Source organism: Acyrthosiphon pisum, chromosome A2 (assembly GCF_005508785.2).
Source record: "Acyrthosiphon pisum isolate AL4f chromosome A2, pea_aphid_22Mar2018_4r6ur, whole genome shotgun sequence".
NCBI classification, from domain to species: domain Eukaryota; kingdom Metazoa; phylum Arthropoda; class Insecta; order Hemiptera; family Aphididae; genus Acyrthosiphon; species Acyrthosiphon pisum.
The window spans coordinates 61,003,717-61,069,572 of record NC_042495.1 but is presented as its reverse complement, the minus strand read 5'-3'; the positions used below and the strand labels follow the sequence as shown (position 1 = coordinate 61,069,572).

Sequence of the window (65,856 nt, the reverse complement as noted above, 5' to 3'; positions counted from 1 at the left end):
ATAGTTATTTATTCATTATAATATTATTATCAATATAATTAATTTATTATATTGATTAACTATATTAGGTATTTTTAAATTTTGTAAATATTTATTAATTGGGTTACGAACGTCTAAAATTAAAAGAAAAAAACATGGTAACGTAGGTATACAAAATATTTCAATTTAGAAGGAGAATTAATATAAATTCAACTTAATGCTTTTGAAACTTTTATAGTATCGAATATTACATACGAATAACAATAAGACATATTATCTAAGCAACTTTTTATTTATTTTTATACTTACATTGAAGTACAATTTAACTTTTTGATTTCCAACGGAACAAAGGATTTTATGGTTCACCTTAAAAAGTATTTTCAAACTCGACATTTGAACTTACGTACTTATTTGTTTGTTTCATTTTTTAATTTTAATTTTAAAAAGTTTTCTTATGTATTATGAATTTTTTTTTACAAAATGTCGTATTGTTTGTTTCCCCAGACCTTAAACCTACATTATAGATTGTTATTTTGACTAAATTTTTTTTTTTTTATTGAATGTGGTTTCAACTAACCTCACAATTATTACACCTCCCACTAGTCCCACTTATTTTGGATTGAATCCATTTGTTAACAATATTATTAGTTAGGTAGTTCGCACTCAAAGTAAACAAATTATTAAACTTAATCACTTTTATTGTAGGTACCTACTATTGTACAGTTATACATATTATACCAAATTGTATTATTTCCTAAATTATGTTCAAGACTACATTTTACAATTATACTATAATGGTTAATTATATGTTTTATTATCACTATTAATTATTTTTATGCTTTGTGTAATAAATATATAGATTTAAAAAACAAATTCATTGTAAATAGGTGTTAGATTAACAATAACTAATACGTAATAATCCGTTGGTTAAATCACTATTTTCTGTAAGTGATATTTTTCATACTTTTCTGTTGAGCCAAAAACGATTTTTTCTTATTTTTTATTTTGAAAATATTATAACTTTTATAGCTTATTATAGATAGCCGATACATTATTTTTACACATGCGTATTATATTAATTTTTAAGTTAAATACAATTTCATAGAGTCGTATAATTTTCTTCCATTGTAAAACGATAGTTAATATGTCGTGAGTGACAAAATAAATTTATGTAAGTGAGACTTCGGTGTTTACGTCAATATTTAAAATGTTATGGCACTTAACACGAGAATAATATTATTGCATCGCTTATTACTCAAAAAATTAATAAAAATGGTGTCTACATGAAATGTTGTCGCTTACAGGTCATAATACTTTTCATACTTGTTATTTTTAGCACAATGTTTGATCATTGATAACATTTTATAAAATAATGGTAGCACTAAATGAGAACTATGTATGGACTCGTTAGAGTGTCGTCTACACCACTGTATATTATACATATTTAATAATATAATATATATATATATATAAGTAGTGTCGCTTAGGTACTATAAAAGTGGAACTCACAACAAACAGTCTTTTAACCGGCGAATTATGTATAGGTACCTGTAGTATTTGATAAAATCATTGAACTTTTAAGTAACACCACTGTAGATAGGAAATGGTTATTATTCGAATTTCCTAACTGAATTTGATCAGACAAGTTATTCGAATGTAAAGATAATATATTATAGTATTTATGTCAAATTAATAGCCATAATTCACAATAGACTTGCGATTTTGTGTAAAAATTCCCGTTTTTCCTTAATTTTTCTTTTGTTTTTTACGGCGCTTTTGAAAACTATTGGAAATTTCAAATTTTGACCTCCCGAATGCACCAACTAGATTCACTTTCCCATCAAACAAGATACTGTTTTAAAGAAAGTCGAAGCAGTTTTACTGCCCAAACCGTGATGACAGACACAAAAATAAAAATATAAAAAAACACACACCATTGTAAAATCAATACATTCATCGTTCCACTCAGAATCTAAAATAAAATAAAAGATTCTGATGAAGAAAATCTAAGCACTTTTACACACCTTACTAAAAGGTGGTGACGGACACAACAATTTTTTTAAAAATATTAAAAAATTAAAAACACACTTCATTGTAAAATCAATACATTCGTCGCTCCGCTCAGAATCTAAAAATCTATCTAAAAAATTTGTGGTGTTTTGACTATAGGTTTTAGTAAGTGAGATTTGTGTACACTCATTAATGAATTTCTAATTTACCTTAAGTATATTATAATATAATTCAATTAAGATAATTTTAGAAATTCACATAATTTTGTTGTTTTTTATCATCTTACTTTTAAAATTATTATCATTGATGTTGTATTATTGTATATTAAGTCGCATTTAAAAATAATTAGAACAACATTACCTAACCTACTAAAAACAATAACTTGATCATTACGGTTATTGAGTATATTAATAATATCTGTAGGGGACGGAGTGGCCGAGCGGACTAAGGCATCGATTGCGACGTCGGTTTAAAACCTCGGCTGCGGGCGGCATTTTTCTTCGGGCAAGTCATGGTGTCCGGAGAAAAGTGCCGCCATCCCCCCCCGGACATGGCAATTGGTAGATACCTACGGGTGCCCACTAAAAAAATCTGCCAAACTAACAAACACACGTGTTCAAATCTACAGTACCCTCCCCCACAGTTAAAAACTACCCAATGGCCTAAGATGCCGCGGGTTAATTAATAAAAAAAAAATAATAATAATATCTGTATTCAATCATAATAATAATATAATAGTTATCAATTATCAAACACAAAATAAATGTTGGTATATGCAATTCATTCATAATTATTGTCGATTTAACATAAATACTTATCATTTAAATTAAAATAAAATACAGTATAGGAATAATAACCTAATGGACCTATTGTGCATTTTCTCGTGTTTATGGTTTAAACATGGTACTCTTAAAATATTACTATTGTTGGGAATGACCAACTGTGCGTTGCGACTACACACGCTTTTAATAAATAGCGGAAGCACTAATACTATGTTTGGTTGTGATTGTGTGCGTGTGTGTGTATGTGTGTGCTTTTAAACGTTTAAGTTTTCTTATTTTTCTACGTATTTATTGACTCAGTGTTTCATAATCGTTCTTCATCATTTCAACATTTGCGTTTGCACTTATTAGTAGAAAAATGACAGATAGCCAACGATTTGTTTCCCAATGTTTTTCTTTTATTACCCAAAAAGGTTCTGAATTCAATTGTGAAAAAAACTATCGAGATTCTCGAATTTCTTTTGTCAAATATTAGAGGAAATTAGTTACAGACCTTTTAAATATGTTTTATTTACTCTCATGCCAAATGATATTTGTCTTAAATCCATCTTTTATTCACCTCTTTATACATTTTAAACACTTTTATCAAAATATTTTGAAATACAATTATGAACATTTTTAAAATTACAAATACCTACTATAAAATTTAATAGATATAGGTAAATAAGTTAAACAAAAACAATTAAAAATTTGACAAAATCTACTTTTACATTCATTCTTATGGTAAAAATTGCAACAGATGGTATCTTTTTTTCATTTAATTAACCAGCGGCAAATTAGGCCATCGAGTGGTTTTTTTTAACTATGGGGGAGGGTACTGTAGGTTTTTGTAAAGACGTGTGTTTAAGTTTAGAAAAATTTAAAATTGGGCAGCCGTAGGTTTCTACCATGCCCGGTCGGGGGATAAGGGCCTCTCTGTTCAGACTGTCCGCCCGGAGAGAAGTGCCACCCATGATCGAGATTCGAATCGGCAACGGTGCGCATCGTAACCGACGCCTTAGTCCGCTCGGCCCCTCCGACTCCCGATGGTATCTTTTTATTTATTCAAAAATAAATATGTGTATTTGATAAACAATGTATTTCACAAATTATTTATGTGAGTTTCATGACATTTGCCAAAAAAATATTCTAATACACACTATAGTTACCGAGTATATATATATTTCCAATAAAAAAATTATATAATAAAATTTTTTAAGATTAAATTTTATTTGATCGAAAAAATATTATTAATCAAGTACCAATTGATTTACATTTTAAGGAAGTTTTGACGTATTTAAGAGTAGTTTTCATCAAAAATTGATAAACATCGTTAGATATGGGAATTGAATTTACATCACGAGCGATAGTGTGATAAATGAGAACACGTCATAGTCACCATAACTTTATTATGTTTTTCTGTATACCATAATACATAGTCATATATAAGTAACAAGGATTGTTTGCTATGGTTTTCTGTATTTGTTTTAATTTAATGAACATTAGATTAGCCAATTTCTAATTTTGCATCCACCAAAGTAAGCATAGTACCTACCTAATTAAAATAACTGTGTATGTACCTGCCTATATTTTTAAACTAAAATTTGTTTTGAATAGTATTGAAGTATTGTATTGAAATCTTTACAATTATGTATATCTTAAGTAAAATAACTGGTATTTATAAAAAATAAAATACATAAATCAAATTAAAGTTGTAAATAAATTATTTATTATTAAGATATTTAAATTTAAACCTTAGGTACACTATAATACTCACTGTAACACAGAATATTTTGATTATACCTATTGTGTTATATTACTTACAGCAACTTTTGTAGCAAACACTTCTATTGAAATACCAAATAACATTGTACTAAATAATGACACTAATGGACCATTATATAATATTATAGGTGATATAAATTTCAAATTGACTTAAGTTTGCATCATTTAACTGAATGGAACAAAAGTTTAGAAAAAAGAAAATGTAGTATCATCTATTCAGTATTATGATGTTTTTAAATTGTGAACTTTGTAAGTGACAAAATCATTTTAAGGTTTTAAAACTACCAAACAAAAAATATTTCCTTACATAAAAATGTTAGAGACAGTTGGTATAACACCATATTATACTGATACCCCAGTTAAACTAGATATTTTTAACAGAAACTCTAATATTAAATTATTAGATGAAACTTAGAAGTTTTATCAAGAATGAGTCATATAAAACAAACCAAACAAATAGGAGAATTTTATTATATTTTAATAGTTTATTAAAATATGTCTGTATACTTGAAGATGCAAAACAATTTTCATGATGACGTGATGCAAGATCCATTCATAATATTATTCTCAATGTTGAAGACCACAGCGGTGCAGTTTATTATGATGAATATGCATGTTAACATATGCTATTATTTTTAATTAAAATTAAATGATGATAACACCCAAGTTATAAAATATTTTTTGTTTATGAAATAATTAAAAAACATTAGGTTACGTAACAACAAATTAACCTACATTTATCTCTCTCTCTCTCTCACTCTCTCTCTCTCTCACTCTCTGGCATCATAACTCTTCAAGAGTTTTTGTCGCCACTGACACCTTCTTCTGCTCTTCTCAATTTTGTACTTTTTATTCTCAATTTGGTGTCCCTAATTTCTTTAGGTAAGTCCTGATTTATTCCAAGATGATTCTTTGGACGTTTTCTTGATCTCATCCCTATGAGTTTCTACTCTAACACCGCTTTTAGGTACTTAGAGTCCGACCTTCTCATTACGCGCCCAAACCATTTGATTCTACGTGTTTTTATAAAGTTGGTTATTTTCAGAACTAAATGTTGATCCTGTCAATCTCTTTAGTTCTTCTACGCCATCATCACAGTTCGTTGTCATATTATACTGGATCGCAAATGATTCGTAGTATTTTGTTTTTGAACGATATCAGTTCTGCTCTATTCGGCTTGTTAAGTGCCACACCTCGCATTCATAATATGATGGGGTTGGTCTAATAAACTTTGTGTAGAAATCTGAAATACTAAACTTGTACGTGCCAATTTTGATGCCACAGTTATATATCTATAATCGGTACACTTCGTTCAACTTTCTGAAGCGTAATATTAAACAGAAGTGGAGAATGAGCTTGTTTTAAGCTTGTAATAACTTGGATTTCTTCGGATAATACATTTTCGACTCTTACTTGATATTTTGTGCAAACTTTTCTTGAGAAAATGAGCTTACTTGGAAGTTGGATTTCTAAATTCATACATTATATTATACATATTTTATATTATTAATAATAGTAATACAAACATTAAAAACATAAAATCGATTGTTTATTGCTGTACATATTTCTTTAAAATGGTCTACTTTTACAGACATTATAGGTACCTATGTTTTGATAAAAAGTCCATAATGTTCTGCAAAATGTCCTATTTCAAGCTATATTTTTCTCAAATGGTACTATTTCATGAAAATTTACCTTTTGAATGAAATTAAAAAAAATAATTATAATAATGTTCAACAATTGATATAATATACATTTTGACAGTTCCAAATAATTGAATTGCACTTTTTTTTATAGATACAGTATAATTAAATTATTATAATATACCTTCTATAGATCACACAATAAAAAAAAATTGGTTTCCTGAACAATTTTTTTCATGGTCGTGCGTTTTGGAAAATAAAATGTAATTATTTATTTTAGGCAGTCATTTTTACCCACAATATCAGTTTTTATTTCTAAGTTGATTTCTTTTTAATTATGAGATAGTTTGCTACATCAATGTCTATTAATACACTGGAAGAAAGCATGTTTTTTGCATTTTTATTTATTGGAGATTCCCCTAAGATGAATAAAAATTAATCTGTTGAACTTGAATAGATGATATTTTGATCTCAGTCCATTATTTTATATTGAGTATAATATCTTCGTCATCGACAGTATAAATTGGAATATGGTTCATTAAAACTATAGTTACGTTTTGAACATATAATCAATCGTTTTTTGATGATAATTTTAGCTCGAGTGACACCATGGGTTATTTGAGTCATCTTATAAAGTTATTAGTAACTCACTGACTCGTGACTAAATATAGGGTACATATAAATGGGCTGTGACAACATAGAGGGCATAAAGTTCAATACGATACATATTATTTGAGTGTTAGCGGCAGTTATTAGATAGAACGTATTACGAGTAATAAAAAACGCAACCGTAAGTAAATAAGTAAAGAATGTGTTTGAACGATATTAATGCACACCTAAAGAGGAAACACGATTTATCAATGTCAATAGATCAGAACTGGCTGATTCTTATGATGTAAAATAAAACAAAAAAAGCGCAAATACATTGCAGTAGCTTATAGCAAAAATATTACGGAACGTAATAATACGCACATTGCACACATTGCCGGTAGTAAGTACTACAGATTTATGATTTAATCTATGATCGAATGCCATGTTTTCAGATGATGTATTTTCAAATGAAAGTGTTAGAAATGTAATTTGTTCGAAAAATTTGTGTTCAAATAACCAATAATATGCAATTGTCTAAAATCAGTTTTAGATTCTAAGTAGAGCGAAGAAATTGTAGGTACTGCATGGTTTTAGAATTGAATGTGTTTTTTATATTTGTTTTGTGTCTGAAGACACTTCTTTAAGTAGAAAAAATGCTCCTATATTTACTATTGTGGAAGGTTTTTGGTAGTAAATTAGGCTTTGAGGATTTCATATGTCTCTCATAAGTAGTTATTACATTTAATATTAAATATTTTTTAACTTGGTTTCATTAAGTTCAGTTTATTTAAAAATGTTTAATAATTCAATTATTTCTATAGATAATGAAAGATTTAAAAGCCTCACCGTAATTTTTTTGCACGTAACCAATAATGTAATTTCTTTTGTGTATTTTATGTAACATAAATAAATATTAATTAATGTTTAACATGAATGTACCATGAACCCTATTTAATAATTTAATTACTTTTGGTTTGCATCACTGATTGTTCTAACTCATTGAAAAACAAAGGTTTCCAAAAAAAATTATTCAAAATCTAACCACATTTTTTAGTCATAAATAGGTACTATTAAAATAACATTTTAAGAAATAAGTTTTTGGGGGGCGGAAAAATATGTTGCCCCAGGGCGCAAAATATTTAAATACGGCCCTGAATTTTGAGCTTAAGCAGCCATAACAATAAAAACAGAACACCCCATATTTTTCTATTATACGATTTATACAAAATATTACATGAAGTTGGATAACATTATTTAAATTAAATATTAAAAAATATGATTATATTTATTAATTATTGTTTTAGATTCTGAGTGGAACGATGGATGTATTGATTTTACAATGATGTGTTGGTTTTTTTTTAATTTTTTAATTTTTTTTTTGTGTCTGTCATCACCTTTTAGGACAGTAAAAGTGCTTGGATTTTCTTCAACAGTACCTTTTCTGATAGGAAATTGAATCTAGTTGGTACTTTGGGAGGACTAAAAGTAAAATTTTTCCAGTAGTTTTCAAAAGCGCCGTGAAAAACAAAAGAAAAATTAAGGAAAACGGGAATTTTTACGCAAACTCTGTTTTCGAGAAAATTGATTTTTGTTTTTGGTGTAACTTTAAATTAAATAACCGTAGATACATGAAATTTTCACTGGCTGTTTATATTTCCATTTTCTATACATGATAAAATTTTCAAAATATTTTTATTTGTTTTGAACTGTTTAGGAACGTTTTCATTTTCCAATATTATTCGTTTTTTTCTATGAATGTCAATAAAACGTTATTTATTAAGTAAAAATACTTGAAAATTTAATACAAGGCTCCTAATATATAGTTACAATGATATTTGAAAAATATTAAAAATCCTTAGTCACAGTTTTTTTTTATTAGCATTTAAAGTTCAACAATTAACAAAATATGGAAAAATCACGGAAATTAGCAAATTATTTTTAGTTAAGAATTCGTAAAAATTTTTCTTTTTAAATCTAAGATTTGAAAATGTAATACAAGATTCCACATAATATTGTCTATCTGTATCAAAAAAAAAAAGTCTACAAAAAAGTCAAATTAAAATTTTACGAGCGTTTGAAATTCACATTTTTACAACATTTGATATTCACTCGATTTCTCATGTGACGATTTTCTTATTTAATTGTAATTAAAAAACGAATGACTGTAGATATTTGAAAAATAAATTCACTGAATGTTAATATTTTCATTTTTTATACATCATAAAATTTTGAAAATATTTTGACTTTTTTTGAACTGTTTACGGACATTGTCAGTTTTCAATTTATAAAGTTTTTTTTTCTTTAAATATCAATAAAATTTTGTTTGTTGGGTAAAAAAACGTGAAAATTGAATGCAAGGCTCCTGATATATTGTTACAATAGCAGTTGAAATATATTCAAAATACATATGCACAATTTTTTTTTATAAGCATTTAATGATCGAATTTTGACAAAATTTATCAAATTTAAAATTGAATAATTATTTTGTAGTTAAAAATTCATAAAATGTTCAACTTTTATACCTAAGAATTTAAAATTTAAAACAAGATTCCACGTAGGTAAGTAGTTAATTCTGAAACCAAAAAATCTAAAAAATACATAAGCACAGTTTATTTTTATACTCATTTTAAGTTCAAATTTGGACAAAATTACATAATATTAAAATACCTAGAATAACTATTTTAGTTATTTTGTTGCGATTGTATAATATTATTCGTGGGTACATGAAACTTCTAAAGTATACTATTATATATCTATGATAGTATCACGGTTTGTTGTTGATGTATAACGCGTTATAAGTACCTAATGGATATTGTGATATGATTAATTTGGAATTTACTATAGATAGGTACCTATTATTGGTATTTATTTCTTATACAGTGATATTATATCATTGAATTCAAATTTAATACTATCCATTATACAGTGACCCACTTTTAACCTACTGTACAGTAGAGCGACATCCACTTACCCACCTTTTTTTTTATTATTATATTTTTAGTGTGTTCCTGTATCGGGTTTGGGGTTTCGAAGAGGGAGTTACAAGTGCATGTGCCGTCGAGGTTATTACTTCCCTGCTCCCAAAAACTTAGGCCATCCTGGACCCAGTTATTTCAACGGAGTCATTATTGAAGAGGAATACGAAAAACTTATGCAGGTACGTGTAGCCAATTCGCTTTAATATTGCCCGTATACATAGGAACAGTATAATATATGAAATATAATATATTATTATATAATAATATGTATATGTCGTATCCATTTTAAACTCTGATATGTTTCATGAAATTAATGAACTTCAGTTTTTAGACATACTCCCGTAACAACATAATATGGATAACTTTTCACAAAACAGACACGGACATTTAGTAGAACAGAACTTGTTCTGTAACCTGTACATATACATAATATAATTAAGCAATGATACGTTTTGCATTTGAAAAGAAACATATCATTAAACTTAATTATAACTAGGTATAAAGGCCAAATTAATTTTAACTAAACGGCAAAAATTATTTATTAAAGGAAATTTATACATTCTAGTAAATTATTCAGTAAATAAATAGATATAATTCAATAAATAAATTATAGAAAAACAAATATAAACATAATTATGGCAAAACCATCATAAACTCAATTTATCAGTGAAATTTTTTTAAACAAAAACAATTTTCCATCAATAAAATTAGAAATGATTTAAATAGAAAACTGCATTATTTGTGTATTCTTTTGTATTCAAAAACTAGTGTGGTTCACTGGCGCAATAGACTTAATTATATTATTTTAATAAGCAAGAAATTTAATCTGTGCTTTCTGAAAAGCAATATTTAATATAGGTATGCAAAACAAAAGAATCAAGAAATTTACCGACCAAACACAGTTGTTTTAGACTACTGCGTGTTCAAATAAAAAATAAAGTTTGTTATTTTAGATTTGGAGTGGATCGATGAATGTAATAATTTTGCAATGTGCTTCTGTATATTCTATAGTGCACTATAAAAAGTAGGAAAATAATTCTATCCTTATCTACAAGGGTGGTTTCTGATAGTACATTAGATACTTTTGAGAGGTCAAAATTAAAAACACTTAAATATTTTAAAGCTATTGTAATAATATAAACCTTTGAAATTTTCATATAAATGTTAATAAAAATAGTTTCGCTCTGTCGAAAACCTCGAAAATGTAATACAAAGTTTCTCATAAGTTATTCGTACCTATATTGAAAAAAATATGGAAAATACCGACATAGTTGTAATATTTTTTTAAAAATGTTTAAAGTTAAAATGTTTATTAAAATTCGTCAAAATCGTGAAATAATACAATTATATGGTAACAAATTAAATTTTTTTTATTTTAAAAATTTCGTTATATAGTTCTGCAATATTTATAATGTTCGTATTTTCATATTTTTATCTATTGTTGGTTCACTTAATTGACTTAATGATATAGTTATATACTAGAATTTATAATTAATTAAAATTAAGTTACAGTTTAATATATTTTAAAATGTTTTAATTGAGTTGAAATAAAATGTTAAATGAGTTTCTGTTTTTATGAATAAGTTTGTACTATCAATTGGGTATGTGGGAGTACATGTTCCGTACTACTAAATTTCTGTGTTCGCTTCATGAATAGTCAACCATATTCTGTAATTAAACGATGTGTAAAAAAAGAAAGTTTCATTTCGTGAAATGTATGCAATTTCCATAGTTTTCCCGTAACGGATCAGAACGTCAAAGAGATGTGACATAAACAAGTTATTTAAAACATATTTTTTGATTCAGTTATATTGATATATATTTTAATATCTGGTAGCGGGACATTCATGCATTGAAACTTGACAAGAACGGATGTTAGTAGTAATGTGGTTGTCAAAATAACCTAACTAAAAAAAATTTAGTTTCCTATTTTTAAATCAGATACCTATATATTTACTTGAATAGGATATTATATAATTTAAATAACCAAAGTACATATTTTTCTCTCAAATAAAGATTATTAAAAATATTTTAAAAATTTGATAATATTCTAGAATTTTTATTTATTTTTTTTTGTTTTATTTAAAAGTTGTACCAAAACTTATTTGGTAGATACATAATAATTAGGTACCTAATTATTTTCACAGTACCGAGATTGTACATCATCTGTCGCTTTTTAAATTAATTTCTAATGCAAGTGGTGTAATAGATTTGTTTTTAAATTTAGTTTCAAATAGAATATATTCCATTAATTTATATAATACTTTATCGTATTTTTTTTATGCATTTTTATGGAAGCAGTATCTGAAAGTCAAAACAATTTAAAAAAAAAATATAATATAATTGATTACTAATAAAATGTTTATTTATTTTAAAATGTTCTGTTAATTGTTATGGAAATATACTAGGTAATATTACATAGGTAGTCAATTAAACATTATATTCAATTTCCTAAATACATTTATTACCCATCAAATAATACTTAAGGAATAATACTACATTGTAATTAATTTTAATTAAAATATCAGTGTTACATTGTATATCATGTTATAATTTTACATTCGAAAAACAGTAAAATTTTTCTCAATAAACAATATTGTATAGTATATTATATTAATTTGTATGAGCAATATTATGTCATCATTCAAAATTTAAATTATTGAACTGTAATATTAAAGATAGAACTCAATAATATTATTATGGACCAATATTGTTCAAAACATTAAGGATTATTTTTTTTTATTTCATATAATTCGTTACTTTAATAGTTACATAAATCACAAAATATGAAACAAACTCCTTCAAAAAAACGGTTTTAATCAATTTAAACTTTTGGTTAAAAATACACAAACAACAGTATAATATTTTTTTGTCTATAGCAAGTCACTTAATATGCTACTTATATTAGTTACATATCTTTTAATGAATAATTACTATTAATAATCTGTTTTTGATTTTTTAATGGTCAAAACTATATTTAAACGTGAGTTTTGTTCAAAATATATTTTTGGTTAAAGATTTGTCACTGATTTTAATTATGATATGATAATTAATAGTTCATTCCATTTCCTGTTTTACTGATCGTAACGAGAGTAAAAACTATGATGAAGTATGCTTATTCTGTCCGTATTATTTTTTTCATATTTATTAGACAAATATGAATAAAAATTAAAAATAAATCAGTTGATTGCAGTTCTTATACATTTGTCGTTAAAAAAAAAATTGCGTAAAAATAAAAAAAAATATTTTTGATTCCATACATAATAGGTAGTAATTGGTGAATCTTAATATTTTTAAATCTTTATGACTCTACTTAATATTTAAGTAATATAAGTATGTTTATACATTTTAAAATAAATAATTGTTATGGATATGGAATCTTGTACATAGGTCATAGATAGTATTTTCTTATGATCATTCTAATCAATATTATGTGGGTTTTCTTCATGTTTCTTTATAATATGAAATATTTAAATAAAATATAAAAGTAATAAATATATACATTTTTGAACTGAATATTACACATTTTTTAATATTTTTCATTCAATAATAATTCCATGTTTATTTCTGTAATAGGTATTTACCATATTATATAAAGGCGGTGATATTTTAAATAAAATCTATTCAAGTTAAAAAGTGTTATCTAAAAATAAATATAAGCCACTTATATTATTAATCATTAGTCAGAAAGTCGACGAGCTTAAAATTGAATAATTCTGAATTCTAAAATAATGTTGACATTAGTTTCTATTCTTGCAGATGTAATTCTAAATATAATCTTTTAATTTATAACTTTTGATGATCAAAACGTCGAATATGTTCTATAAATGCCATCGATTTCAAAGTAATTGTTTGAATTTTCCATTCATATTTTCATAAACCTAACAAAATTAACAAACTGTATTTATCTTAATGCTTTGTCATAGCTGACGTGGATCCGGGAAACGCTACTTTTTAAAACAATACATTTTGTATTTCGAAAAAGCAACAAAATTGTCTACTGGGTGTGATTTCCGTAACATTTAGAACATAATAATATATTTAAAATGAAAACGAATTCGAGCTGGCGGGAGATAATAAAGCTATATATAGTATATACATTAAAATGTTCAATGAAATTTATACTTACAATATTATACTGGAATACGCATAATACAAGTGATATATTTTTATGTCTTTGTTTTTGGTACCTATACAGTATTACTATTTGTCCGACTTATGGTATGGTCGTCGTATACGTTGACAGTTGCAGTCATATTATTCGCAAACGAAACCTACTCGGTCCTTAGATTAAAAGTGTACTTTTTTTGTTTTCTTTTTATCTATCAAAAGGGAAAACCAAACAACTACAGCCAACATAGCATGTTCGAGTGTTTGCGATGCGCTGAAGGATGCGACGAGTGCATCGACTCCAGTCCCTGTATAGCGTCATTAAACTGGGTACTCCGGACGATTATACTAGTGCTCTCTCTGGTCATTATCGGATGCCTCCCGCTGGTCGTGTTCTTCACGTGGAAATACGGACACCTAAAAGTAAATCTTGTGCATTGTAATAATTCGCATACTTACATTATATTATTATATCTATTGTGATAAAACATTATTATTATTTATTATTATTATTGGACTCATACGGTTTGACTGATATACACCTTAGCCATTACTGGTACCTACATAATATTATTAATATGGTGGTGGTGTATATCTTGATACCGCGGTATGAAAAATACATCGAAATATTAACATAATATTTGAATGTACTCAGATTGAATACACTTAAACCTTTAAAATTTAAATATATAATATAAATTGTATACACGTAGTTTGAAAAAATCCATTGACGATAGAACATTGGAATAATAATAAATAACAATAATAATAATACTGTTATTTCAAACACTTATCACTAGATATTTGCTTTTTAACATTTGTTATGTTTTATTAATATTAATGTTATACGATCATATTTATTTATTACATAAGGGAGATTCTAATGAATTATAATATTATTAATTTTAAGCCCCAGGGAATTGGTACAGACAGTCAGAATATGGTTTGTCAATATTTTCGTAGTATAATTAAAAATAAAGTAAAGATGATATTGCCATATTGGGTGGCTGAAATATATTATTATGGTGTGTGTGGTTTAAAATTAGATGTGATCAAAATAAATGCATATGTTATTAAATTATTTCATGGAATTTTTTTAAAAAGTCTTAAAACTAATGTCCTTTCAAATGAGGATTAAAAATTGACTTTCTAAAAGCTTAGATATTTTGTCAAAGAGTTCATACATCTATAAGAAATTAAAATCAGACATTCCAAAATATGTGTAATTTACCACCGTTTATAGGTCATAAAGTATGAAAAATACTTCCTTAACTAGGCATACCTAGTACATTTTTGGTAACGAAGCGAATAAAGTCAATAGTTCCCTGTACTTTTCTTAATCATTAGAAAAAATAAAAAATTTTACTGTGCACCATCCACATATTATAATGTTATTTTTTCGTAAATTAAAAAATAAAAACCATAGATAGAATTCACACCAGATACTTATTTTATCTACCTAGCATAATATATTTTACTATAGTATGTATTTAAAAATATTTTGAGTCGTTTTGAGCTAATTATAGACTTTCTAAATATTCCATTTTTAGATTCTGAGCGGATTGAGGAAGCTATTGGTTTTACAATAGTGTTAATTTATTTTTTATTTTTTTTAATATCCTGTATGCAAAATTTCTACCAGAACGAGAGCTTCGATTTCAACATATAGTACCTTATATTTTATCAAATTTGATAAATATGGTACTTTAAAGAGATAATTTTTCGATTTTCTCAATATTTATTAAATGCCACCGGAAAAACCACAGAAAAATTACGAAAAAACGCTAAAAATGGGATTTTAATTTCTAACGCTTTGTCTATCACCATTGAAACGAATAAAAAATTATAATATACCTAACATTAATTAAACTTGCTTGATAAAATAAATAATAACAATATAAAATATCCAGACTGACAAACGTCTCCGTTCAGAATCGTTTTTCTTATACATTTCTTATGATATTGTATCATTGAATTCAAGTCTAATACAATCCATTATACAATGGCTCACTTGTAATCTACTGTACAGCAGAGCGACATCCACTTACCTGCTTTTTTTAGTTTTATTCTATAAATATACCGATATTTATGATTCAATTAAAATGTATCTTATACATTACAGTTGACGTCTTACTCAATGACAATGTATCCTCGTTACCTATATGGGTTACTGTAAAACAGAGTGGTAACCGATCCGGCCACTTTCTTACTATGATAAATATCCCTAACTTTAAGGATATCTTTGTTGAACTGATTATCGATATTACTTATTTGGAATGCAATTCATTCAATTATAGGTTTTTTAAAAACATAAAAAGTCGACTTTGTGTTGACTGTTCAAATTAATTTTGAGTTGGAGTTGTGAGATGTATAATATAATAAATTAAGTGTAGGACGCCATAACAAAACGCTTCGTTTTAGCGCACTTTGCAAACTATAATATATTAAAATGGAAAGCCTCATTTATCATTGATATTCAAATGCTGACATATTGTAGTTTGTTTGGTAGAGAGATAAAATATTATGATTGAGATTATGGCGTATTTTGATGTAATGAATAAAACTCTTTAGTGTGGAACTCATGTTAAGTCCATATGGTTAGTAGTGTTGTGTAAATGTTGTGAAAACTATACTAGTTTGTGTTTGGTATAATCAACTTAATTTTTTCATCTTAAAAATGTTGAATATATTCGTAAGGGGTAAATATTTTTATTACTTTTTTCATAAATATGTGGTGTGCTGAATGTATGCAGGAAACTTAAATTTATTTGTCCATTTGAAAGTAATTTATTTCACATGTAAATGTATGTGATTTTAAAGTTTCTGAAAGTTCTATAGAATGGACAGACATTTAGGTATGTAAATATGAATCGGGAAGTGCAATATGTGTGAAATTCTAAATATCATCAATCATAAGTGAGTTCAACACCTATAGAAGTATGTTTTATTGATCACAGCATTGATACTTTACTGTTACGCAAATGTACCTACTAAATAATTTAATTCTACACTGAAATTGTCTGGTACAAGTAAAATAGTTAATTCTATCGGTTGGTTATTTCGGTTTGATAAAAATATACAATGAACATCACATGAACTTCAGATATCATTGTTGACGTTTAAATTTTAAAGTATTAGAGTAAAATATTCATTACTCTCTAAAAAAAACTATGGGTCGTGTGATTTTGGATTAGTACCTATAATAATACATGATATACCATATAAAAGTTATGTTTTTTGTAATTAAATAAAAAACGATTTAACAAAACGAAGAAATATTTAAATAAGAATATTAACAAATTGGTTATATATTTTCAAAAATATATCGTACGGTCTTCATACTCTACAGTAATACAATATTATTTATAAGATAAGATAATACGTTTTTAACTGAAATAGATTTTTAAAAAATTCAAATTTAAATTTATTTCATATAAAATGTGTAGGTATAATATGTTATTTTTGAGCACTGTCGCTAAAAGCATAAATTAATATGGATCGTAACTTTGCAAAGTTTCATATCAATAAGTTATGTATATTTTTACATACAATGAAGATTTCTAATGGATCACGCAATGTGTACCTACTGTAATGTACATAATCATATTACAGTATATTATCTGCTGTACATTTTTGGATATAACACATAATATCAAACAACAATATTTACGCAATAACTTACAAAAGCTTGAACTGAATTACATACATATGAATTTAAATTATTTAAGTATATAATAGGCTTATACCTTTATATTTTGTTATCATTTATTTTGCATTTAACATTAAAAGACTCATTATTATCTTACATGGGAAGTATAAAAATTCAAAATTATCTGAAGTAAGTATATTAAAATTTATTTTTATCTGCAGATCACATATGTGATTAACATTATAAGTAAACAGTAAATATAATTTATTTATTATTTTCTCTATATATATTATAATATATTCAATTATATCTCAATAGTTGAAATGATTCAAAATATAATTTATATTATTTATAGGTATATAAACAATATCCTATATATATTTGACTTACCTACAGTTTATATTTAAAAAAACAAATTTACATACAATCTACACGAATAACTTTTTAGATGAAAATGCGTACCTATACTATAATAAGTTATATCGTGGCTTGGAAATTATTCAACGAAATCACATTGTAAAATGAAAACTCTTAAAGCACTCTGTCCGTAGCTTTTATTTTTACAAAAATGATTTAACATCTTTATCATGATTTAATATTCATAATAAAATATTTTGACGGGTATAGCATTCTGTTTGACTTTTAATAAAATACCCAGATACTTTTGTAATTATAAAAACGTTAATCATTGTGTAAATAATACTAAGCATTATAATTCTTCTACTATATATTTTTAATGTAATTGTTACCATATGATTTAACATTAATAAGCTGAGATAGTAAATTATTCTCAATAATATATAACCTTTACTATTATAGGTCGTCCGAGCAGCTAGTCCTGCATTGCTCAGAGTTATTGCCCTTGGAGCGTTCTTTATCTATGCCACGGTAAGTCCTGTCAAATGTAGTTATATCGTTCACAATAATCTTTGTACCTTAAATGTTGTACGATAAATCAAATATCATAAAGCATTTAAGTTAAAATTATCCATTCACCATATCTAGCTCTATAACAATAATTAGTAAATAAATTTATAGATGATTGTGATGTATCCAAAACCAAATGTGTTTACTTGTATTGCTCGTGTATGGCTTAGAGAAATCGGATTCTCACTCACCTATGGAGCTTTAATGCTGAAGACCTGGAGGTAAGTGTTTTAAGAACAAATAATGATATTAATAGCTAGCGTTAGTACATAACGTCCTGATAACTATGATGGAATACAATTTAAACACATTAATAATTTGTGACAGATAGAAATCTATTGAAATAAATTTAATAAAGCATCGCTTTTTTCATGTTCCTCATTAATACCTTGATTATCTACCTATAAGTTAAAATTCAAACAATATATTACTAAGATAACTAAAATAAACTGAATTGACTTAATCCTATGCATAACCCTGTTAATATATATTAGATGATATAGTAAAAATAGTTAGGTGTTCATATAAAATACTATATTGACAAAACACTAGTGTCGATAAAATTGTTTAATAAATTACTCAAATAATGCATTTTTTTTAATATTAAAATATAAAATTGATTCGGGTTTATAGGTTTAATGACTCGTGATATTTTTTTTAATACTGCATTTGCAATGTTATAAAATAAGCATGAAAGTCCATATATTACATTAATACATTATAGAGAATAGAAATCTATAATATTTTGTATGACATTTTATTAAAGTTTAGTGTTACATTTAATTCCCGGTGTTCAAATAAGAAAGAATATGCATATGTAAAGTTAAAGTTCACAGGTGGATTGGTTTATATGTCTTTGAGAACTTTGTAAATGGTAAAGTTTGACCTAAAAGTTATTTATAATAACATTTCTAAGACATACAACGAAATACGGACATTTTTTTAAACTTCATATTAATAATTTTGCTGTTTAGCAATATACCTACACTTTTAAAATTATATATTTAATATTACCATACCCCATGAAATAAATAAATACAATTCTCAAAATACTATAATTTGTTGTAAGTACTTTTAAAATTAGCATATAAATACAACTACAAGTCTTTGTAAGATTTTGGAAGTGATTGCATAATATTATGTTTTTGTATTTATACCAATTAATTTCAAATTTTATTTCACGTACCAGGTATTACATTGCAAGTTAATTTACTGAAATAAAAGTATTTTTATTATAAATTTAGTACATTAATCATAGTAGAATTATAATATAGTCATAATAAAAACTAAGGAGGTCGATCCGCTGCATAGTTGATTTTCAGTGGATATCGTCATTGAATAGGTCACTGTATTAATCAATCATTGCATACAAAACGATTTTCAGCCAATGAGTGGAGACGTTGAATGTTGTGCCACCTTATATTTTTAAGGATGTTTCATAATTTTTTGCATATTACTTATGTGGTGTAGAATTGTTGTAGAATCGATATAATCAGTCTGGAAGTTGAATATAAATCCAAGATAATACGTAAATAAGACTTATGAGATTGAGAAAGAGTTTACTCGTGTTTAAGACAAAGGGTGTCTACTGCTCAGTCTATACGCAACACGCGTTGAGATATAATTATGATGAGACGAATAGACGATTGTTTATGAAGTTCTGTGAGTCATCGCTCCTTAGTATAAGAGTTACAGACCAATTTTGAGTTCACAGCGGAAAATACTAGATACGAATAATTTTTATGTATTATGATTTATAAGTGTCAAGCAATAATATCTTTGCACAGGTATCTTCGATACCATCTGTGACAAACATTCTTTTTTTTTCACGGGCATATACAGCATTAATCATTTCAATTCAAAAATTCAAACAGCATCTAATTTTGTCCAAATGTGATTAAATATGTTAAAAACTGTGTTTGTATATATATATACAAATATATATTTTTTTATTTTTGGTTAGTATAAACTATACTTATGAGTAACCTTGTCTTAAATTAAATATTTTATACATTTTGAACTAGAAAATAAATTTCATATGTTTGTAATTCTGATGAATTTTGTCAGTATTTGTACTTTTGAACTCATTTTCATTATTTTTTTTTGGAGAGTTTTTTTCCGACGCTTTTAAAAATTAATGTGAAATGTAATTTTTTACTTTTCACCCTCCGTTATATCAAATAAACTCCCTTTCCTACCAGAAAAGATGATGAATTATAAAATAAAATTAATATCATTGTAAAATTAATATATTATTCGTTGATCTGTTCAAAATCTATAATTGTACAAGTACTATACTTACATTTAACGCTATTGCGCAAGCGTTTTTAAATTATATATAGGTATCTATCGTATGTAAATTAACTGTAAATTCAGTAGCTGTAAAAATAATACAGCTACTGACTCTCTAATTAATTTACATAATGTGTATAAATACAATTTTAATATTGATTAGAATGAAACGTATTTAATTTGTAAAGTCATTATGTTACGTCATATTGTGCAGTCAAATATAACAACTAGATATATAATAGTTCATTTTTATCTCCTCCGATACCGAATTGTATATACAATTTCTATATAAAAAAAGTATATACCTAATGCTGACATAGACTATAATATAGTACTATTTTTGTAACTTATATTATATTATAAGTTTCCATAGGTGTTTTTTTTTTTTTTTTGTAAATTAATAACTATAACTGTGAACAATGAGCAATGGCATGTTTGCCAAATCTTCGATGTTAATTGAAATTGGCCATCTGAGTCGTTGCCAAATTGGATATTCGTTGTACTAAGAAAAAACGCCCTCTAAATATTTTTAACATGCTACCAAATTGACTTTCAATTTAACGAAATTATTACAATACGATTTCTAAAAAAAATCAACAATGTTTTGTAAAATTTGATAACATCGAATATCGATAATTTTGATAACACTGCTGTAATATGATTTAGGATCATTACGATACAATCTAATTTGTATTAGTACCTACTATATTGCCGTACAAACAACAAAAACCTTGAAAATGTTACACAAGTTCTCACATAAGTTGTTCGAATAACGAATTAAAAATATTATAAATACATATAAATACACTTAACACCTATGAATATTTTATTACTTAAAATGTATAGATTTTTTCAATGCATCACATACTTATATTATTGTGGTAAGTGGTAACAATGCAAAATAAAGTAAACTGTAATTGCGTTTTATAGGATATTCGTTAATTCATCCTTGTTATCAAACGTAATATCGAATTCGAAATAATGTATTCCTAAATTTCTATCCAAACTCCGTAAGATAAAATGATAAAGAGTATCACTTCTTTACTAAGCAATAATAATATTTTGCTTCCATAACTTTTAAATAACGGAAATTATTATTGCTTGTATTATATTGTTATTACGTGGCATACAATCTAATGAACTGTAGTTTATAACAGTAAGTTTTTTTATACGTGCGTAATGATTAATAGTAAGTACCACATAAACTACTTTGGAGATACTATAATAAACGATAATATTAATTCAAAGTTCCATTTGATCATTTGCACCACTATTATAAATCCTTAAAAATATGAATGAAAATCAATTTTTTGTACCAATGACATTTTACTATTAAAATAACACAGTCTACTATCCACAAATTTAATTTATTCGATCATTTTAAAATATGGTTTTAATATTACAATTTATCATATTATTATTAAACACAATATCTGTCACTTAATTTGTGTACACTAATTCAATCTGATTCCACTTTTAAATATTTATATTTTATCATAACTCATGACTTTTTAAAATTTTAAATATAAATACTTGAATACGTTATTTTCTAAAATATTTAGATTTTTAGTAATATCTATTTAAAATTATAATATATACGGTAAAACTTATTTTTTTTTCGTGATAACAGACTTTTATTACTGTAAATTGTTAAGGGCGTGATTTTTGTGGAAATCTATGTGCATGTAAAATTTAAATAGAAATTTGAATGAGTAGATCCTAAATTACACAAGTTATTAAACTTTATGTACAACGGATAATAATTTGGTTTACAGAATGGTTTTACATAGAAATATAGAATATAAAAAATATTATGTAATATTTTGTCTAATTAATATATATTTTTTTTTTTTTTATCAGATACATTTTAAAATTAATCATAGAACAATATGACTATAATATGAGGTTAAAATATTATAAATAGTTACTTTAATTTTTAAATTATAATATATCTAGCACCAAATTATTAAATCACCACATTATCTTTTAAACCTAATATCTACTACTCGTTTAAATTTTGATTCAGATACCATGACCATATTTTAATTAGACATAATTTGCATGATAGTTTACGGTAAATTAGTGGGTGTTTATATGAAAAAAAATGTTGAATTGACATAGAACACATAGTTCATTGGAAAATATACTATGATATATATTAAAATTATACTTAAAAAGTTTAAAAATCAGAATTTGAATCAATGCATCAAGAAGGAACTTGGAGGTGAGCATTCTGCTGCCCCGTGAATTACCCCATGTACTAAATAGGTATATTGTTAATAATTAATGCGTACGGACTCCACTCCACTCCTACATATAACTCTAATATAGGTACTATATAAATATATAATATGATACATAGTATATTACTTCACTCACAGTATCAGGATGATCTTAGCGTTGCAACGAGACCCTGGGAAAGCAATGACTATTATTTAATGTTCGCAACAATTAGCATATACCACATGAGACAGAAGGGCCAACGCACAGAATAATTATGAAATGGTAATAAAAAGTATACTGTGAGAAGTCAGTGGGTCTAATAAAATCTTAGCAATATAGCCATGGCAAACTACGCATTTAGCAAAACCCCGCATCGATCATAAAATTGGCCAGCCACAAACATATCTGCAGACCCATAATGGGCACATAACCACAAAGACACTATATGGATATAGCTAAGACTAGCTAATTCGGGGGATCGACGACACTGAAGGTGGGCACGGCGGTACGAGTCGAAGGGACAAGTAGAGTAGAGGGTTCGCACTATAATATAGTAGCAGGGACCCAAAACGGTCCATCTTCAGACGAGATTTCACGTAGTACGAACCAGCACGTCCACGCCAGACCTCTTGTCGAATTCACATTTTTGGACTTAAATTATTTCGATTAACGACGTTTTTCGAAACTTGGAAAATATCCGATCAATCGTATATTTTCTAACAGCCAGTGACATTCATTGGTTTAGTTAGACTAAATCATTTTTAAATCTTGTACATTTTTGCAATACCTTTGTGCAAATATTAAATAAACGGCAGATACAATCAATTTTCATCCAACTTGCGCTTGAGTAGTATTCAACCACCCATCATCCTATCATGTCATCGTAACCTGTAGGTGGGTGTACGCTACACAATCAATATTTAAGTATTACACTTTGAAAAACCATCTTTACAAATGGTTTGAATATGATATTTTAACCAGAATGGATGTGATTAAATCCAAAGTATTTTTTCCTTTATGAGTCCAACGGTTAGGGTAAACAGTTAAATCTCGTCAAAGTCTTTTGAATTGAATCTTATGATAATATTATCAAATTTCTTTTATCTTCCCTCTTTGCGATGTCAACTTTAGTAGCTACTGACACCTGACAGGTAGTATTGATAAGTATACAATTTATTTTATTGTTTTAAATTATGTTTAATTAAAGATGGTAATTGGTCAGCTAAATATTAAATTATTTTGTATATTAATCTCACTTGTAATATAAATATGATATGCATCTTGTATTCATAATTTTAAATTAATAAAAACATAAAATTAATTAACTTTTGTAAAATATTGTGACCTATGGAACGCATCTTATACATTTGCATAAATCAGTAAATAATTTTATTCTTTTGGAAAAATTTTCTACTTGCTAATCATGAATGATTAAATGTTATCATATATTTGTAATTTTTATGGAATATACAAATATTATTGAATCACTTCTATTTTCAAAATATAAAGTCTACAATCTATATATATAAAAGTGAATTGCTGTTCGTTAGTCTCACTAAAACTCGAGAACGACCGGACCAATTTGGTTCAATTTTTTTAAGATGTTCGTAATTGCCAGGAGAAGGTTTTTGTCAAAGAAAATTTTAGGAAAATCTACCGGAAAAGTAAGAAATCTGGATGTAAAAAACACAACAATGGCGCAACAGTGTATTATAATATATTGGTTGCTATAGGTTAATCGAGCATGTTTGTTGATTTGTATTATTATTTTTTGTCAATATATATATATTACTAGCTGAACCAGTGAACTTCGTTGCCCATTAAGTGTACCAACTATTTGTAACTCAAACTTTGTTCAATTCGTTATTTAATATTCGGTGTATGGATTCAAAATTAATCTTAACTTTTCCGTTGCCCGGAATAAAAATTCTGACTCACAGCAGTACATTATCAGGTATGCAATCTACCTGCGGTAGATCACGGACCCTGTGCTTTATGTACGTTAGTGTATGATTTAACTCTAAAGTATCAAAGTTATATCAAGTTTGTCGTATTCTACCTATGGTGGATTGATATAATCAATTAATACAAAATCCTAACCTAACCTAACCTAACCGTACTAAAATCAGATGAATAAACGCAAACGCATAAAAAAAATTCATTCAAATCGGTCTAATCATTTAGGAAGATTTCAGTCACAACACACGTACAGTAGAATTATTGTGCTTAGCAACACATTCTGCGATTCATTTTTATATTATATGAAATCAACAAACATTCTCGATTAACCAATAGCAACTAATATAATATAACGCCACTGTTGTATTTTTGACATACAGATTTGTGATTTCCTACCTTTCCGGTGGATTTTCCTAAAATTTTATTTCGTAAAAACCTACTCCTGGCACTTACGAACATCTTAAAAGAAAATTTGAGCCAAATCGGACCAGCCGTTCTCGATTGATGAATTGTTATACATTTTTATCTCCATTTCTATATAATATTATATTATTTTTATATAATTTTTATATACTAGCTGAATATGTGCACTTCATTGCCCGTTAAATGTACCAACTCTATATGACTCAAACTTTGTTCAATTTTGAATATTGAATATTCAGTGTATGGTGTTTAAAATTAATCTTAACTTTTCCGTTGCCTGGTATAAAAATTCTGATTTGCAGCTGTATATTATCAGGTAGGCAATCTACCTTCGGTAGATCGTGGACCCCTAGTTTGTACGTAAGTGTATGATTTAGCTCTAAAGTACTAAAGCTATATCAAGTTTGTCGTATTCTACATTTCTACCTATGGTGGATTAATAATATAATCAATAGCTGATCCCGTGCACTTCATTTCCCGGCAACCCATAATTATTATTATAATAACTTCAAAAGCCATGGCAACCATTTATAAACAAAAATTTCCGTCGGAAATCTCAAAATTACTGTTTGAGCACCTCCCGGGGTTGGTCCTCTCCCTTTTTAAATTATCATATCATCTTTATATACAAAACATTCCATCGGAAATTTCAAAATAATATATAATTGGTTGTCATTATAATATGGAGGCACGCACGGACGGAAATCTCAAAATAATATATGAATGGTTGTCATGGTAATATGGACACACACACACACACCCACATACATTAATTTTTATATATATAGACTGACAAAAATTAATAATACAAATCAACAAAGGCCATGTCGCCAGGTGTTCACTTAAAAGGCCATAACTCCGGAACCACTTATCGCACAGCGTACAAACTTCACAGAAACCATCTACATATCAATCTTAATATGCCGTGAAATTTTATCGAAATCGGATGTTGGATCTTAAATTATAAAATGTATTCAAAATGTAAAATCATTTATATATATATATATTAATGAATATTAAAAATAATTAATATGAATATATATACATGAATGCTTGTGTGTAGATTAGGCTAATTTAAAAATGGTTAAATTTGTTTTATTTTATTCATTTGATATTAGTATGGTTAGGTTAGGTTAGGAATTTGTATTAATTAATTATATTAATCCACCATAGGTGGAATAAGACAAACTTGGCATAACTTTGATACTTGAGAGTAGAATCATACACTTACGTACTAACAGCACGGCGTCCGCGATCTACCACAGGTAGATTGTCTACCTGATAATATACTGCTGCAAATCAGAATTTTTATTCCGGGCAATGGAAAAGTTAAGATAAATTTTGAACATCATACACTGAATATTAAAAACGAATTGAACAAAGTTTGAGTCATATAGAGTTGGTACATTTAACGGGTAACGAAGTGCACGGGATCAGCTAGTATATTATAAAGGTAATTGAGATACAATAATTTAATCTCGCTGCTGCAGTCGAATTGATTATTATATTTCGGCTGGTAGCATTTACCTATAATACTATAATAATATTATAGTATAATATTATAATATTATTATTTTTTAATAATAATATTTAATTGTTGTATTAGATTTTGAGAATCTAAATGTCAATCGGCAAAATGAATAAGAAATTATCAAATATATCAACACCGATCAAAACAAAAATTATACATTTTTAGCTCAGGAGAAAACATAAGATTAATAAAATATTGTGTATAAATGTATAAAATATGAATGAAGTATACATTAAAATGAGCTGTATTAATACATATTTAACGTACCTACGTCTTTGAAATTTAAATTATTCCATTCTTCAAATAAAATATTGAAACTCAATCAATAAATTTCATAGTTCTTAGACATAATATAAACTGTAATATTTAAGGTAGACAGGCTTGACTCCACAATGTTATAACTACATTTTATATTATGTCATTGATTGTAAATACTTTTAATGTCATTTTCGTAAATATAATATGTACGATGTACCTGCAACTCTCTACATCATCATGTGGTTTTGAATTTTGTGTAAAATATAGCTACAATGATTTTATTATGACATTTTTGAACTTAATACCGATAGTTATAACTTTGTGTACATAATTATATAGGTAAACAGGTCTTAAAAAATATGTTGTACTTACTCACATGTGTTGACTCCGTCATTTTAAAGCATAAGATAATCAATTTTAGTTTCAGAAGAATCCATTTTTAGTATTAGATTCAATTGACCAATGATCAAATTTAAAGGTAAAAATATGGTGTAGTCCTAAATAGGATCGGTAGATTTGATGAAGCAAGTTATGAGAAATGAAAATTGAAATATGTAACACCATACAAAAATGTTAAATAAAAAATTTAATGATATATAGATTGATTCACTAGATATAGGTCCTTACCCTAATTTTTCTTCAATAATGTATTACTTAAGGACAAATTTGAACAAAATCCTATTTCTATTGTAAATTATTAGTTATTAAATCTCTGAAAATATTGACAAACAAGAATTAAAATTCTCACGAGTCGGTTTTATAGTTATTTAACTTTGTGTACTAATGATAATAAATCCATAGTAACGGGGTTGTAGGATATGGGGGCTGTGGTGATTTGAAAATTTGGTGATTAATATTAATTTATCCAAAATAAAAATAATAATTTGTAAAAATAAACCAAGTATAATAAATACTAAATTCATCAATAGGTATTACATATATTTTATATTTTTGTAAAACAATTTTTATGGACTACTATCCTTAGTACAAACATGTTAATACCTAACTAGGCAACTACTCTTTGAAATTTCGATTTTTGAATTAGGTTCATCAACGTTTTCAAAATAATTATCCACTAAATACTTTACAGTAAAAAAGGGGAGTTTTCATTTGAAAAACAAAAGTTTATACTGCCACATTGCACTCATTAAGTAGTAAATTTCAAGAATTAAAAAAAAAAGATCTGAGTACATTTAAAAATTCTAAAAATCTGAACTTGAATATTCATAATTAAAGGAAGAATGGGGGTGAGCATGTATGGTAAATCACCCTGTATGACATATGAAGGGCCCCAATTGGTCCGTTTTTACTTCATTATCTCTAGTACTTACATAATTTGTTTTCGTCAACCTTGAGTACATTTGGGTTTTTTTTTAGTTTATTTTACTAATAATAACAATTTAAATACATATTTTAACCATAGTTTTCAACAAATAAATAATATATCGCTAATATTTTCTTACATTAGTTGGTACATAAGAAAAATAATTTTGTACTTAAATATTGTATGTATTGATTCTTGAAAGGTATTTTGTATATTTTGTTGTTTATTTTTAATTTTTTAAAAATATATTATTTTTATAAGTTTTTTATTTTTCTTAATCCTCATAAAAATATGTACTCACATAATAATTGTGACACATCCATAGAAAATACAGCTGTAATATTTTTCAAAATATAATTAAAATATAAACTATTATCCTCCATAAATAGTTGTCATCAATAAAAATAATTCCACCTAAAACATTTTCTGAATGTAATGATTTATTGTTGTTTTTAAATTAAAAAAACACTAATGCCCCGTTTAATTATATACATTTAAATACTAGAACATTTATCCGGCAGCTTTTCATCACTAAAAGCATTTAATAATAACATAATATTATATTAATTTGAATATTCTTTGACTTCACCAAAATTAGTTTTACATAAGTAATTCGCATAATATGATTTATTATGCGCACAATTTGTACATAATATGTTTTTTAAATCATGTTTACAGGATATCGGTTATATTCAGGGTGAGATCAGCAAAAGTCGTGAAAATCACCGATAAAGACTTACTGAAGAGACTTGGGCTAATGATGGCAGTAGTTGGCTTGATAATGCTGATAAGAACTCTAGTCAACCCACCGTATGTTATAGTAGGTAGAACGGCAGATAATTTAAAAACAGATCTGTGTCCAACTGGATGGTGGGACAGATTCTTCTCAATACGTAAGTTCCAAGATTTTATATTGTCTTACATTATATTTATTAAACATAATGTGTTGCTATGTATTTTGTGGATAAAAAAATTGTCTTTTGCTGAAATTAGTTGAGTTACAAACGCATAATGTAAAAATAGCCAGCCCATATAAATAAATAATCATATTATATAATGTTATCATGTATTTATATAAATTAGTTGTATTAATGATTTACTTTATCATGTAACTTTGAACAACACTTTAGCATTTTATATTATACACAGTCTGTTTTTGAAAATAGGTTAACATTTGAAACAAAAATACAATTTTAGATTCTGAGCGGAGCGAGGAAGCTATTGGTTTTACAATGGAGTTTATTTTTTTTTTTTTAATACCCTGTATACAAAATTTCTACCAAAAGGAGTGCTTCGATTTCAACATATTATAGTACCTTATCTTTTAGAAAATTGGATCAAGATGGTACTTTAAAGATGTAGTTTTTCCATTTTCTCAATAGTTGTTTAATGTCACGGGAAAAACTACCGACAAATTACGAAAAACCGCTAAAAACGGGATTTTAATTTCTAACGCTTTGTTTATCACCATAGAAACAAATAAAAATAATAATATTATAATATTAATTCAACTTACAAGCTATAATAATTAATAATAATTAAGAACAATATAAAATATCCAGACTGACAAACCGTCTCCACTCAGAATCGTTTTTCTTATACAATGATATTATATCTGTAAATTCACTTCTAATACAATCCATTATACAATGACCCACTTGTAATCTTCTGTATAGCAGAGCGACATCCACTTACCTGCTTTTTTTATTTGATCCTAAAAAATTAAACTAAAGTGGCTTATAATTTTTGTAATTACATTTTAATTACTATTTACAATTTGTTTTAACCATGTAAATATTTTGGTATATTTTTTTACAACGAATTTTAAATTCTCAGCGACGCGATGGATGTATTGATTTTACAATGTTGAGTGTTTTATTTTATTATTATTTTTTTTTTTTTGTGTATCTGTGTATACAATAAGTAGTCTGAATAATGCTTCAATTTTCAACTTCAGTATTTTGTTCGATGGGAACGTGAATCTAGTTGGTGTATTGAGGAGGTCAAAATCCCATATTCCTATTAGTATTCAAAATCACCAAGAAAAACAAAAAAAAAAATAAGTAAAACCTGGAATTTTCACGCTGAATTGGATTTTGGTTTTAGGTGTAACTCTAAAATAAATTACCGGAGATACATCACATTTTCACCGCTTGTTTATATTAAAATTTTCTATACATGATAAAATTTTCAAAATATTTTGATTCTATTTACGGATATTTTCGGTTTACAATTTTTTTTTAGTTTTTTCTTTCTATGAATGTCAATAACATTTTATTTGTTAGGTAAAAAAGCATGGAAATTTAGTACAAGGCTATATATTGTTACAATGTCATTTGAAAAATATTAAATACCAAAGTCACAATTTTTTTATAGGCATTAAAAGTTCAAATCTTGACAAAACACATAAAAATCACGAAAATGTGAAAGTTATTTTGAGTAAGGAATTCATAAAAATTTTTCTTTGGATGAAAAATACTTTACGACCTATTCTATTCTCATACCTATATCAAATATATAAAAAAAAAATTTCAATAAAATTAGTCGAGCCGTTTCGGAAGAGTGTGACCACGAACACCGTGACAGGAGATTTTTATTCTATTAGATTTATTTGAATAAACTTTTGTTTAAATAGTATTATTTTTTGTTTTGCTTTTATGTGAAGTTCCAAGATTTTAGGTACCAAGTTTGGCTAGTCTTATTCCGTTTAATTCTTTTTTTTTTGTATTTTTATCGTTGACATTTATTTGATATTTTATTTTTTATTCTTAAAGTTGTATTATATATGTAGAACATGTAGAACAAGCTTTTACTATCGTATAATGATGTAACAACAACAGTCATACCTTTTTAATGTGTGTGAAGTATATAGGTGTAACCTACCTATGATTTTTAATTTACCATTGAGGTTAAGTTTGGTTAACTTAATATCATTTCTTAGAACTTAGAAATGTGTAGTTCGTTTAAATTCAACACTTTTGATATTCAGTTTCACTTAAATTCTCGGTAGGTGAGTATATAGTGTAGGTAGGTACGTAATTATAATATGTCGTTTCATAGTTTTTTTTTTTTTGGTGGTTCACAACCACTGTGGAGATTATTTTTTGGCTATCAAGAAACTATGAGTTTTAATATAATAAATATCAATATTATTACGATTTATATAATATGTAAATATATTATATATAAATATAATATTTGATAGTCATATTTTCTATTTTTGTAAATTTAATTTTTATTGAAGGAAACCAATTGTTATATATATTAAAATATAAAAATAATTAAATTTAACATAATTATGAATAGCTAAGTTTATATTTTATAAACAGTAAAAAAACGGGTAAATTGCTACGCCATACGTTTCCAATATACCTACATTGTCATTGAGTATTAAAATTAAATTTAAAACGATTTGTCAGCCCCTATTTTTTAGGGCACGTAATAATGTAGATTTAATATAATATAATAATATTATATTAAAAGCTAAAAAATATCCGATTATTTAAAATGTCCATTATTAGTTTGGAATTAGTCATTAATCTAATATAAATATAAATTAATATAAATTAATATAAATTAATTATTCAAATACCTTTCTTAGAAATTTCACTGCGTACGAAAATAACAATTGAAGTTATAGTGGAATGTTTCAAAATTTAGATAGAAACAGCAAAATAAATAAAATCGTTTGAGGAAAATTGTCGTTGTTTTACGTTTGAATATCCAATTCCTTATAACTCAGAGATCAACACACAAATAAAAATATTTTTGACAATAAATGTGTTTTTGATATTTTCAACTGATGTAAGAAAAACTTATTAAGTACCTAACCAAAAAATCTACTTAAACCTATCATTCGATACCTATAGGCACTCCGTATCAAAATGTCAAACTTTTTGTCTCAGAAACAAACATTTTATCAAGTAAGTCGATATAAATTTATGAAGATTGGTTTCTACCAATCACGTTCATTTAACCCCCCATTACATATTCAGGAAATAATATTATATTATGTTGTATGACTCTTATAGGTACTTATTTAGTTTTTACAGATGAAAAACTTAAAAAAACGTTTACCTACGGGATTACTCGTGATTTTATGTTATCTGCTCATTACCTAATGTGCCGTTCGGCTTTCGTGAGTATATTATGTCCTTCTTATAACATCGAACGAGTTCTTACGATCGTCAATCGATTGAGTGACTACAAAGTTAATGCTTGCGTTTTTCTAATATTCTTGCATAAAAAATCATTATAATATTCAGTGTTGGTTGGTTGGGGAGGGGGGGGAGATTCAAACGTTTACCCCAACACTCACCAAAAAAAAAAAAGAATTTGGTTTATAATATAATAAAAATCTCTTAGTCCAACCATTGTGTTCTGTAATTTGTATAATGAAAGTAGGGTACATATTGTATAAATGCATGCATACATGAAAATAAATAATTACATAGGTACTAAAGTTTTAAATGTACTTTTTCGAGTAGATTCGTAGAATAATCTGCGTATAGACGTAAAATACTCAAAATTGCAATCTTCAAAAGGTTATAACTAAGTACCAACAAATTCTTATTCCACCATTGTACTTAACTCGTTAAAATATATAGTTTTCCGAAAATAAATTTCAAAAAATTGTTTGAGAGCATAATTACATTTTCTTTGTAGATTTGTGGAATAATATGCGTATGTATAATATACGCCAAATTCCAAACTTCAAAATGTTATAATCTCGGAAATAAATCCCACCTACAAATTCTGATTGTACCATTGTGCTTAACTTGTTGAAATATATATTATATCTATTACCAATAGGTTTCCCAAAAGTCGAGCTAAACTACATTATTGCAATATATTTGTGCAATATTCAATTTGCAATAGTGATGAGTGCTTATTACGAAGTAATATTATCTTAGTTACAGCTACCATAGGGGATTTGGGTTTTTATTTGTTGTTTCTATAAAATATACTATATTAGTACCAACAAATAAACAAATAATAAGTACATAAATATGGATCAGAAATTAAAAAAAAAGTCATTGCGGGGGGGGGGGGAGTAAAACACCTGAATTCTTCCCCATAATTACGCCACTGATCATATTCAGCATGACTCCATGCCAATTAGTCAGATAATTGGTATGAGCAGTCAATCATATCGCCAGAATCAACTAATATTTCTAATACAATTTATCGGGTTTTGTTAATTCACCTCTGATATCAACTTATGGTATTCTTCCCGTCAACTGAGAAAGTCCACTCCTTTTATCGTACCTTTCTCTGCCATCAACTACTTTTATATTTCTCTTCTACACCGTTTGACGCATCACGCAAATAAAGACCCTATAACTTTATTTTCTGTGCAATTTTGAAATAATTATGTCAACTAGTAATTATGTAATTATTGCTTAACTTGTTATCACTTATAAATTATGTAACTGTACTTTGTTACTTTTTGGGTAGGTATTAAAAACTGATTTTGATGTCAATAAATGAATACAAAATATATATTTGATGAAGAAAATGCTTTATCATATTATAATATAACTAGGTATGTTTGATTTTTAATTTGGTATTATGACAAAAATACAAAATTATTTAAAACCCGTTTTGCGTAAAATCTACAAATTCCCGTTTTCCACCACGTTACATTTTGCTAATCTTTTAACATATATTTATTATATTAGGAATTAAGTTCCCCAACAAACATCTAGATCCATTTCGCTACTAGAATAATACGCTTTGAGCTCAAAGTTGAAGATTTAATCTTTTTTACTATTCCAGATGCTATGGCATACATAAAAAAAAAATTAAGATGCTTAGGCAATTGAGCAATTCACTATATTATTAAATTGTTTTTTTTTTTTTAGTGGAAGTATTATTTCTAGTTTGGGGTATCCGTCTCTGTATTGTTGTGCGAAAAGCACCATCAGAATTCAACGAGAGTCGATTCATGTCAATGGCCATCTACAATGAATTTATTCTTTCAGTCTTCCTCAATGTATCAATGTAAGTAAAACAAATTATAATAAACATAAATTTAAATTGCATTCAAAATATGTTGAGAATCAAAAATATACTGTAAATGTATAACGACTTAGTTTTATTATAAACGCAATATATTTGTGTATAACCACAAAATAACGTTATAAAAAAAATATGTTAAGTTTAAAAATTTAATTTTAACTTAAAATAAAAATTTAAGTAAAAATATTGTCTGTGGTTAAAATCAAAAACATTAAAAAAAAAGAGATATTATTAACTAAAATGAAAAAAAATTATGAGAAAGCTTAGTATTGATAAAAAGTTCAATTTAAAAATAATATTATATATTTCTTTTATGTATAAATGAAAATCTTCCAAATAGTTAACATTTTCATCTAGTTACCAGTAAAATAAAGTCTCCTGAAATTTGTCACAAATTAATTTTGAATGGTATTCCTTTATTTTTTTTATACGGTGCAACGTAACAGTGTATACGTTAGTGTATTCTGTGATGTAGAAATAAGTTTATAAAATATAAGGCGACCGAAAAATCTAGAGCTTTGGCAATGGTTTATATACAAAATAGCTATAAGTAAATAAGAATATGGGGAGAAAAGTTATAATATGGTTACAGAAATATTGAATGATATTTTATAATAGGCTTAAAATACATACATAAGAAGTGAAGATAACGGCTCGTATAATAATGCCTTTTTTAACATTTGGTCGATATGGTACACGTATTTTATAAGATGAAATAAAATCTTTGATATTAGACAAACGGACTCTTCAAGCGGGAAGTCCCAGTAGCCACCAAAGAGTATTGTTCTATGTATTTTGAATAAAAATTTAACTTTTTGGATAAACAAAAACTAAGTTATACTTATTTACTATACCTGCCCCTGGCACCAGTTGTAGTTTGACATATATTATATTACACATATATGTTTAACACGCGATTTTTTTTTTTTATTATGCGATAAATATACAATCACTATATTGGGCAATATATGCGATCTTATACAAATAATTATTGACCTACTCATCTGGGACGGCCTCTGTGCAATTAATATGTGGGAACTACAATGTAATTTTATGGTGTTTGTGTATCAGTTAGTCGAGCAACTCAATCTTAAGCAATAATACAATTATATTATTAATAAAATTGTATAATTAAAATTGTAATGTTTTACGTCTAAATTAATAACTATATTATGAGAGATGCTTGCATATCGGTAAATTCCTCTTTCAAGAAACAAAATATGATATGGGTGTAATGTGTCGTGTATAGATACCATTGATGCCCCAGCCTTTTTTCTTTGGTGGGACACTAAACAAAATACTGCCTTCATGCGAGCCACCAATAATAATATAAATTTAATCTTTCATTAATTGCTATTGGCAAAACAAATTAAAACCGGAAGCGCTGTTTACGTCTGTCGTATTGATGGTAAGGACCCATATGGGGTCGGGATATATTATTATCAGCTTGTACCTATGGTATTTTCCCAGCATTTCGTATACGTTTTGGTTTAAGTGAAGTGTATTAGAATGAATTAGATAATATTAGTAGAAATTGTACTCACCAACGTATACAGTTAGCTAACCTAACCAGCGTATAAAGTTTTAATAACAAAATTAATTTATTACAAAAGGTAAAATAATCAATATAAAATTATATCTTTATATCCCGAATCGGAAGGTACAAAATATAATTGTTTCCACCAGACCACGTTTTGTTAATTTGTTTTGCCAATAATATTGTTCCTACTATTATAGTTATTGTCGTATGACCATATTATGATTTATGATGTAGGTACCTACCTTTAACCAGTACACCTTTTACACTTTTCAATGCAATATCTCATTTTTATTAAATTGTATAAATAATTATATTATGTATGGTTATCATAATATTAACATATCTACAAACTTAAAGTTTTTTTTTTACAAAGATACCAAATTACATTTTTGAAATAATGGCATTTATATTTTTAACACAAACACAAGGCGTGGGCCACGGGTTAGGCATCGCTGCGGTGTATACTATAATCATATTACCTATACCCAATGCAACTAACACAGCTATTGGTACACAACATGGAAATCACTAATCAGGATTTAAATATGTTACTTTATTCAGAAATAAACAATTTTTGAAGGGTTACACTAATACATCTAGAAATTATTACAAAATATCAGTTCTTTAATTCTTTTCCATTATTTTTTTTCCAACCATAAATATATTATATAACCCTAATTACATATCTTGAAATAAAATTTACCTACATCGGCTACATCTTCTATTTTATTCCTTCCTTTTTTCACTTTAAGTATTAAATATATCATTCCACAATCTAACTTATACACATGCTCGTCTGTAATTAAATTATTGTATTTTTTTTGATATGAACATAAATTAAAAATCCTACAAATCTGAAATTCCAACATATAAAAGGGGTTGATTTTTATAAGAAATATAGAAAATATTAACTGACATACTATAATAATTATTTTAATATATTTTTTGATTTAGAGAATAATTTTTCTCTTCATGCATTTACCAATATTGTTTTTGTTTGATACAGGTTTTTTCTTCAATCACCGGCTAATCCTGACTTGCAGTATATAATATTCTTTTGCCATACTCAACTCACAGTCACAACTTTGCTAGGGTTTATATTCGCTAGTAAGGTGAGTAATTTAAACTGAAATCAAAATATACTATTTAAGGTAAATATGGTAGACACCATGTAGACGATTTTTATTAATGAAAGAAATAATAGAAAATAAGACAGAAAGTACTACAGAATAAAACATAAAAAAAAAAAAAGGTGGGTAAGTGGATGTCGCTCTGCTATACGGTAGGTTACAAGTGGTCACTGTATAATGGATAGTATTAAATTTGAATTCAATGATATAAAATCATTGTATAAGAAAAACGATTCTGAGTGGAGACGGTATGTCAGTCTAGGTATAAGACATACATATTTAGGTATACTTATCTATAGTATTATTAATAATTTTCAAATGAATCATATCACAATATCCATTAGATAACGCGTTATACATCAACAACAAACCATGGTACTATCATAGATATATAATAGTATACTTTAGAAGTTTCAAGTACCCACAAATAATATTATACAATCACAACAAAATAACTAAAATAGTTATTCCCGGTTTTTTTAATATGTAATTTCGTCCAAATTTGAACTTAAAATTACTATAAAAATAAACCGTGCTTATGTATTTCTTAGAACTTTTGGTAACAAAATTTATCAAATTTAAAATTGAATAATTATTTCATAGTTAAAAATTTATAAAATGTTCAACTTTTATATCTAAGGATTGAAAATTAAAAAACAAAATTTCACGTAAATGTTTAATTCTGTTACCAAAAATTCTAAGAAATACATAAGCACAGTTTATTTTTATAGTCATTTTAAGTTCAAATTTGGACGAAAATACATATTAAAAAGCCTGGAATAACTATTTTAGTTATTTTGTTGTGATTGTATAATATTACTTGTGGGTACTTGAAACTTCTAAAGTATACTATTATATATCTATGATAGTACCACGGTTTGTTGTTGATGTATAACGCGTTACCTAATGGATATTGTGATATGATTAATTTGGAATTTATTATTGATACCTATTATAGGTCAATTTTTTTTTTTAATACTATAGATAAGTATATCTAGGGATCAAAATGCCGGAAAATTTCCGGAAAAATTCGGGAAAATTTCGGAAAAAAACTGTTTTTTTCCCAGAGCCTCGGAAAACGTGGAAAAATTGGAGAATATTAAAATAATACATTTCCGAAAAAAACCGAAGTTTTCGGAAAATTAAAAAAAACGAATTTTCGGAAAATTAAAAAAATTTATTAACGCTTAAAAATTAAAATAATCTATGTAAAAAAAAAAACATTATAAAAATAGATATGGAAACCAGTCATTGTTATTTCACATTTGCCAATACGGTTATCAATGTATTATTGTATTAAAATTTAAAAATATTAATACGGATATTTCAATATTTGTTCTAAAAATAACGTAGTTCCATATAAAATTGGTATTTATGTGGGAGAGTCTATTGTGTATTTCCCCGAAAATAAATCACCTGTATTTTTGAATGTAAAAAATTGTATACTTATTGTCTATTTATATTTGTAATAACTAATAACTAATAAGGTATTATAGTAACTGGCTGATAGGTTGATACATTATATTACAGTGACTGGTGAGTGGTGAGTGATGACTAGTAACTATTTGATAGTTTTTATATTATCAAACTTAGTGAGTTGGTAAATATATATTTAATTATAAAACAATATTAAGAAATAATAAGAAATAACTAATTAGTAAATACTTAATAGTTAGTACTTAAGTAGTTAATATTACAAATTATAATTATTTATAAATCAAGTATAGAATCCTCTAGATTTAGCCACTACAGACTTTAAGTTAGGTATGGTACATATATGATATAATATGTATGTAATATGATTATCAACTATCATTATTTATTAGATTGTTTCTACTATACATTACTTTTTCAGTTCTAAAGAAAAAAAACCATTTTTATCTCTCAACTTTTCAATTTTTTCAAGAAAAAAACCAACTTTTTTTCGTAAAAACCATTTTTCCGGAAATTTTAAATGAAACCAAATTTTCTTGATTTTTCCGAAAAAATCTGGAAAAAACTCTGGTTTTTTTCGGAAATTTTGATCCCTAAGTATACCTATAATAGGTATGTCTAATACCTAGACTGACAAACCGTCTCCGTTCAGAATCGTTTTTCTTATACAGTGATATTATATTATTGAATTCAAATTTAATACTATCCATTATACAGTGACCCACTTGTAACCTACTGTACAGCAGAGCGACATCCACTTACCCACCTTTTTTACAATTGAATTCGCCTATGAATATTTTGAAATATTGAACTTGAATGTGAGAAAACGTATGGTCAGAAAATTGATTAGTAAATACCTGGTTTTGTATCTAACGTGATGTTTCAAATTTATTGTTACGCCAGATAAACACGACGTATTCATAATTTGTTTTCTCCTAGTAAATAGCACAAAGTGGTAGTATAATTTGGAAATAATTTTAATATTTAATTGTACACAGTTAATATATTATATAATTTTAATACCTTATGAGTGTCTCAAAATGCATTACAATTGTTTTGTTTTAGTAAAACTATTTAAAATTATTATATAATGCAGGCATATTTGGTGATGAGAGGCGAAGAAGCAAACGATGAAGACGGCCAGATAAAGAGCATTAAAGTGACCGGTGGTAGTAGGATGTTGAGTAAACATACTAGAAATTCAAACAAAGCTAATAACTCCACATTTTGTGGATTGGAAGAGTCTAGTACCGACTTTGTGCTAACGGAAACAGACGCGCAAGTGAGTTTTCTATCTATATTTTCCACAAATATAAACAACAATAATCGTATTATAGTGTGAACATTTAATGGTTAAAATATTACTTTTAAAGAAAAAAATCTGAAATAAACAAAATAAACGGTTTATAATAACACCCAAGACAATACATTTTTTATGATTAATTTTTTTTTTTGAATATATTATATGATATACTCTACTATAACTAACCCGTATAATATAATAAATTATTCCATAAATAATTCATATATTATTCTACTAAGTACAACTAGTACAAATTGCAGCTTACATCATATAGCGTGTAACGAGTAATGACCTTTAAAGCTTATATTTTCAAATAAAACGCTATGCACATTTTAATTTAAGAAGATTTAAAAAAAAAAAATATTTTAAAAAATATTGCCTAAAATTATTATTTTTTTTAAATAATAAAACCCTGATTCCAACCACCAAATTATTTTGATGATCAATTTCTGAAAAAAATATATAATATTTGAACCTTGATGATAATGTAGATATGTTTAAATAAGTATATAATATAGATAATATTATGTTAACTCATGTGTTTGTTCAAAATCCCTCCAGTTTGTATACAACAATGATAAATATTATTATAATATGATGTGTAGTAAAACAAAAATCGTTGGTTAACAACCATTTTGGATTATAGTTGCATTATGAACACGAAAATTATTTTGGAAATTTTTCGTACAAACATAATTCTTAAAAAATTAGAGTCAAGTTCACAAACCTTCGTTGAACGATCTACCCGATTACGGTCGACATTTTTTAACAAAACCACTAACGCAAGATTATTTTTGAAAAAAAATCACGGTATAGGTACATCCTCATAGATGACAGGTGTCAACCTAAAGTATTAAAAAGTTGTAGCCGGGTTGATGTTTGGCATTTCGCTACAAAAATATTGTATTATAATAGTGGTCGCGTAGTTAGATTCTTTTTACAAGATGTTATAGAAGTAAACATCGCACAAGCAGTATACGATAATAGTGTATAATACAATAAATTATGTAACATTTTATCTTTCGTACCGTCTTCGAACGTCGTAAATTATTCTATCAAATATGATGAAAATTCAATAACCTAAATGTTATGGTACATAGGCTATTTTTTGTTCTTCATTCTGTTATAAATTATAATAATATATTTTTTTAATTGGTATTGTAAATAACTTATGCACGTAATCATTAGATACTCCTCGTTATTTAACGAACAAGTAACAACTGTCGTGAATGTTCACCTTTATAACGAACGAGTAGTCCAAACACTATAACGAGCAAAAACTCTATAGCATACATTGTACACAGTATGTCTATTGAAGATCATTAAATACCAATGAAACATGTCAGACATACATATTACATATTCCTATATATTGTTATATATCAGGGGGAGGCGCAGACAAACGTCGCCGTCGATCTCGACCTCAAACGATATCAAAGTCAATCTCCCTTTATTAGAACTTATCGTTATACATTTAATATATACATCAGGCATACAGATATTATAGATACATCTTTCGAATCAACTTGTTTGTATAAAATGGTATTGTCTCACATAAAAGTTCTGAATACTAAGCTAAATTTCAGATGATTATTTAGACCGGCGTCTTCGTTTAGTAGTTTGCAGTGACTTTTTCCCAGATTACAATAAACTGGCCAGCGATACGCCAACAATATAATGTTAATTTATTTTGAAATTGTCTAGAAACGTACACCATTTTTTATATGACTTTAAATTTAAATTTTACTTTTTATATACGTATATTTATTATTAATGCTGGATATTTATAAAGACTTATAAATAAAAAAATTATTATTTTTATGTGATTCAATAATCTTCAAAGGAAAATATTATATATTCTCTGTAGATTTTAATTAAAAACTTATGGCCACCCACGACGTATATTATTACTATTTATGTAGGTATATAATATATCACATATTTATATATTCTTAATACATATACATATTATAACAGAATATTATGTATACATGATCCTATACAGTATACATAGTGTTTAATATTATTTATTTTTTGTTGTAATGAAAGTACTAATGTTTTAACCATTTCATCGATTTATAACAATATAGTTATAACAACTATTATAACAACTATAAATATTATTTTAATTTATATTTCAACTTCATTAGTAATTTAGTTAAATTGTACTGAAATGTACCTACTAAGTACTTGGATTATTTTTTAAAATAAAAATGTTTAATTTAATATGCAATTAACGTTATATACAATGTATTAAGTCCGGTGAAACAACATTGAATTGTATTTATACCATACAAAAATTCTCCCATTTGTGAATTATTTTGCATGATATTCATATTTATAACAATTTGATACACCAGGACAAATATTTATCATTTAGTACAATGTAATTGAAAAGTTGGAAATCTTTATGTGTTTACAATTTCGATTTATTTTTAGGGTTGTCTCTAGATGCATTTTGTGTCCATAAATAATGGATTTTTCTATGTTATGCAAAGCCCCAAAAGTGTATAATATATTTGAAAAATGTAAATAATATTTTATAATATTATGTAAAACGAACATCTCTCTATCAATGTATTGCCTTTACAGTGATCAATGGTTTTTAACGCATGGTTTTTTATTTTTTTTTATTACTATTTCTCGATCATGAATTTAATTACTAAACGTAATTTTATAACTTTTAAATGTAAACAATGAACCTATACCTATTTAAAAATACTAAAAACAAAAAATGATCATTATTCCGAGTATCCGCAATAGATCCGTAAATATTTTATAACATTACATAATTTCTCGCAATCATTTTATAATGAAAATTATCATGATAAAATAAAATGTCTCATATTTATAATATAATATTATAGACATATAGTTGCCTAGCTACAGTACATTTTAATGATGTTACAATCCCAAGGGAAATCAATATTAATATACTTATTTTCTGAAATACAATTTATGGATAACTATACATATTATTTTTGTTCGAACTTAACTATTATATAAGATAATTTTCTTTTATAAAAAGAGTTATACAATATAAAATATGCTATTTAAATGTATTTATATATTATCATATTATTTTAAACATAATCTAGTTATTTTTAAATCTTTACAGTAAAAATAAATTGTGAACAACTACTGTCGATGAAAATGAAAAAAAAACAAATAATAAAGTTTATTTTTATTTTAATGTTTATATTTAAAAATAGTCAGGTACATGAATAAATTATGAGTTCAATTTAAATAAAGCTATAAATACAAATTATTATTTGAAGACAAGATGTTTTTTATGAACAATTCTAAATTAAAACTTTTTACGAAAAAATATTATTTTTACAATTTATAATATATTATAATATACCCTTTATGTACTTGTATAAATAAAACTCGACGGTTGATGAAGTAATATGCATAATATTATATTATAATATAGTAAATAATATACAAGTATACAACTCAATATTTTTGATTTAAATTATTCAAAAAAAGTTTTCATATTATTTACATTGATACTAATAAATATCTCTTTCATTTTCCAAAATAAATTAATTTCGTTCCAATAAAATTCGAAATAAATGATGTGTTATACCTTTCACGTAACATACCAAGTATGTGAGCTGTGATGTATCTAAATCTTAAAAAGTAATTACATTTAAATCATCCATTTAGTTGCTGTCACTTGTATATTGTAGCATTTATTTAAGAGCCTTAATATATATTATACTTGTATCGTTACTTGACAAAAAAACTTATCGAGTACATTATTGTATACGTTTACACGCATACGTGAGTTTGTCATCTATTGATAATTCCCAAATAAGAATGAATTAATTTCATTTTTGTAAAATGCCTAAATAAATTAATATAATTGAGTGAAACAATATGTAATTAGTGATTAACATTTTATATTTTTATATCATTTAAGTAAAAAATATTGTTAAACAAAGTGTTAGGGAAAAATAATAGGAATTAGGTAATTTTTTTAATAAAAACTAATCAATGTTTACTGTATGAAACAACCAGGTCTGTGGTGACCTTCTGCCTCGTGAAATAATAAGATGTAGATTTCCGGTATCTACAGGTCTGATCTATATTTTGTATATGTCATATAATAATATTATAGTTATTTGTACAATAATTGGGACAGTAATTGTCGAAGGTGCGTCGGCCAAACTTATGCAAGCAGGCCGATGCGGACGGTGGTGCTTGGAAGCGACAGTCACTATGGTGTGGTCCTATATACAATAATGGGTATAATATTTAACTACAGACAACAGTATAGGGAAACGGAGTCGACCACTGGCATCTCTTTGGTTCAGCAAGTAGCTACTGCCCGATGAGTCGAACTCAGAAACAGCTGTACTTATTCAAATGTCTAGGTAAGGAGTAGTGGGGGTAACGGTTATCCGTGCGACGACAACGACGATGGTAGTAGTGATCCGGCCTGGCGAGAGTCATCCAGCCGCGGCGTGTCAGTGTTCTGAGCCCATGGTATTCCGGCCAGCCATGCGGTGTTGCTTTGCTATTGGCCTGGGTTTCTGGTGCCAACACAATCGTCGACAGTGATTTATGGCTTGGCAGCACTCAGAGGAGCCCTATTGGTACGCCGATAGGACCCGCTGGCTGGCGGACTTTTGGTATGGCGCTCTATACAAGGTACGTCGACGCTCCGGCGGGTGGTAGAGTGGTAAGTCGCCGTATAGAGCGACGGTCGTCAGGTAGCAGACTTCACTTCGACAGGCTCGGTGGTACTTAATCAAGTAGCCCTTCGTTACTGCTCGAGTGGTTCGTAGTTGTGTCAAACCACGGTCTTTGGTCGGCTGCTTCGGACGACTTTTGTAAAAGCACTAGTTCTTATTACGTCGTTTCTCGGCTTCGGATTCGTCAGGATCTCTAGATATTGCAGATACCTACTAGTTGCTGGTGTTCGTTCTTTCAATTAGGTCTTTTTTTAGTTGTTGAATTGTAGAATGTTGAAGGAAAACTGTTGTTTTCCGCTTGTTTTAATTTGCTTTGTTTAGGGATATTCTGTTCCAAGCTAAAGATCCTACCAGAAAAAAATGAGTTAATAGCTATTAAGTTTTTATATTTTTTTAAATTTAATAGGTCTAGATACACATTTCTGGGAAGAGTATTGTTTCTGGCTAATGGATCTTATGTGTTTGGTGGATTGTTAAATGGTCCAGAAAATGACTGTTTTGTATGGTGACGGCTGCTCCGTTACATGTACTTAATGTTAATAATGATAAGTATCATAATGCACCTAATAATGTTTAAACTTGGATTTCAAATTTGATATAAACTGTTAGAATCATACATACATCTTAGTATATATCTTGTACATAATTGACTGGCAGTGGAACTGATCAAAGTCACCAGCCTGTAAGACTGCTATTATACGTACTCAGATTGAATTAATATATTAATATAAAATGTATAAATATAAAATAACTTATCCTTTAACACACGTCTGGTTTGTGTTGCAGGAAGAATTTGCTCAACTCTTCAAGCAGCTGGATGCGCTAAAGGACAAAAACTTGAGGCTTGGCAACCGGCATCTGGCCGAAAAGATATCGGCTATGCAAGAGGTCAGCAAACGCGTCGTCTGGTCTACCAATATCGAAAAAAAACCAGCGGTTTCAGCTGTCAGTGGATACGCGTTCACCAACCACCACCACGGTTGTAGTCACCCGATTAGCAGTAGCCAAAAATCGTTGGTCGTCAATCAAAATGGCAAGAAACCGTTTATGAAGGAAGTGACAGTGTGATGTACATTATAATGTACTAGAAATTATAATATTACGTCTATGGGGTGCTTCTGTCACGATAATTCCACCGTTCAGTCGTTCATGACTACAACCCACCATTTCAATAACCATAAATATTGGTAAAGGGATAGGAAATCTGTTAAATATAATGGTTCTCGCTGCGCATGAGCTGTCGTTGATTAGTTATAATCCTATTCTGAATATGTTTTATAACAATACTAATTTATTGTTATTATTATATAATGTTATATTGTATGTATTTTTTAATGTCGCTGTGCCTAACAAACTATAGTTATATAATCGTATATTAATCGGTATATTCATACCGGAAAATATAATTTTCAAATCAATTACTCTCCAAATACCTCAAGAGAATATTGTGGTGAAATGTATGGTTTTCAATCTATGGTCAGAATAAATTACTAATTTCACCATTTTGAATGTGTTTTTTTGTATACATAACACTTCTATTATTTTACCTTTATTTAATTTAGATTCAATTGTAATCTTAGATAAAGTTGTTCACCGTTATACATATAGTTTACTGTTGATATGCATATTGGAATCGAAGGACGATTTTAAAACTTCATAATAAAAAATGAGTCATTGTTTTTGTGACAACTGAATTAAAAATAAAAAATATTGACAAAAAGTGATTTAATGTAAAATAAAATATTATATGGCTCAATTTAACTCTAAAATGTTATTAGTTTGGGTTATGTAAGTAAAACAAATTTGAACAACGGGACATCCTTTTTTTAAATATATGTCTATTTAGTTTTGGTTAATTTAGGTCGGTTCGTTAAATTAATTATATCAAAATGCACTGAATTTAAAACAGAAATAAGATTTGTTAGACATATATGTCGAACTAAAATTTGATTATCAACGATTGCGTCCGTTATGCCAACTAAACTGATAACACTATAATATGACAGACAACAATGCTATTTGTAAGTCTCTACCTACTACCTGCATAATATTATTATTTCTAATTTTATTTTTGAGTTTACCGTTAATTCAATTTTTAAATATAAATTATACAAAAAAGGGTGTTCAATAAAGTATAATTTGTATACCATAAAAATAAATATATCTCAATTTTTAGGTTAAAATATTGTAGATTTTACTTTAAGTATTGATAAAATGTAAATATATTATAATGAAAATAATATTTAATAAGTTTGTGACTATTTTCATGTTTTGTAATAAATTATATTGCTCTAATAATTCACATTATAATTTTATAATACACCAACTGTTGTTTAGGATAAAATAAATTGTATTAATAACTGCATAAATAAAATTGGGGAATTAATTCAGCTTCCTTATCATCTGGGTACTTATTTGTACTATATATTGTTAGAACTCGATTGTTCAAACTTGCTTTAGTTATATGTGGAAAATTTGAAAGCGGATAGTGTAAACGTTGAGACGTATGTATATTAATTACGGATTGTACAACACTAAACACGTTTACGTAGTTTCCTTCAAGTGTCAAAAGTTGCTTTAAAGTTTATGTTATGCATTTTATGTGCGAAATAATAGGTTTTCTGGTTTATACATAAATTATATACGTATATTGGTGAATTATAAGTCTACCGGAAAAGTCGGAAGCCCAATTTAATTTCAAAAGTATTACACGTACACAATATTATATAAAATACATTAAGAATTAAGAACTTATATAAAACTATATTCGTAACGTAGAATATATTTTGGCCGAGAGGGCTAAAAGGCTTGAGCCCCTTTCAACAGCGTTTCCCAAAATGTATTCCGTGAAACCTAAGGGTTCCATTTTATATAATACTTGGAAAAAAAAGTACACCTAATTAATAATAGTTATTAGTTTAAAATTGCAATAAAATATTAGTTTTACAGATATTGGGGTTCCATGAAACACGAAACTTTTTCCTAAGGGTACCGTGGTCGTAAAAATTTGGGCCTTCAAGCATATTATTATGTTTATACCTCTGAAAATCAAGAACTCATATAATCTATATCTTGACAGTTAAATAATGATAAGGAGTAACCACGGTGGATAAATGGAAAAATAATTTTAATATCCTGATCAAGTGATAACTATTTTGTTATCACATGTTTTTAGTACTTACGGTACACATGATAATAACATTATTATGCAATACGTTTAAGGATTATTTTAATAATATTCACCATACAAAAAGTACTTGATAAGAGTATGGATTTTTGTTAATATTTCCCCCTATTATCTATTTTTTAATAAATCCAATTAAGTTGTAATTTGTTTTCTGGCTACATAATAAAATTATTTGAAGTGAATTTTATATTATGTAATATAGTTTACTATAAATCGTTATTTGATCCAATAAACGATTATTAGAAATAATAATATTTTATTAATAAAATAAGCTCGAATCAGGGTAATACGATGTTGCTTTTACAATAACGTTTTGTTTTAATGCGTTTTTAGACATTGTACGTTACACATTAGTTGTAATGAGATGGCGCATTGTGTAGGCAATTTCAATTGACGATTTCAATTTCAATTAGTATTGCAATTAACTTGTTACAAGCTTTAACAATGTTTTAGTCATAGGACAAAGTGTTTGCACATAATAGATGAATTAGTTTTTGTAACTTGACATCATACAATTTTACAATTTATAATATTATTTTTATAGATATTGTTCTCATCTATGATATTTTTTTTTTATTACTCATGATAATTATTAACACTATTTTATAACTCTCAATTATTCACACAAGTTTATAAGTTGGCCTACTTGAAGTCGGTTTTATTATGTACTTTGGTAAAACCAACAATATTACAATAAAATATTCAATTATTCGTTTTGTTTGTATTATTATTCTTTATCCATATTTTGATCTGTGATAAATTTTACCATCATATAGTATTGTTATGTAACAACATAATAGTATAGTGTACTATTGTATAAGTAACATTATTTATAAATTTGAAATTACATAGCATCTAAAAATACATCAATGTTTATATTGTTATTTAAGTATAAATTAGTAATTACTCAATTAATTTTGAATTTTAATAGTAATATTTGCTACTTAAAAAATGGAATGCTTATTCATCATATTCCTACAATTAAAAATAAAAAATACGTTATATTATGGCCGCAGTGTTTTTATTTATATTTTATATGTGGCTTCACATTATGGAACTTCCTGTTAAAAAATATTTGCAAATAATAGACATATTTCTATATTTTAATTTTTTCTTATTTAATTATCTTTATCATATCACATTGATATATTGTTAAAATTTTAAAGCATACTTATTTATAGGTAACTAAAACATTTTTAAATATGATATTATCAAAGAAATGTAAATTAACTAACAACAAAATGCTGGTAAGATTTAATATTTATTAATACTCAAATACTTTACAATACCATATTGTTGTTACTGTGTTATATTTTATTGGATCTCAATTACAGTGACAGATTAAATTAGTATATATAATATTATTATAAATCATAACTGTTATGATGATTTCTTAAATAATTGTCTTAGTAATACATTGTTACGTTCAATTTACAATCTAATTGATTATATAAAAGTGATATCTTAAAAATGTATTATGCATTTTATAGATACGTATATTTAAATATCTGCATCCATAAATTTGTTATAAGAGCTTAAATGTTTAAAATATCCATGACATGTTTAAAAATATTAAAATAGATATTATGTTAAGTTATGAATCTAATTGTTCAATTTATATATATTTTATCAATCATAATTCAAACATATAATTAATTAATGGACTTCGTGTACTTATAAAGCGTACAATTTATTATTTATTGTTATGACAACTGATTTGCACTGCTACATGTATAAATAATGTTTTGATTAGTTACATTTTTTTAGAAGGTATAGTAAAATTATTTTGCTTATAATGTATAGAGAATATTAATAAAGTGAAGTACTTAAATGTAAGAATCAACAATATTAAAATAAAAATAAATAATTATTACATAACATTTAAACAAATATATATTATAATACAATTTCAAGTAGGGAATTGTATTTCTGTATATATTATGGTGTCTGCAAAAAATGTCCAACTAATTAATATTTCTTGAATGATTGAAGCTAAAATTAGTATATTGTAATGATGATGCGGGCTCGGGTCCGCGTCAATGATATTATATTAAAATGTGTGTGTATATTGTATTATTGTTATGTAATTTTTATGATATAATATTAAGTTATATTGTACTGTTAAAAATGTACCTATGTATTTAAACTGTAAATAAATATATATTTCAAATTTAGTACACAATTTATATTTGAATTGCCTATGTAGATGATAATGTGTCTATAGAAATTTTATATTTTCCTATTTGTCAAAATATTATAAAATAAAAGTAAGTACTGAGTAGGTTTCTAAATTTTAGATAGAGCTCTATTTCATCTGTAAGCGTAAATATATAGGTAATATTATTTTGATTGTTTTCAATTACACAATATTAAAGTAATAATCTACTTATTACATATAAATTGTAATAAATTCAAAACTTCAAAATGGATGTGTTAAAAACACGTATAGGAAATGCCTACTAAAAAATAATTATGTATAATATTATTATCTTCAATAATTATTTTTAATTATATCTAATTATAAAGAATTAATTTTTAATTTATCATACATATTTTAATAGTTTTTTAATTATCTATATATATTATATTTTAAATAATTCACAGATATTTATTATGTCCATTTTGCAGATTAGTCTTCATGATGTGGACATCCACTTTATCATGAATAATACAATTTTGTTTATAATATTATCTTGATTTATGAATAATATAAATCCAAAGATACAACAATAATTATAATTTACCATAAATTACACTTAAAAATTACTTTTTGAAAATTTATTGAGTTCAGTATTATTAATATTTATAAATTATTAATATTCAAAATTTTAAATTCAAACGTTGAAAGGTATAAGTTCAAATTGAAAAAAGTGTATTTGTTTTTATACTAACTTCATGAAGAATTCAAATTAATTCTCTGAAGCTGTATGTGATTACTTCGTTATCGAGTTCGTTATATGGTTCAATATTGTCATCCTACAAAGTATAAGTACCTATATATAAATGTATAATCAATGAGAAAAATTCAGCCGGGTTGGAATCATCCTCTTAATGAAGTCAACATTTCTAGTAAACTAAACTCATACATTCCATAATATGTTTTCATGAATTTGAATAAAAAAAATTTTAAAATGTCTGTGGTCTAGTTATTAATAATTAACAATGTTTAATAACGTAAACGTATTCAAAATCTCTTTATAATTAACAGACAAGCCTAAAATATAATAAAGTTTTATATTTTAATCTATCATCTAAATTTATTCGAATTTCAAGCATACCAAACTTACTAAGAACATCTAAACAATTCCCTAAAAATAACCACAAGTTAAAAGAAGCATTATATTATTATCAATCAGCTTAGAACAATACATTTTGAATGTCTTACGAACAACTATAATTACTACCTACTGTCGCGGGCTACGAAATTCTATATATACCAATATAGTAATATTATAATAATCTTATGTACCTCATGGCTATCACAAAACAACAGCAGATGTTATAAGTAGCAACGAATTCGTAGACAGCATACGGTTGTATAATAAGCATCTCGGCTAAAGCCAAAACACCATCGAATGGACACAATTCCACGAATCCGGGAAATCTGTGAAACCAACTATACGCAGGCTTCATAAAAGTCATGACCATAGTGTTATTCTAAGCTAAACGATATTGCACTAGTATTCGCTAATTAATATTCACTATCGCGAGACCAGCGATCCGCATTTGGACGAAAACAACAACTTTCCACGACAACAGCTGCAAGGACAAATTCTTTTGGACTCGAGTGCCACTATACCTCCGGTCCAGAACAATGGAATGGGAACACCACTTGTAAGGGAGTCACGACTCACGAGTACCTACAGCATATTCAAATGTACCATATCCGTTGAGATCAGAGCACCTTCACACCGACGACTTTGTACACTTTTATATTTTTCGATTATATTGAAATATAATTAGTATGTACACTATCATTTTATTCACTGTTGAAATTATCTTAGACTATTTATTTAAAAGCACCATAATCTGGATCTCGGTCAGGCCACATACACTACACAGAATATATTTTTAGATTTAAAATGTGAACAATTATTATTATTTCGATAGTAACACTACAGTTCATACAAAAAATGATAATATTATGTGCCCTCTTGTTAATGATATTATACATTTTACTAAATGTACGTATTCATTTATGTATCGATTATATTAGGATTTCTTTGAGAATGTAATAATTCAATAAGAAAAAAAACCACGATTTAAATTTTAGGGCTTTATCGTATTATTATGACATCATAAAATAATACAATATTTAATAAAAATTGTATAGGTATTACTGGCGTGATCCGATACATAAAAATAATATTTACTTATAAAGTATACTATTTACAATATTGTGTTAATTATTGGGTTTTTGCAAAAATTAATGATTAGATAGCCATGCGCATCATTCTATGAATAATACTATCAATACGAATCAATAGGGCCAACTTTATATCGTTGACTGGGTCCAATGATTTGTGGAATTATGTTAAAAAAAGAGATGTATATTGTATATAGGTCCTTGTTCCCATTAAGTTTATTCCCCGTGAAATACATGTGATTTTCTACGTTTACGTACGGATTTGACTCTGACAAACTCAACTCAAAGACCCTGTTTCCGTCCTATTTTTTAGTATAATTCTTAGTGGTTGAATGATATTGTTAGCATTTTTTCCTTGTCTATTTTTTTTCTTATTACTTTGATAGTGGTAGATGTATTAATGGACAATGCTATGATGATTTCTGAAAGATGTTTCATAGCATATGACTGTATCATGATTTCATATTATGAGTTGAATTTTAAGCTTTTAAGTTCAATAATTTATGAAGATATTTTTCCAAGAATTTGTTTAAGTTAATTGAATTGAACTGATTATTTCTCTAACTGCTATGACATACATTTTACAATGTCACAATATATCATACATATGATTTACTGATGGAGCTAACATTAAAATGTATATTCATCCTAATATGATATAAATAGTTAAATTATATTAGAGTTTATAAGTATCATTACAAAATAAAAGCTTTAATAACTGTTTGTGTGTAAATTAATTATGTAAATTGTATAAAATAGATTTCTGATGTTCACTGCGTTAGTTGAAAAAAAGAACCGATTCGGTTTCCAATATTCAAAACCAACCACTGAATTGTATTATATAATACATATTGTTAGCCAACCAGTTGGTCAAAGTTTAGCAGCAAATTCAATGGTACATTTTAAAAGTAAGATATCGACTACCTAGATTCAAGAACCAAATAAATGTTTTCGAATAATCATGTCCCTTTTTATCTTCTTGGTATATTTTAAGTGACCGCAATAAACCTAACTGGCTTGCAATAATACTTAATGATTTTTTGGAATTACAATTTTAATATTATCATTAATAATACATTTACCTACATTTTAACCGATCCATGTATATAGTTAATAATAATGATAAAAATAGTAGGTACGCATATTATAATATATTGACATAACGACCTAAAGTAGATTGTGTTTATACTTTACAGTAAGGTGTTAACAAGAAATACCTATATAGGTGAAAAAATAAAAATATAATAAAATGTATTACGTCTTTATTTATCAGGGTACATTGCATACTTAATAATTATGTAAATAAGTGTTGTTTTTTGTATGAGCCTAACACTAATTTTTTTTCCATAAAATTGTAGTTTGTGACACGCATATCAAAAAAAAAAAGAAAACATTGTAGTCAGATGTGACGTGGCGTACAGTATAACATGGTGAATAGTATTATATACATAAGTATGAGAAAAGTTTGTATGATTAAAATATTATGTGGTGAACGAAGCGCTGTCTGGAAGCTACGTTGACGTTAGTCTCAAGTCTACTTTCATTAATTAGTGACTAGTGTTCTCCATACACAAACATAATACAGGTGAAGTTTACCTACAATCGTTGGCAATGAATGGGGAGATTTGCATTATAATATTTTTACGATTATCTACATAATGTGGAAAAAAACTGTCTTCGTTGTGACGATAACGACTGCGACGACGAAAATGAGTCTCGACGGGCATTCACTGCCGTGGGGGCTAGAATAATTGGAATGCATAATAAGCACGACGAAGACAGGCTGAAAACTGCGTGACAAGAGCGGTTTTTCGTTTATTATTATTTTTTTTTTATCTGTTTGCAATAATTCTCTTATCTTTTGAAGCAGAAGCGAATGTCTGCCGAGTGTAATTCTCAGCACACAAGAACGCCAGATTCACGTAAACAAAATATGTCGAGGCCTTTATTATTATGTATAATACAAGGTATGCGCTTACCGTATGTTATAATATGAATGATATGACTATAATATGAGTGTAATTAAAAATAATTTCATTAAAAAAAGTAGTGTACATTATTTCGTAGTATAACCACTCTACACATGGGCGTAGGCGTATAACTATAAATTATAATAATATTTTATTATAATGCCAATGAGCATAGGCAAAGTTCCTTTTTGTACCTACATAATAAATAAAAATATTATATTACATTATAAAATGTTATATAGAAAACTGTACACCATTTTATTCTTTTTATGTTAACGCCTCGTTAGGTGGACCATGAATTGTGGATTTTAAATACAGCATTTTTTTTTTTTAACTATATACTTAAATTAAACTTTAAATAGTTTGTAAAAATTAATGATATAATTTTTGGTAAATAACATAAACTTTTTATAGAAATCTTCAAACGCATGTTTGACATAATATTAAAAGTGCCTCTTTTTGTGAGGCATCTGCCGACCGATCGTGTCTTTTACCACACTCTCATTACACACCTCCTCCGTGTGTAACTCCAAGTATTTAAGTTTGATGCTTCTATTTTCATGGACAAAACTATTTCGTTGTTTTTTTTTAACAGGTTAGTAGGATTGTAGCAGGATAAATATATTAATATTGAAATATCAAGAAGATTGAAAAGTACGAATGGTATAAGGTATTGACAAAAAAATGGCTGACTGGCAACTGATACGGTTGATGAAAAAAGTCTGTAGGCTTTTGGAATTTATGGGTTACCAAATAATATTAGTGTTGTGATAGGCAAGCTTACAATAAATTATTATTTTGAAAGAATGAACTATACGTAATACTGTAGTAGAGAGCTTAAAATGTAAGACGTGTTAATATTTCAATTTTACCTATAAGACGTAGGTATATGCGAACAATTATCGAGGGGTTGAATGTCGGATTCGGCAAAAGAATGGCAAATGGTAATACGTGGTTAATGGTGACTATAAATCTGTAGCTGTTCAAGCATTTCACCGTGTCCTACGTAAATATGACGAATACGACGAGAGCGGACGATTTCTATTCGACCACGATGTTTGAACTGCATCCGATGTGATGAAATACAAGCGGTTTTGGTCGTATTTGTCGTATTTACGTAGGACACTTCTCGACGTTTTTGGTATTACTATTTATGTACCTAACCTATTTTCAACTTTTATCCCGTGCGTTTTAGATTCTGAGCAGATCTAGGAAGCTAGTGGTTTTACAATGGTGTTTATTTTTAATTTTTTAATTTTTTTTTTTTGTCCTGTATACACAATTTCTATCAGAAGGAGTGCTTCGATTTCAACATATTATAGTATCTTAGATTTTAACAAATTGGATCAAGATGGTACTTTAAAGATGTAATTTTTCCATTTTCTCAATAGTTATTTAATGTCACGGGAAAAACCACCGACAAATTACGAAAAACCGCTAAAAACGAGATTTTAATTTCTAATGCTTATTGTTTATCACCATAGAAACAAATAAAAAATAATAATATTATAACATTAATTAAACTTACAGGATATAATAATTAATAATAATTAAGAACAATATAAAATATCCAGACTGACAAACCGTCTCCACTCAGAATCGTTTTTCTTATACAATGATATTATATCATTGAATTCAAACTTGATACAATCCGTTATATATTGAGCCACTTGCAACTTATTAAAATTGCATTCCTATAAGTATACAGTTTTTATTTTTTTTACATATTTTGTGTACCTGATTTAAGCAGGGCTTGAAACAATTTTCAAAACCGGTTTCAGAAACCGGTATAAATCGTTTTAAAACCGAAACCAAAACTGTAAACAAAAACGAAACCGAAAAAAATTGGATATCGGTATTATAAATTTAAAACCGAAACCGAAAAAAATTGGATACCGGTATTATATTCAAAATCGAAACCGTAAAAAATTGGAAACTGTTCTTTTTTTATTTTTAATTTTGTGTTTTTATATACGTTAATTCCATTCATGTGCATAATTAATACTCATAATAAAATTTAGATCATGATTAAAATGTTGATAACCATTTCATTATTCGCAAAATTATTAGTTGCTTTATTTACCTGGATATTTACCTGGATGGTGTTTATATCAATGTTAATTATTTATCTTAAAGTTTGTTGGAGATACCTGCATACTACCAACTTGTATTTTTAATTAATACAAACTTATATTTTTTTATATATAACCCTTGGAAAAAACTTTTTTTTTAACAACTTAATGATGTATTTGTATTATCAATTTTTGAAGCATTTTATATACAATATGCATATTATATGTTTAAAGTTTGTGTGAGGAAAGTTTTGTGCAATTGCAACGAGGCTTGTACTCCACGTATTGAAATATTAAATTAAAAAATAAAACTTTTAATCGCAAGTGCTATCAACACGCATGTTATAATTAGCACGCGTTTATTATAATATAAATATGTTGGTGGTATGATAAAAAAGTGTTAACATTAAAAACTCAAAATTAATCAATTTAAGTTTAATTTCCGTTCGATTTCATTCCCATTACCATTCTCATGCAGTATAATACGTATTTAATAATATATACGGACTATCTTTGTTTTTTTTTAATCTTGTGCAGAATGAAAAATAATTTACTTCTAAGCATTAACCAACCATACTATAATCAGAGCCGATCAGCACACACTCAAAATATTCCCGAATTTGACATTTTTTATCATTTAAACAATATTCAAATATGAATAATTATTATCAATCGTTTAATGAATATTATAAAAGCCCAGAATAAATATAATTTTTTATTTTGTGATTAATGTTGATATACTTACAATATTAGAGAGATAGATTATAATGGGAATTTCAATTAAAAAAATGATCACCTATACATGTAAAAGAATAGGTAACGTATTATGAGCATGATCTATGGGATACAAATGCACAATACCTATATTGCATCCAAAAATTAATTAAGAACGCCCCAGGACAATTGCATTGTATCACACATAAATATAAAAGGTTTATTCTCAAAAATAGTTATATTATAATATTATTAAAGTAATTTAGAAATACATTTGTCTATGCGTTACTGTAATGGAATAACAATTATCCATCATTTTTGGAAATTAATACCATTTTATTCTCACAACTTTTTATTACGGATAAAATTAAACGTCAAAATAAGCATACTTCAAAGTTGTAGCGCATATATACGCATTAAATTGTATATAATAATATAATAAAATTATACTATCATGACGACGCCGCTCGGGTCGCACAAAATTAATAAGTGGCTGACGGCACACACTGTTAACAGTCAATTATAAACCCATAATATTATAATTTTGTTATTACATTAAATGCATTAACAATTCCATAACTATTCTCAATCGTTTGCGGTTTACAAGGACCCACGGAGATATTCATCGATTGTCATTCATTGCGGAATTACGCAAGACAATCGAATGCCTTGAAATGACGGTTTGTATAGGTACCTACCTAATAAGTTTTTTACATTTTATAAGAATAATTAAAAATAACGAGTAGAAATCTAACATCCAATTTCATCATCAAATAGGAGCCTATTAAAATATTAAATATTTGTTTGTAGGTATTTTAGATTCTGAGTGGAACGAAGAATTTATTGATTTTAAAATGATGTGTGTTTTTTTTTTAAATTTGTGTGTGTGTACACGATAAATAGTCAAAATAATGCTTCGATTTTCAACTTCAGTATCTTTTCGATGGGAAAGTGAATATTTTTGGTGCATTGAGGAGGTCAAAATTTAAAATTACCAATAGTTTTCATAAGAGCCGGGAAAAACAACATACAAATTAAGGAAAAACGAAAATTTTTACGCAAAATCTGTTTTCGAGAAAATCGATTTTAGTTTTTTGTGCAACTCTACAAGAAATGACCGTAGGTTCATACAATTTTGACTGAATGTTTATTTTCTATACACCATAACATTTTCCAAATATTTTGACTTATTTTGAGCTCTTATTACGGACATTTTCAGTTTACATTTTTTTTTAGTTTTTTTTTCTATAAATATCAATAAAATGTTATTTGTAGGTTAAAAAATCTTGAAAATTTAATAGAAGGTTCCTATTTTGTTGTTTCAAAGGCAGATAAAAAAAATTAAAAATCCATAGTCACAATTTCTTTTTATAAGCATCTAAAGTTCAAATATTGACAAAATACGTAAAAATGACGAAAATTCGCAAATTATTTTGTGTTAGAAACTCATGTAAAATTTTCTTTTTAAATCTAAGATTTGAAAATGTAATATAAGATTCCTTATAAGTTTGTCTACCTTTTTCAAAAAAAAATATCTACAAGCAAGTCAAATTAAATGTTTATGAGCATTTGAAATTTATATTTTTACAACATTTGATATTCACTCGATTTCTCATGTAACGATTTTTTTATTTTGTTGTAATAAAAAAAGGAATGACTATAGATACTTAATAATTTCACTGAATGTTAACATTAGCATTTTCTATATACTATAAAATGTTGAAAATAATTTGACTCTTTTTGAGCTGTTTACGGACATTGTCAGTTTTAAATTTTTTTAGTTTTTTTTTTCTATAAATATCAATAAAGTTTTATCTGTTGGGCCAAAAAGTGTAAAAAATTAATACAAGGCTCCTGATATATTGTTACAATAGTTGAAAAATATTAAAAATACATATGCATAACTTTTTTTTATAAGCATTTAAAGATCAAAAATTGACAAAAATCATAAAATTTAAAATTGAATAATTATTTTGTAGTTAAAAAATTATAAAATGTTCAACTTTTATATCTAAGGCTTGAAAATTTAAAACAAGATTCCACGTAAGTAGTTAATTCTGTTACCAAAAAATCTAAAAAATACAGTAGCCCAGTTTATTTTTATAGTCATTTTAACTTCAGATTTGGACGAAATTACTATTTTAGTTATTTTGTTGTGATTGTATAATATTATTCGTGGGTACTTGAAACTTCTATACTATACTAATATATTATATATATGATAGTACCACGGTTTGTTGTTGATGTATAACGCCGTTGATGTAGTACCTAATGGATATTGTGATATGGTTAATTTGGAAGTTATCAAAAAAATATTTACCTACAATAAATATCTATATTGTAGGTAAATATTTTTTTTTTAATGCCATAGATAAGTATATAATATGTCTTATACCTTGACTGATATACCGTCTCCGCTCAGATTTGTTTTTCTAATGCAGTGATATTATATCATTGATTTTAAATTTAATACTATCCATTATACAGTGACCCACTTGTAACCTACTGTACAGCAGAGTGACATCCAATTACCCACCTTTTTATTATTATTACCCGTATACAGAAGTATTTAATAATCTTTTGAAGTATTTTAATCTAGACTCATTATAGATTTTTGTTTGACTTATATAGTGTACAATAATAAATAATAAAACGTGTTGTGAAATTATTTTTTACGTAATTTCCTTTACCTTATCCCTTGAGATTGTGTAGTTTTTAGAAAATGTCTTAAAGATAAATAGAATTTCAAAATATATGTATTAACACGGCCTAAGAGTAATAAATAATAAGTTATAATGTGTACCTAATAACTATTAACTTACTAATATTACTCACTCATATTACCTATATTAATATGTCATAAATTGAACACATAAAAAAAAACCAACATGTGTAGTTGCATTTATTTGGTCTACCTTCGCACGAGTACCTACAATATGTAATGGTTTATTATTTTGCAATACATTTGTAATGACCAGGAACTTCCAAACTTTTGATGGGTGTTCAGGTGTTGGTCAACACCCAACGGGAAAAAAAACTTGCCAAAAGTTTAAGACAATAGCGTAATGTGTATAAAAGATCTAGATATATGGCCCTGATTCGTGTACTAAACTTGTCAAGGCGCCCGGTGTCAATGTAATTTTTGTCCACATAAATATGCTTTATGGGTAATAATGACCTTGTAATAAAAACCGTCACCGATTAATTTAATGATATAATACATAATATTATTGTCATCTTATTTTTGATCTGTTCCTGTCGTGGTGTACCTATAAGTGCGACTCATAGATATTACAATATGACCGTACTTACCACAATTTCAATGTTAAACGTTAATATTGATGCTGTACATGAGAGCTTTTGTATAAGCAATAGGTAACTTTTCCAGTGAATAAATTATCGTATTCCCCTATAGTCGAATCTTGTTGTTTGTATTGAACTCATTTAAATATATTGAATATATTATTAGAGACGTTTTGAATTGTTTAATAGGTGACAATACGCTACACGTCCAAAGCCAAACGCATTACTCCCGCACGTGCCCAACGTCATAATATAATATTGGGGACGACCATATTTCCTTCCCAACGGTAAGTCTATTTCGGTAAAAAAAACCTACGTTATTCAGAAACTATAGCGTCTCAGTGTCTTGAAATCCAACCGACAGCTTGTTGTAATAAAAAATCTAAATTGCGTTATCGTATACACATTACATATAATATACATAATAAAGTAAAATGTAAAACTATAGTACCTATATGTGTTACGCACCATTTTCTATTGCGTGGAATGCATCTGTAATATTGTATTGCACACGTATCATTTTAGTTTTTATGCTTACGAAAAACATTTCAAGCTTATCAGACCCATAAAACGTACTTAATCTAAATTAGATCAATTCGATACCGAGAAAAGATAAAAAAAAAAAAATAAAGCAACTCAAACGCCGCGACCGTGAAACTATATAGAACGTGCCTTTAAACTACGTGCACACGTCGATATTTCTGTATGCGTTTATTATATGTATATTATAGTCTTTTGCGCGCATCCGATGACATTGACCCATATCGTATTATAATGTACGAATTTTATATGCGTTCTGCAGACGCTCTATTAGTCTTCACGTGCGTGAAAACTGTATCTCCCATCAAGGTCTTCACAGAAGGGTTTACGACTTATCGATAGTGCAATAGCCAGTGCAACGGCAATAATAATAATAATAATGTTAGGTACAATATTGTAGTTCGGTGCGGCGCGATACACGCCTGTCGTAAAATTTGGTGTTTTACGATCGCTTATAAAAATAGTGCAGCGATGCAACGTCATAACATTTAACGGTGTAAGACGCGTAGTTTGTGGAAGGTAACATAATATTATTATTATTTTGTGCAAGTGCACTGCAACCGTAAAAGCCCCCCCCCCCCCCCCGAGCTGGCGTCGGAATTCCTGCAGATACCGATTAAGTACTTGTGACGTTTTCGTCCGATTATTTAGTCGTGATAACAGTATATTATTGTATATAACATTATTATGTACTAGGTGTTTTGGGTGGTTCATTTGCGGCAATAATATATTATTATGTTGTCTGTTTTTAAGTTCGTTGAAATCACAACTACAGACGGACTTGATTTCTTTCAAGACAAATCGATTTATTGATCAAATAAATTTACAACATAATGTTAAAATTACTTTTTAGTTTCTTGGCAGATCATGACATTTATTGCTTTTACAGATTTGTGTATTTGTGTGTTTTCAAACTTTGAGTAATATACAACGTACACTTGTCAATCATAGTATAAATATACAATATAACAAGAAATTAATTGTATTTATAATACTGTATTGTGGCTGTTCATTAATTAAACTAATAATCAGATACTTTATGTTTAACAGATAATCGTCAATTTAATGAAACAAAAAACTTAAGCATATTCGTTAATTAATGGAAAACCTTTTATAAACATGTTGACAATAGATAAATATCAAACTGTGGAATAGATAAATTATCCTGAATTCTGATACGATATTTCTTGAGCATTGTCTATGTTTCACCTTTGGTGTGACATTCTCAATGCAACAATAATAAAGGTGTATCAAATCCATTTATAATAATATAATTTGTAAGAGTGGCTTGGCGCGGTACGGTAACTACAACCAATCACGCAACGTGGTTGAGAGTAAGCAACGTCCGTTGGCACTAGTTCCCGGATGGGTGGCCACCCGGATTCGTAGTGGCAAAAACCTTGCCACACATGCACGTGTTGCTAACCAACCGTGCCTATCAATGACTATGCCAACTATGTCTAGTAAAAAAAAAATAATAATAAAGTGATAGAGTACCATTACACTCCGGGGAAGTAAAACTTCTTTCAGAAATAATTGGACCAGTGAAATTATAAGTGAATTAGGGAGAGAGTGAGAAAAATCAATATAATAAAAATATATGTAATTTACGATGGACATTTTGTTTGCTATGGACATATATATAAATAAATAGAAAAACGTGTTGTTTCATTTATCGTTATGATTTTTTTCCACCCACACCTCAAGAAAGAAGTTGTACTTCAATAATAATATAATACTATTTCGAGACAATATATTGTATTAAAATTTGACTAAATCGTTAACAGACCTATTATAATTATTGGTACCTACTGGTAGCAGCATATTTAGCAGGATTATAATGGTATTGGTTTTATTTTAGTTTATATTTCTAGATAGATTTTATTTAATATCCAATTCCTAACAATAAGATTTATATAAAAAAGTAATAATAATAAATTATAAATTTAATGATTTCTCATACGTAACATTCGTAAATATAAACTGTTCATAAACATCATACTTCCCAAACACTTATTTTGGTTTAGACAGTTTTGTACTTCGCTTCGTGAGTCGATGCGTTAAATGACAAAGAATAAAATAGTAGGTTCGTTGAAAATATACCACCGTGAACAATAAGGTTTTCCAAAATAAATCGGCCGTTAATAGACGCTTGAATGACCTACAAATCAAGTGTGGGCGTTTTATGATTATTATGTTTTTGTTTCACAGAAAATTTATTATTTTGAATTACAAGATGAAAACCTGATAATATATTCACGGTTTTACTGTAAATAAAGTCATAAATAGTTTCTCGTAACGTGAAACCTAAATGAAATAATACTTATAATAATAATAAATATTGAAAAGACATATAGGTATAATCTATTTTATATAATTGTAATATCTGAGGTGAACAAATTATCTAAGCTAATTAAATTTATTGTAATAAAATTATGGATAATTTTTTATCTGAATATTTACTCTAGATACTATTTTATACATTATGGCTTAAACCATGCAATTATAATTAAGATAATTTTAGCTAACTTCAGGTGTCCATTCACTTCAGTGCCCATTGACTCCAAAGGTATGCAGACAAAAAGCAAATAATACAAAATAGGTTTTTAAATTTAGTAAATCATCATTGCATTAGAAAGTTCTAAATTGATAAAAATGTTTATATATAATATCAAACTTAAAAATTAAGAACATGATAATATGTGTACATGCATTGGTTCTTAAAATATTTTAATTTTTAAGAGCGTTATAATATGAGTATTTTAAAATTTCATTTGGTACGTGTATTTTATATACACATACCTAAGAGATAACTCGACGTCCATGAAGTTGGCTCATCCACTTTATACTCAAAAGATAAGTCAAGAATAGCAAAATACATTACAATATTGGAATAGATTGGAAATGGAATAGATTTATAATTTATATAGATTATACATATAAGTCCGTTAATACATACCTTAATGCTTATTTTTTTATTAGAATAAGATATTTATAGCATGATGAGAAATGTTCACAGTTTAAATAATTATAAAATAATATGACCCAGTCGATTCGAAAAGTATGTCGATATTTTGAATATTAATCATTTCAAATTGGTTTTTATAATTTGGAAATACCTAAGTGATCAAAATATCATATTTGTAACCTGAAACCTGTTTCTATGAATTGATGTTGTTTTAGAATTGCCTTTTAGTCATTATATTTATATGACTAGCTACTAGCCATGAATTTGGCAACTATAACTTTAAAAATTCTAAAAACCAATGTAGCAATTAATTTCCAAAATATTGGCACATTATTCGAATCAATTAGGTATAGTCAGTGGGCTTAGTAAAGATACCCAACTTTAGATCCTGAAATATTTTTAGCTAATAATATTTTTATGACTTTTTAATTAAAAACAATATATATTATACAGGTATATCTAGGTTTTATTCATAATAGAAAATAAAATAAACAGTTTTTAGTGGAAATGTGACAATTTTAAATTTACGTATTTTAAGCTCCTTAGTCTATCATTTATTTTTTTTGTAATTTTATTATATTTTTTTCAAATATTTATTATGGCTTCAACAGTGAATTAGCCAGAAAAAACAATTTACATTTTATATTTTACATTATAATAATATTATGTAACTACATTCATCATAATAATCATACATTAAAAAATATATAATTTGGTAATAAGGCTAATAATGGTTTTAATAACTATTATTTGTTTAACATTATGTCAAATAATATATTCAAAATAAATGAAATAATAATTTTAAAATTAAGCATATTATATATTGCTTTTGTATAGAAATAGTTATAAATAGTAAATAGTTTATATATTTCTAATTAAGTTGTGATAAACTATAATAAAGTTTAAATGAAAATATTGAAGTGCAATATAATATAATAGTCATATTCATATTATGCATGAAGCATGTGATATTTAATTTTAATATTTCTTATATAAATATAATATCAATACAATTTAAGACTCTGTTCATAGTCGCAAAATAGGTATTTACATCACATATTTTGATAAAAGTGTATTATGTATAATTTCTTTAAATATACGATAGTCAAATTAAAAATTGCTACAATATTGGAAATGACTTGTTGTGGTGACCAACTTAATTGTATAATGGCTTTATTTAGGAAGAAACTTAAATTACAGTTACCTTAACTGAATTTAAAATACTTTGAACTTTTAAGTACTTTTAACGTCTATTAAATTATTATTATGGTCATAACTAATTGATCATTAAACTTCTGTTTAAAGCAGAGTATAGGTACCTACCACGTTTTTATAAAATATAGACTTAAGTTATTTTAGTATACTTTTCAAATTAATAACCAAATAGGTAAATTAGTAAATTGTTTATAACGCAAATAAAGTTGTTAGATGACATTTATAAATATATACATAGTTATCTAATGTTTATCAAAGTCTAACTAAATAAGTACACTTTATTGATCAAGAATAAGCGATGAAACATATTATATTTATTTTGTTATTCATTCACGAAACAAGAAATTCATTATTTTTTTACCATGTTAAATTCACTCAAATCAAAGTCTATTTCAAAATGCGACGGTTCATTGCTTTAAAATTTTAAATGTCAACAAACCTAATTATCAAACAAACTCAAGAGAAACATTTTCAAGTGGAATTTGTCTCTTGTGCATTCAAACTAATCTAACTAATAGATACCCAACTAGGTTTCATTTCATTTTTTATTTTGTTGATTTAACTTAAACATAAACCATAAGAACTAACGTCAATCGTTTGAGTTATGATTGACTTGAGTACGTAATTATACCTTATGGCGTATACAGAATCAAATCGTATATAATAAATAAAATATATATTATTAAATAAGATTATACAATTTGTGAAGAACAAGTCACTAGTTCACGTTTCAGTCCATTTTGTGGCTATGATTACGTAGGTTTATCGAATTTCTGAGATTATGTATTTTCATACAAAGTAGGTAGGTATGTAAGATTTAAGTCGTGAAAAATCTCAAAAATAACTTGATAAAAGATGACAAACAACCTATGTTTATTTTATTTTTCGTATAGAGTTTCTGAACTACCCTTCTATAATAATTATGTATCATATTGTACCTATGTTTT

The 65,856-nt window shown here is 26.8% G+C and overlaps 1 protein-coding gene across 1 annotated transcript; it reads left to right on the top strand.

Moving 5' to 3' along the window:
• Window positions 1–9,691: 9,691 nt before the first annotated feature.
• On the top strand, window positions 9,692–46,313 carry LOC100166910 (probable G-protein coupled receptor CG31760). Its single transcript, XM_016804670.2, has 9 exons — window positions 9,692–9,926; window positions 14,080–14,280; window positions 18,326–18,394; window positions 18,545–18,654; window positions 29,122–29,336; window positions 34,308–34,446; window positions 37,011–37,116; window positions 39,665–39,850; window positions 45,361–46,313. Exons 1-9 carry the CDS (start codon window positions 9,819–9,821, stop codon window positions 45,640–45,642), a joined length of 1,416 nt encoding a protein of 471 aa, XP_016660159.1. The 5' UTR covers window positions 9,692–9,818; the 3' UTR covers window positions 45,643–46,313.
• The last annotated feature ends 19,543 nt before the right edge of the window (window positions 46,314–65,856 follow it).

What these genes read in the sequence shown, in the direction of transcription:
- LOC100166910 (XM_016804670.2), top strand. Translation starts at nt 9,819, where the DNA reads ATGTGCCGTCGAGGTTATTACTTCCCTGCTCCCAAAAACTTAGGCCAT. An exon ending in GGAAATACGGACACCTAAAA is followed by an intron (nt 14,281 to 18,325) that starts GTAAATCTTGTG and finishes TTACTATTATAG; the next exon opens with GTCGTCCGAGCAGCTAGTCC. An exon ending in TTAATGCTGAAGACCTGGAG is followed by an intron (nt 18,655 to 29,121) that starts GTAAGTGTTTTA and finishes TCATGTTTACAG; the next exon opens with GATATCGGTTATATTCAGGG.